This window comes from Diabrotica undecimpunctata, chromosome 5 (assembly GCF_040954645.1).
Source record: "Diabrotica undecimpunctata isolate CICGRU chromosome 5, icDiaUnde3, whole genome shotgun sequence".
NCBI lineage: Eukaryota > Metazoa > Arthropoda > Insecta > Coleoptera > Chrysomelidae > Diabrotica > Diabrotica undecimpunctata.
In genome coordinates, this window is record NC_092807.1 from 2,742,455 (window position 1) to 2,814,543 (window position 72,089).

The following is a 72,089-nucleotide window of genomic DNA, read 5'->3' on the forward strand; positions in this document are numbered from 1 at the left end:
ACATCTTCTTTGTCGTTTTCGTGTCTTCTTGTCGCTGAACATGACTTAGCCATGACAGTTTTTGACTATTCACAAATCTTACAATGTTATACCTTTTATTCAGTTCATTAACCTCGTTGATTCTCCTGATTCTCCATGTGTCGTCTTCCTCTTGGACTGGGCCATATACTTTTCTCAGTATATTTCTCTCGAATGTCCTGAGTTGGGCTTCATCTTTTTTGGTCACTACTGCGGCTTTTGAACCCTGCAACGTCATTTTTATGAGGCCGATATATTTTTTTGGTATACCTAGATTTCGGAGGTCTTACAGCATTTTGTCTCTTTTCACACTATCAAAAAATTGTTTAAAGTCTATATTCATATTATATAGTTCTATGTCATATTTATAAGCTTTCTCTTGCATTGTTCTACGTATGAGTATGTTGTCTGTAGTGACTCTATTTGGTCTGAATCCATTTTGATAATTACCAACTATATTTTCAGAGTATTCTGACAATCTAGTGTAGATAATGTCAGAAAAGATTTTGTATATTACATTTAGCAATGTAATTGGTCTGTAATTCTGGCATTCCCTCTTATCTCCTTTTTTATATATTGGCTGTATAAGACCAACTGCCCTTTCCTCTGGCATTTACTCCTTGGTCCATACCAACTTTATCTGGCAATGGATTCTTCCCCAGAGTTCGAGTCCTGCAAATTTTAACAATTCTGCTGAAACTCTTTAGTTTCTTTATTATTTGAACCACTTCTTCATAACTCGGATTTTCAATGCGCTGCTCCGCCGGAAAATATATTGTCTCGTTTTGATAATTTCCATTGTCTACATTTAGGTTTTTCTCAAAACAATATTTCCATCTCATTATATATTTATTTGCAGAGTATTTTAATATTCCTGTGTCTTTGTTGGACTTTTTGAATCCTTCAACATTCCATTTTTTAATTTGGCTTTTATAGCATTTGTAGATTAAAATTACTACAAAATTCAAGACAAGAATTGAAATCAATTGGTATGTTAAAAACTTTTAGGAAAAATCAAACATTTTCAGAACGATGCTGAATATTTTATTTTAGAACATCTCCGTCACTGTTTTATCATGTTATATTGGGTTTTAATCTCACGTGCAATAAAATTTGTGCTATCAATCATTTTCAAATGTACTATAGTGTTAGTAAACTTTTCTTTGTGTAGGGGTCGATTGATACGTGGACTTGGCTTTCGGCGAAGTGACGATAAAAGGTGTGAATACCGGCCAGGTGTGGTATGAAGTCCCTAATGAATAGTGGCATTGTCCATTGCCGTGAAATGATCCTCTAATTGTCCAACAATCGCATTGCTGTTCAAATTGGAAATATTTCCTGAATGAGTTTCTGATTGGTGTGTATTCAAAGTCGATGTATGATGTGTGTGTGTATAGGGGTTCAGTGTGTTTGTTGACTTTTTTTATTGTTATTGTTGTTGTTGTTGTAATCTCAAGCGTCACTTGATCGGTCGGTATGTGGATTCATTAATAATAATTTATGGTGGGATTATTTATTCAAATTAGATTTTGATGGAGATAAAATCGTCAAATAATCTTCCTTCAATTCATTATAATCGTAGATATAAATATCGGGAAGAAAAATGTTATCATATTTTGGTTAGGTTAGGTTAGGATAGCAATTATAAATAAATATACAAAGAAAGATGGTAATAGAAGAAAAAGTATTTGTACTATAAGCTATTTAATAAGGAAATAAGAATATATCTGTAATAACCAGTAGGAAAATTTACAAAAACTGCTTAATGCTTTTGATTGATTTTATCTTTTTACATTTTTACGTCAATAAATGTCTTGGCAAGTGTTTACCACCCTAATAATAGGCTGTGCATGTGCATAAAAAAATGGTTCTTTCAAAAACTTCCTTTTTGAAAGAACTTTTTCAATCAAAGTACTAAATGACTGCAGTGTTCCACGTGCAGTAGCCAGTGGTGTTCCTCAGGGATCAATATTAGGACCTATTCTGCCTTTACTGTACGTATCTGATTTAACGTGTGGATGGTAGTCAAAATCGGTTTTATATGGCGGCGATTTAGTTATGTTTCTGTCCAGATATCGTTAATATTCTTCAGAGTGACCTCAACCAGCTATCAGAATGGATCACTAATGGACTATTCCAATAAATACGCGTAAGTGTTATATCGTTCAATGTGGATATAATAATAATCTATATTTTATCATAATAGTTTTTTGATGGAGTTCCTCTGGAATCGGTGCGGGAATTTAATGGTCTTGGTGTTACGGTCAACCAAATACTAGTTGGTCTACTCAAACAGCAAAAGTAGCTAGTAAAGAGAACTCTATTATATGGTAAGAAAACGTCCGCGAATTGACGAACCTTGTGCAATGATCTTTGACGGATGTCGTAAAGTTTTGGTATAATTGCAATTCCTACCTCTAGTAAATAAATTAGCTAGCCTAATTTTAAATGTACTTGCTAGCTCTACTACTATTTTGTTCTTGTGAAAGCCGGATTGTGTATAGTACATTTGAAAATGATTGATAGCACACATTTTATTGCACGTGAGATAAAACCAATATAGCATCATAAAACAGTGACGGAGATTTTCTAAAATAAAATATTCAGTATTGTTCTGAAAATGTTTTGGTTTTACCTATAATTTTTAAAGATACCAATTTATTTCAATTCTTGTCCTAAATTTTCCAGTCGTTTTAATCAAAAAATGATGTAAGTACATAATCTCTACAGGCACAAAATATTGACAATTTCCAAAAAGGAGGGTCTATTTATAAGTCCTCAACTTTCTTAGAAAGGATTAAAATTTCCAATCAGCAGAACGTGTTTTGCAGATTATGCATCATTTTATTTAAGATTAACAGGTTGTGTTTGTAAAGTCCTGTAATTATGACACTAAGAATTGTTAGTTCTGCAATAAAAAGCTATATTAATAAGAGAACGTTCAATTTTACTCCTGTGAAATTAAAGGCTCATTTACCTGCGCCAATGAAAACTTTATTGTTAAATGTACATAATGCTCTTGTACACGAACATTTTACAAGTACTTACTGTTCGGAGTATAGTTTCTAAGTATTCAGATATGACCGGAGTTGGAGAAGCAACTAAATTATAGACTTTTAAAGCAACGAAGAGCGGAAGTATTACAGAAGCACCTAACACGTCAACAAGGAGAAAACCCATTCATATAGACGATATTGTGAAACAATCGATTCGAAGAAAAGTTCGTTCATTTTATATAAAAAAAATTCCTACTTTGAATAAACTTTTAGTAGACATTTATGAAGACGAATTTTCGCCAAACGTTAAAAGAGATAAATTGTGGAAAAATTTAGATTAATTAGGATTCGTTTATGATAATAACAATAGAACATGGGGACAAATAATACAACATTTAAACTTCAAGATGTTCCTCAACTATAATCTGACTCCATATCAAAAATTTCATCTGCCAATTGACAAAATCTATAAGACGTGTCATAGCAGATGAAGAAACATTCTGGAAACTCGATATGTTAGTAGAGGAAACAATAGAACCAATTATTATTTCTGTGAAAAATTAAGAAGCTGTTGATGATGATGATGATGCCTCCTTATTTAAAAAAGACAACTTAGGTATTTAGGTATGTAATTATATATCTATACTACTAATTATAAGTTTATATGACGCTGGTACCCGAAATATATTTATTATTAAACTTTAGGGAAATGTCCTAAATCAGTATTTAGTATTTTGATAAAAATGAATGTGGGTACGTCATATGGACATTTTAGTTTTTTATATTAAAGTAATTTTATGTTCAGTTATTATTATAATCCCTTAGAGTTTTCTGATTTGCACTTTATGATGCATTGTATTTGAGGTTTGTCAAGGTTTGTCATATTAAAGTCGAGTGAAAAATTAGATAAGAAAGTATCAATTCTTACGTTTTTTCTGCATTGACCAATCTTTTATAATTTTGTAGACCTTTGCTATAAAATTTCTGCTATCAATAATTTTCAAATGTACTATAAATGCAGTAAAACTATAATTTATTTGAGGGAAATCAGTTTTCCAAAGTGGAGGTCAAAATTAATTTGGAATATATCTGGACTAGGTTTAAATATCTTGGATAAAATCAAATTATCTTATAGAATGTTTTGTGTATGATCAAAAAGAGGTTTCTTTGAATTGGATTTTATGACTTTATTTTCTATATGAATAAATATAGGCGCCAGAAAGGAAAATACGAAACAAAATGAAAATAGATCCCAATAAGTAACGACACAGAATAGACAGTTAAGACGGTTTGAACATGTGAGATGGATAACAGGAGAAAGATAGTCATGGAAGATATTTGAGTGTATTTTTCCTGAGAAAAGAAAAAATGTAACTTCAAGTAAGCCTTGGATCCAAATTCATAATTGTTTCAATTCATATTCGGAAGGTTACCAAAAAGTCACCGCATACTTAGGGGAGAACGGAGTTTGTTGACTTTTTTTTTCAATAATTAATATTTACTGATTTATTTTTTGCATACTGTTAAATTCAAGTATGTCAGCTGATTCTATACTGCTTCAGGTATTATACATATATTTTCAATTTATACGAGTTTCTCGAAGAAAAAAGTTTCAAGCAAATTTTGACTGTCTTGCAAAATAAGTCAAGTAGCCCCAAGTCACCTAAGAAATACATCAGCCTCATAAAAATGACATTGCAGGGTTCAAAAGCCGCAGTCAGAGTAGATGGGGAACTGACTCCCTTGTTTAACATCAACATGGGAGTAAGACAGGAAGATGCCCTATCAACCATGCTATTCAACCTAGTTCTTGAGGCAGTCATCAGAAAAACCAATATAACCGGCCATATAAACACCAAACCAGTACAAATTACTGCATATGCAGACGATGTAGCCATCATTAGTAAGAATAAGCCACAACTAATGGAAGTGTTCAAACAAATTGATCCTGAAGCAAGAAAAAGTCAAAAGAATAACTGACAATGAAAATAATATCACAATAGACAACTATACTATCGAACGAGTGGATGCCTTTACATATCTCGGCACAGAAATCAATCAGAATAACTCCGTGAGTAGCGAAATTAATGCACGTATTTCCAGCGGGAATCGTACATACTATGCTAATAAAAGATTGATGACATCGAAATTATTAGACAAAAGAACCAAAATGACTATCTACAGAACACTGATTAGACCCGTAGTAACCTATGGATGTGAAACTTGGGTAATGACGAAAAATGATGAAGCCCAAGCCCAATGATGGCACATGGAGAATCAGGAGAAACGACGAGGTTAATGAGTTAAATAAAGGTTATGACATTGTAAGATTTGTGAAAAGTCAAAGACTGTCATGGCTGGGACATGTGCAGAGACCAAACGATGCAAAAACAACAAAGAAAATGTTACAATGGAAGCCCATAGGAAGGCGAAAAAAAGGAAGGCCCAGAACGAGATGGTTGGATGACGTGGAAGACGACCTGAAAACAATGAACATAAGACAATGGAGAAGAAGGGCACAAGAGAGATCTGAATGGAAGGACATAGCCAGACAGGCAAAGACCCATCCAAGGTTATGATGCCAAAAGAAGAAGAAGAAGAAGCCCCAAGTGCGGGTTTATTTGACTAGCGGCCTGGGGTTAGTTGACTTAATATTTTCTTAGTTATATCATAAGAGTATAATAGTGACACAATCTAAAAAAAATGCAGATTTAATTTATGCATATGAATAGAGTGATATTACTTTTGTTCGTGCATTTGATGTGATCCCATCTGCTGCACTGGATGTATTGCACCCAGTCATTACCTCTAGTGCTATTTCGATAGGGTTCTTCACATCCTAAGCACTCAGTTTCGTCCTCAAATTCCGAGGATGTGGGGTTATGATGAGCTGCAATCGTAGATAGAATCGGGTTTCTTCCCGGAAAAATGTTTTCCAATTATCTCTAATTTTTGTGTGTTTTAGTGTCTTTCTTTGGTTGCATGTTTTTCTTTTATGTGGACCTTTCTTTTCTTTCGCATTTTGTCTTTCGCCCGCGAGAGCGTTTTTTATCGAAGTATCGGTTAAAATAGCAGTTTATCTCTTCTTCCGTGATTTTCTCGAATTTTGTCGAAGACCTGCTTTTAGAAACGGCCTTACTTCTACACGGGAAAGCAATATCGAACTTGCAGGTTCCATTTTTGTCGATGCGACTGTTTTGCAGACAAATTGTCGTTGACATCTGGAAAATGTTCTAGAATTTTCAATGGATTTTACATGATTTTAGCATGCTTGAAATGTTTCTGTTGGTTTCGGTAGCGTTTCCTTCTTCATTTGCTGGTGTAAAACTGTCTGTCACATATGATGGCAAAAAGTCACTTTCTGTGAAAATATCCTTATTTAGATTACATATCCCTGTTTTACTGAACCCATCCATTGTATTGGTTGGCGTAGCAGCTGGAGCGTCAGACTCAATTTTACAATGCCAGGAACATCATATATGGAAAATGTCTTACGTGGATTGTTGACCATTCAGTTATCCATAGGTGAATTGTAGTAACTTTTTCTTCTTCTTAGAGTGCCATATCCCTACGGAACGTCGGCGACTACCATGCTTATAATATTTTTATACTGATCTCGGTCTTGCGCTACATGTAGCAATTGGTCCGCTGTTAAACCTGTCCACTGCCGCAAATTCCTCAACCAAGAGAGTTTCTTCCGTCCTATCCATTTCTTTCCTTCGATTTTACCGTTGAGAATTAGCCGAAGGAACTCATATCTTGGTCCTCTGATTATATGTCCAAGATATTCTAGTTTACGCCTCTTAATAATATTTAATAGAGTTCGTTGATGTCCCATTCTTCGAAGAACTTCTTCGTTTCTGGTTCTGCTAGTCCATGGAATTTTTAGTATCCTTCGATACAACCACATCTCAAACGCCTCGATTTTATTCATGATATCGGCGTAAAGTCCAAGTTTCACATCCATACAAAAGTACAGACCACACGTAACATCTTGTAAACTTTTCACGGATTTCCAAATTTAATGAGTTATTGGATAATAGAGGCTTGAATTTTTGAAATGAGTTTCTTGCCTGTTCAATTCTACATCGAATTTCGAAGGATGGATCTAGATTTTGGGTAATCCAACATCCAAGGTATTTGAATGTCTGAACTCTCTGCAGCGGTTGTTGGTTTAATATCAGTTGGGTTGCGCCGATATCCACTTTACTGGTCACCATGTATTTAGTTTTATCGATATTTATCGACAGTCCCCAATTTGTGCATTCCATGTCAACTCTATTGATTACCTCCTGCAGATCGTCGATGTTTTCAGCTAGAATCACAGTATCGTCGCCGTACCGTATATTGTTAATTATTTCTCCTCCTATGATAATTCCTTTTTGATCTTTTAAAGCTTCCCCAAATAGATTCTCAGAATACACGTTAAAGAGGGTGGGAGATAGTATACAGCCTTGTCTTACGCCTCGTTCAATACTGATAGGCTTTGATTCTCTGTTGTTGGTATTAATAATGGCTGTTTGGTTCCAGTAAAGTTTGGCAATAAGTTTGATGTCTTTCTCATCTAGTTGGATGCTCTGCAAGGCGGTAATTAGTCTGGTATGCTGAACGCGATTAAATGCCTTTTCAAAATCAATGAAGCACATATATACGGGTTTTCTTACCTCCCAACATCGTTGAAGGAGTGTTTGCATAGAAAATAGTGCTTCTCTAGTTCCAAGGCATCTCCGGAACCCGAACTGCTCTTGACTAATTATTTCTTCGCACTTGTTGTTAATTCGATTTAGGAGAATATGCAACAGTATTTTAACGGCATGGCTCATTAAACTAATGAGTCTACAGTCGCTACATTTCTTAACGTTTGGTTTCTTAGGTAGAGGAATAAAGATCGATTTTAACCAGTCCGATGAAATTTCACTGGTATCATATATTTGATTGAAAAGTACAGTGAGTTCTTTTATATTGTCATTTGAGAGTAATTTTAGCCATTCGCTGTATATTTGATCTGGTCCACTGGCTTTGTTGTTTTTGGCTTGGTGTATGGCTTTTTCCACTTCAACTTTTAAGATTGATGGTCCTGTATTTGCACTTAAGTTAGGTAGTAATCCTCGATCATCCTTAAATAATGCTTTAATGTAATTTTCCCATTCCTCCATTACTTCGTTTTCTAGGGATAGTGCATGACCTTCATTATTCGTTAATGTTATGGGTGTATTTCTTTTGTGTACTGTAACTTCTTTTATTTTCTTATGTGTGTTAAATTCGTCATGTTTTCGTTGCAATTCTTCTAGTTCCTCACATTTTGCTTGCATCCATAACTCTTTGGCTTCCCTGATTTTTCTTCGAATCAGATTATGCTTTCGTTTATACTCTGAGTTATTTCTATTTTTAAGCTGTCTTCTTTCGTCCATCATTTCGATTATTTCATCTGTCATCCATGCTTGCTTTTTATAATGGGTGATAGTTCCACTTTGCGTTGCTGTATCGATGATACCATTCTTTATGTTATCCCATCTTTCTTCGACTGTTGGTACATTGTATACTTGTGTGATGTTGTCTCGAATTTTTTCGTTCATTGTCTGTTCAAAGTGATGTTTAAATTCTTCTTCTTTTAGTTTTTGTCTATCGTATTTCTTTGTAATGGAAGGCTTTTTGATTGTCTTTAATTTTAGGTTGATTCTCGATGCCAGTAAATTGTGATCGGTGGCTGCGTCGGCACTTGGATATGTCTTAGTACATTTACATGAGTTTCGAAATCTATTGTTAATCATGATATAATCTATTTGGTTACGCAATACACTACCATGGCCATCTCTCGGTGATATCCATGTATAGAGACGTCTTTTTGGTTGTTTAAAACATGTCTTGGTGATAACAAAGTTTTCCTCTTGGCAGAACTCTACCAATCTATCACCTCTTTCGTTTCTTTCCCCAAGACCGAATCCTCCAGTAACTTCGGGAGTTATGTCTTCTCCTAGTTTAGCGTTGAAGTCTCCCATTATTACACAAATTACGTGTTTTTTGTGTTATTTAGTGCTTGCTTTAATACATGGTAAAATTCATTAATTTCGTTGTCTGTACTGTTACTTGTAGAAGCGCATACTTGTATTAAGTTTATATTAATCTTACTTTTAATAGTTATCCTCATTAGTAACTTTTTAGGAGTCCGTAAATACTCATCTCAAACATCTTCAATGCAATTTACAACAATCTTCTTTAATTTAAAATAAAACTATAGTTTAAAATTACTTTTCTCAGTGTAGCAGTCTTCTGTTGATATAAATAATAATCAGGACATCACACGGTCATCAATAATGTTTTCGCTATCTTAAGATGATATATACAGTCTCGTAATCCCAAGTATGCTAATTGGAAGTCTCTTACAACTAATTGTGTTTGTTAATTTGGCGATTAACATGGTCGTTTGCTGTCAGAATTGTCTCTCGTTAAGATGTTTTCTTTTTTTCTCTTAATGTAAATTATAACAAATCGTAATGATATTTTTTATACGAGGTCAAGTAGTTACTAGAAACGGGTTAAAAATACTTTTTCATTAATTAATTTGATGATATTAAGTCTACTAATGTTTATGTTGGAGAAAAGAACATTATACAAATGATCTTTTTGTCCTACTTCCTTATGGAAGACTTATGGATGTTTTATATTCGCATGTATTCTTATTCAATGATCAGATTATCACTATAGTTTTTCTGGACTTCTTCGGTCGTTTCTTGATTTGTCTAGTGCTTCATTTACCAGCCGGTCCTTTCATCTTGTTACTTCTACTTCTCGCTACTGTCTAGTATCCATTGTTTTATGTTGTATATAATATCAAAAGAGAGACAATTTTGCTTGCAATATTTTCGGAAAAATATTAGATACATCAATCTACACGTAAATAATAAGACGATAGAATGATTTCAGAATTATAACTATTTAGGGGCAAACATTAATGAAACAAACGATTAGACCAAAGAAATTAGAGTTAGAATAGAAATGGCTAGACAGACATTCAATAATATGAAGCAAATATTATGTTGTAGAGACCTCAGCCTAAATCTTAGAAAACGAGTACTAAAATATTAATATGTATCTTCTCTTCTTTTGTATGGTGTGGAGATATGGACTTTAAATAAACAATGTCTTAATAAATAGGAAGCATTTAAAATATGAACATATCGACGAATGCTGAGAATACTCCTGGATAGACATAATAACCAATGACGAAGAAGAACGAAGAACAGCAGGGACATACTGGATTCCATCAAAATAAGAAAACTACAATATCTGTGTCATATAACACGTGATGACAGATATGAATTCCTAAAACTAATAATGCAGGAAAGATTCAAGGAAAGCGAAGCATAAGTAGAAGAAGAATGTTCTGGCTGAGAAACCTCAGAGAATGGTTTGGATGCAGCTCAACTGAACTCTTTCGGGCTGTAGTATCAAAAGTTAGAATAGCAGTGATGATTGCCAACCTTTCTCGCGGAGATGGCACGTAAAGAAGAAGAATAGATTCGGAGTTAGATGATCCTGAATGATTGTCTACGGAGGAGTCACTGTCTAAGTCAGATATATCTTTCCCTAAATGGTTAAGTACTTTCTTTTGAAGATTTGTAAACTTAGTTTTTGTTGACCTATCATTTGCATATTGATAGCTGCATTTTAAAAGATGGAGTAAACCAACCATATCACTTGTAAATTATTTGACGACGTTAATAGTGTCTATAGTTTCTATACACATTTTTGAGTACTTCTACAAATTTTTTGTAGTTCTCCTTCTGAATGGAATAGCTTATGGTCTGATAATTGGAAAGATATTTATACCAATTGGTCTATGCTGAGTTTTAGATATGGGGCCACATACTAATTTGGTACATCGGTCTTCGAGGTTATTACTTGAAAAACAGATATCCGGGTTATATCCTCTTTTCCAAACTTTGCTCTGAAAAGATGGTGAAGATTTAGGATCATGTATTAATGTGAGGTCACTCGTTTCGACCCATGCTTCTACTGCGTCTCCATCTGCGTCCGAATCTGTATAGCCCCAGAGTAAACTGGGACTGTTAAAGTCTCCCAGTACAAGCTGATTGGGTTGTGATTGGAAGTTAATTGGGGTTGAAAATATAAAAGGTTGGTTTAGGGGCTTGTATACTGAGGTTATTGTTCATTTTCCGATCTCAGTAGTTATTATCTCTATACCGTGTACATTTGTTGTTCTAACTGATTAGACTATGGTTTGAGTTTTCACAAATACCGAGCTCCCATGCTTTGATGGTATCTCCGCAATCAGTTTCATACCGGAGACTTTCGGTCTCGCTGCAGTTAGGTCTCTGTGGGTTTCCTGGGTGCACAATACCTCACATTTAGTCGGAGAAGGATTAGCCGTCTACTAGTAGACGTTTCAAGAGGCCGCCGTCAATAGTGTTTACTTTGTAGTTAATGTGGCACTATTGATCTCATGGAGGCTCCTTCCTTGTCCCCCTTTACAATCAGTTTAGGCAAACGCTTGGCAGCCTCCAGTAAGATGTTAAACTTCAAAAAATACATGCAAATACAAATGCTAATGTAAAAACAAAATTAATGAAAATCGAAAAGAAGATACTGTTAAATATTCAATAATTTTAAGCGACTTGAGGCTCATGAGGTTAGAGTCAATAATTTGTAGTTAACACTAACCATTCATTTACAAGTTATTAATTATTGAAATTTTTTGTAAAACAATTAGTTGATGAAAGATTCTTTTATTTAAAAAGACACTTCTTCTAATTTGTAATAATTAATGAATAGAAATTCGAGCCAACACTACACCGAAACAGATACTCATTTCAATCACTATGATAAACGACCCTTCCCTCTTTTTTAACATTCCGATCGCAACATTTTTGGGCAATGATTTATTACGAAATTGTTAAAATAATTAACGTAGATTTATGGTTTTGTGGTTCTGGATGCACAGCGGTTTTTTCGGCCTTTTTCACCAATTATCTAGTTCTCGGATCTAAAAAATGCTACCTACTTTTTAGCCCAAAACGTTTGTCCTAAACAGATAATGATTGTGTTTTATTTTAACGATTGACATCTTCCAAATTAATTTTCTGTCTTCGACCGTTTTACGAAGGGAAAGAATTTTATTTTTTATGGTAATGGGTCGTCGAAAGAGCGGAGGATGGCTGTTGAAGCAAGCATATTTTGCTGTTTTGTGTGATTTTTTTATAAAATCGCGTTTCTTTTTGTTTATAAATTCCTGATGATATACGAAAGTATATAAAGAAGAAAATAAAGCGAGTAACTAGAATATGAAAAACAGAAAAAAATATGGAATGAAGATGATGATTGAATACACTGATTCCTATATAAAATCCACAAGGAAACTAAGTTCCTGTAGCTGGCTGTATACCATGTATCACAAAAAATTTTATTTCAAATTTGTATAAAAGGTATAAATAAAACACCCAAACGGGCTATATCACAATTAGATTACAGAACGTTTTCGGAATGTAAATTCCATCATCAGTGTAACGAAGTATATATGCTATGAGCCACTAAAATATATGGGTGAAAACCCTTTAAATATTATAAATTTACAAATATGTTACATTATATGTTATTTAAAATTAAGATGTTTAAGTTACCGTTGGAATTGGTAACATGGCAAAGTATGGCTCTACATCGGTTAATTGGTCCTGAGACAAAGTGTCTTCGAGGACCTGTTGATAATAACTGAGATGATATATATGTGAGAGCAAGAATTGCAAGAAGCATGATCTTCAACGATCATGACTTTTGTGAGGCTGAAAATTTAAATGACCATAAAGGAAGTGAAACTCGGAGAGATAGTGAAAATGAAGAGTCTAATCAGACAAACAAGGAACCACTTAGGTTTACAACAGAAGCTCGGCACCGACAAAGGTTTCAATTACTAATTTAACTGAGCTGCCACCGTGCTTCGGAGGCCACGTAAAGCCATCGGTCCCGGTTACGAAAGTAGTCGTTAAGTCATGTTAGGGGCACTTGCGCGACCTGAAAACCCTAACACTAGATCTTAGCCACAAGGTTACACGAACTTTACTTTTTTTAACAGGAGCTAATAGAGCTAATAGAGTACGAAATAATCTGGCCTGAACTACCTAGTCCTAAACAGAGTTTAGCTACGACTACTGCACCCACTAGGCCTACTAAAAAAACTCGTGAAGCAAGTCCAAAACTTAACATTTCAATTGATCGAATTTTCTCGATTCCAAAGCCTCATCCAAAATCCAAGAAGGAACAGCACAAAAGGAAATGGTTTTGACGGGAAGTCCCTATAAAAATGAATTAGAATTAGCTAAACAGATACAGGTAGCGCAGAAACAGATAAGATTGAACAACACATTTCTCGTTTTCAACAAATTTCTAAATCCAAATTGACTCCTACTTGTTTTTTTTTATTAAGAATTGCATTTATAAAATACCTTGTGAATGCGATCAGTTTTATTTAGGTGAAACATCAAGGCCATTAAATGCTAGAATAAGTGAACATCAATCTTATATTAAAAATAGAGAATTTGATAGGTATCAAATATGTAAACACGCATGGAATAATGAACATAGGGTTCAATGGAATGATTCAAATATAGTCCTAAAAGAAACGGATGGTAAAAAAAGAAAAATCAAAGAAGCGGCTCTAATTATGCTAAATGAGACCAATTGTGTCGCAAATTCCTCGGCAGAATGCAGTAGGATCTGGTTGCCCATATTGAAAGAGGAAGTTATTAAAAGGAAAATGCCAGTATTAGTAAGTCAGTAACATATAGAGCATAGATCATTTATGTTTTTTAAATAAAAAACATATAAAATCAGAATTTGATGTTTATTGAAGGTAAACTAAGTGCACGATCAAATACTTACCATGTCGGGATAGTATTATGAGGTTTTTTTTCCTGGTTTTTCCCTCATAATTTACTATGGAATCACTAACAGGAAAATTTTACTGTCATCATGGCATGTATTTGTCTTTTTAAAGACGAATTACATGCTATGATCTTTTCTGAAGGATATTCTCAAGTTAAAGTTGATTTTATGTAATAGAATGAACTTATAAGTAAAGTCGTCCCAGGAGCGCAACTCAACAATATTGACAGTATCATTTTAAAGTCGTCTATTTTAAAATGTATAATGTATATCTGAATTGTCAATATAAATGAGTCAGATAAAATTAAATTATTAGAAGAATTTTTCACTAAGTAACAAAAAACAAAATTTGTTTAAAAAGGAAAAGACAGTTAAGATTTGATGTTACGTACAGGGCGCCTGTGCATCCGCTTATACGTATTTCGGCCTAATATAGGCATCTTCAGAACGGCTTTCACAGTCGCTCTGAAAGTGAAAATAAATCTTCTCTGTCTTAGGAAGCAACTCTAACATGGCTTCGTATAGACGCAAATAGCGACATCTGATATTAAAATCCAGTAAAAACCAAGAATTTGGTTTCGAAAATTAGTTTACGGATTTTAAAATTTGTTTAATTTACTAATGTTTGTATTTTGAGAACGATTTCCGAAGTGGAAATTGAAACGTCAATAAACGTACTTTAACCTTTAATTGTGGCTTATTCCCATTTAAATAGTAATTTTTTTTTCTAGTAGCATCCAATAAACATCAATTTAGTGTAACTTTCTACACGTGCAACATCTCATTCTTCAACCAAACCATCCAAAATTATTAAGTTTCGCACGCATTCTGCAAACCAAATGGACCTAAACTAATATGGCCACTAACGATCTCTTAACTGCTTCAAATTTATAACACTATTATACGTTCGGCTCAATTCAGCCATCTTGCGATTCTATCACATCATGGATAAATGGCCTATAGGCTAATTTGATATTAAACGCCATAGAAATCGCACCAGCAGTGAAAAATAGCTCGAATAAATAATGCTACTATTATGGAACGGGAAGCAGGTCAGGGCTTAAACGCTGTCACGAATTACAGTAGTGGATAATAAATACTAGATGAAAAATATAGCAATTCTTACATATATTCATGAGCAATTCAAATTACACATTTCTTGTTCAACTAAAAATCAAGACAAAACTATACTGTATTTGAAAATGCATGATAACACAGTTTTTTATGGCAACGGTCATTATACAAGACTGTGAAAAACAGAAAAACTGTAAATATTATTGTTTTTTGGTTACTTTGATGACCATTGGTGAAAATGATATGACCACTCCTTGAAATATAATACATCAAAGGTAAATGAGCAATCCTTAAGACTTTAGACTAGAATAGGACCCCTCAGTGTCCAATAATAAAGTTTACTTTACCATAAAGCAACAGAAAAATTTTATTAAATAAATTCTTTATAATAGGTATATATATTCTGAAAAGACCTTTTCGGACTATATTACAACATGTTTTCGAACTAATAAGTCCATCATCAGTGTACATACCTGGAATAAGTATTAACACTTTAATAAAGACAAACATAAAAGTTCAATTTTTATTAAGGTTAAATAAAATGTGATTGAACTGTGTGAAAACTGACGCAAAGGAGTCCTTGCATCTCTTTCTAATGGGTCGGATTTATCGACCACGTGACCTTCCTATTAGTCATTTGGGTGGTCATTTCTTCATCAACATCGACTTCATGCCGTTTCAATTTTAATTTTTAAGATATTGAAAATGTTATTAATAGATTATTGCACCTTTTTAAGTTGCTAGTTTGAATTGCTAACTTTGTTTTCACTTATGATGACCTTTTTTTCTCTGAGTGTGGTAAAACCGTACCAGGTTAACCCATCTAGAGATGGCTAACGTGTGTTGTATTCAGGGTAGAGGAGTACATCCGAGCCCATTTCTCCTTAGAAGAAAGTTTTCCAGCAAACATATACCTTTCTGTTACCCTGCCTACCAACTAAAACCACCCTCTCCTACTTGTGGTACTCCGAACGTGGGATGGCCGCTGTAAGGCTGACGATACTTTCAAAATACCTATATTTCTCTATATCGTATCTCTGTCGTTTGTCCGTGTGTTTTTTTCTACTTTCTTTTGACTGTTGGAATGTAATATTTACTTCCAGTCATCTTCACGATCATATCTCTCACAGTAACAGGGTTCATATCTGGTCCTCTAAACATTCCATTTCTCTCCACTGTCCATCTATTACACTCCAGCATTGCGTGAGTAATAGTGTAAGATAATAATACTAATAATAATATCATGCACTAGCCCAAGGCTCACTGTCGATGCACTAGCCCAGGGGAACCGACGGCTTTACGTGGCCTTCGAAGCACGGATAGTGTAATAGTATTCACATTATAGGCACTTATCTGTATCTGTATCTGTCTTTCATCAGATAGTTAGGACACTCCCTCTCCTCTAATGCCCGCATCACCTCTTTACACTGGCGTCCAGAGCTGTTCAACCCCAATGTTGTGCAATGCCTTGATTATACTCAAAATTACGTTAATTGTGCTCTTTCCTTTTCAGAATACGACTTGTCTCGGGGATAAGTCTCCACATCTCTCAATCGTGTCGTCGATCCGTCCTCGCAGTATCCTCTCGTACAACATTCCGATGCATGGGAAGAGAGCAATACTTCTCCCCAGTTTTGGGAAGCACTACCAACCTTGATGTCTTCCAAGCTTCAGGAAATGTCTGTGCTTCAAACAATGCATTCATATGCTCCAAAAGCCATCCAGGTTGAAAGCGTCCTAGACCCTTCTGGTCTAGTCCAGGGGACCCATGTATCTTGAGTGAATCCAATGCCTCGACTAATTCATCTTTGGTAAAGGGTATGGCACGCTCAGCTCCCTCGTTCTTCCATACTCTATGCCATCTGTTGGACGGAAAAAGCTCTCGTGTTAGTTCAAGCTTTTTGTATAGTGGCATTTCGTATGAGGGGTACGCATGGGAATTTTTCATTGCGAACTATATCCCTGACCAAAGATGTCCTCATCCAGCTTGTCACACAGTTCTCTCCAATGCTTTATTTTTTCTGTACGAGTTTTTCTGTAGAGTTCTCTTTTTCGTGTGCGGTATGCTATTTTGATTAGCTGGATTTGCTCGATTGATGATGACCTGAAAATACCGAAAACGTTTTGGTAAAATTGTAATCCGTTTGGAAATTCGGATTTATTTAAATATATACCATTTTACACTAGTTTTTTTACTTCACTGTAAGTTTAAAAAAGTAATTCTCCCCCGATTAGATAGCATCATATCTTCTATTTTTAGATCTTTTCTATCTCTGCTGTGACAGGTTTTATAGCTCTTTGCCAAATGTTAGAAAAAAATTTTAGATATTGAGTTGAATAGCGTTCGAAAGTAAATATCCTATAGGAAAAAATAGCGATTGACAATAATCTACGTCACTCCTAACAAATACTTAACTCTGGTAGCCTACGGTCCTGGTATCCAATGGCAAATAAATTTTGGAACACAGTAACATGTTATATTTGGGCAGTAACCATGACGACCGGCGAACAATTGAAATCAAAGCCATCTGCCGGTTTTTATTGAGTCTCTCTCCCCTCGTAATGACTAGTAAACGGTTGCTAAATATACTGAACACCGAAGTATATTATTTTCTAGAGTCAAACATTAATTTATTAACGTCAACTCACACGGAACAACTGCCAAATCTGTCATGGAGGCACCTAAGGGTAGAAACTAGGGTTTAATATGTACTTTTAAAAACGTTTTGTGAACTATATATAATTGGCAATGAATGACAATTACACTTACTTTTTTTTGTATTTTCCTGATAAAAATAAAACAAATTAATTATTTTAATAATTGATCATCAAACCAATTATTAAGGTGAGTATAAGATGATATTATTAATATTTTTGAGGTACGTTCTTTTCGGAGAAACGCATATATTGTTTCTAGACTTCTATCAGGCGTTTAACAAACTAAACAGAAGAAAAATGATCCAAGACTTACAAGAGAGTAATATAGAAATGACAATGCGAGATTCCCAAATAATAATAGACATCGGAAGAGAAACAAAAGAAATAATAAAATAAAAAATGCAGTAAGACAAGAAGATGCGCTCTCAACGGTACTATTTATTCTATCACTAGACAGGATAATAAAAAAGCTGTCAAACGCAGGAACTATAAACAGGAATGCAGTACAAATAATACGATATGCGGACGATAGAACCATAGTACCAACAAATAGAAAAGCATTAAAGAAAACCTTCGAAGAAATAGAAAACGAAGCCAAACTGAGCGGACTGGAAATAAAACAAAATACATGAACGTAAGCAAGAAAAAGGAGTAGTGAAAACAGCGAAGTCACACCAGAAACTGTAAAACCAAACCCAAAATGAGATGATCTCCTACACAAAAAAGATCTTCAAGTGAAAACAGATTCAGCTTCTTCGAGAGCGTATAGCTAGTATACATTAGGTACGTTCTTAGTACTATTTTACTAAAGTATAGTTCATTTTAGTATGTATAACTTATCTAACATTAACGCACGTCTATAAGCTACATAGCTTGACACTAAGTCTTCATTCTTTTCGTTTCTTAGTTTTTGCTCTTTAATTTCCAACACTAAGCCAATCGAAATAGTTGTGCAACAGTGCTTATTTCTATCCAATCGCACAGGATCTTGAGCCATGACATAGTCCTTCCAATTCCTTGCTGCCCTTAATTTTACCTTTCATGACAAGCTGAAATATTCCCTAAGTATGAAAACTTTCTTATTATAATAGTTTTTAATAAACTACGAGCGGCATTTGCCGTACTATGTAACAAAACTGACAAAATATAGCATTTGATCATCATCATCATCATCATCATCATCATTCTGGTTTGAAAACCCTGCGAGGGTCCTAGCCTCTTCAAGAATTTCTCTCCAGTCGTCCCTATCCATCGCCTTCCTCCACCAAGCACATATTTCTCATGTATTCATCGATGTTATCAAGGAACTTTGTTCAAGGAAGTTCCTCTTCTTCTCTGACCAGTGGGTCTATCAATGAACATTTTTCTAGCTGGTCATTCTGTTCCATCCGCATTACGTGCCCTATCCACCTCAGACTTTCCATGTTAATATGTTTTATGATATCAGGTTGCTGGTATATTCTATAAAGCTCGAAGTTGTATTGCCTTCTCCACACTCCATTGTCATTTTCTGCTCCCTAGATTCATCTTAGTATTTTTCTTTCGAAACAATTGATATCATCAGCATAGGCAAGGATTTGCACTAATTTATCAAAGATTGAACCATTGGTTGTGAATTGTGACATACGTCTCCCTAGCGCAGACAGTACATCTGTTTTAAAAGGTTCAGACAGATTCTTCCGATTCTACATTCAACTTTTTCAAGAGTTAGTTTTGTTAAATTTACCAACTGATTTGGTATTCCTAGCTCTTTTATTGCTTTGAATATTTCTCTTCTATTGACAGAGTCGTAGGCTGCTTTGTAGTCTACAAATATGTGATGAGTATCATCACATATAGATCAACTCTTTTAAAAAAATTAACACCTAATCTACCAACATTCAATTTTATTTCACGATTCCAATAAAATACCTGCCTGACTAAGTATCCTCTTCAAACAGCTCATAAGTCGGACTATTAAAACCACTGAATTATTTGTTTAAATTAAAGATTATTTTCAAAGCTGTTGAAATCGAAAAACGTCCTGACTATCTCAATAAAAGAGATAATGGAAATTTATTAATAGAAATGCAAATTCACAATTAGTTGATATTCGTTTAAATAGGATACTTCTCTACATGCAGTAGGCTCATTTCTCCTTTCTTTTTTCCATTTGAAAAAAGAACATTTTGAAATTAGAACAACACACTTGGTTTAGAAAGCTATGATAGCCCAGTTTTTATGGCAAAAGATTACAACGGTTTTGATACAGGACTATTCAAACAAGAAAAAGTTATTATTATAGTTCCACCCCAATCCAAATAGTACATTTCCCCGTCACTGCGACTTCTTTGTCCGAATTATGAATACCTTCAAGAGCCATTGACGAAACAGAAAAGATCATCCCTTCAAGGGTGTAGTTTGTAATTTTTAATATGCTTAATTGTTCAGTGTGTCGGCTGTAAATGCTTCTGACAGCCATTTTGTAAATTATTTATAGGATATTTAATAGTACCGCAGGTATTTTTTATACTTTTTTTTCTTCCATTGTGTAACCGTATGGTGGCTAGATGTGATCTGAATGGGGTAATTAAGGATTTTTGAATAATAGTTCGTAATTTGATTAATAAGGGTACAGGAGAGGAAAGGGTTGAGGAAATGTTCAAATTTGGATGGAAGATTTATGTTTTTAAGAAATTCTTGAATAGAATGTGATTTATCATTATCTCCGCCGTTCAATCCATTTGTATTACTGCTTTCGCTTAGTATCTCTTTCTATTTTGGTTACAATTTATTATGTAAAGTGTGATTTCGTTCCGAAAACGCAACAGCGAAAAAATAACAGATGATGAAAGCAATCTTGCTATAGCCAAAGAAGATAAAAATAAAGTTTGGGAAAAATAGTTGGAGAAACTTTCCACTACCTTAGAACAATACAACAATACCAGAAGAAATAACGGCAGCCGTCAGACAAATGAAGGATGGAAAGGCACCGTGACTTGATGAAATTCCTGCAGAACTGCTGAAGCTATTAGATGCAGAACAAATAAAAATAATAACTGAAATATTTAATGAAATATACAAGGCAGGAAAAATACCAGTAGAGTGGCTCAAATCGGAGTTCGTACCATTGCCCAAAAAACCAGGAGCAAAAGTTTGGGAAGACTATAGGACAATAAGCCTAATGAGCCATATGTTGAAGCTGTTTTTAAAAGTCGCCCACAAAGAATTTACTTAAAATGCGAGTAACAAATTGCGCCCAATCAGTTTGGATTTGTGAACGCTGTTGGTACTAAACAATAATATTAAACAACAGATGCAGGAGAATTTAAATACCGAAATATTAAAAATCCTTAAAAATAACAATGAACCGCTGGAAAAGTGGAGTGAAATTAAAGAAGAGATTAGGACTTCAAGCACTAAGTTTTTACTACCTGATAAGACAAAAAAGAAAGACTGGATGACTGCAGAAATCCTTGACATGATGGAAGAGAGACGGATATATAAAACTAAAGATACTGCCAAATACCGCGAAACCCATAGACGAATTAGAGCTGAGATAAGAAAAACTAAAGAGAAATGGTTCTCGGAGAGATGCGAAGAAATCGAACAGTGCGAAAAGGTATACGACTATCACAATATGCATAAGAAGATAAAGGAACTCACAACAAAGAAAAGCTACAATATTTTATCGAAAGGGCTATGCGATGATAATGGAAATCTACAACTAGACCCCGACAAAATAGTTAGAATCTGGGAAACTTATGTGGAACAACTGTTTAATGATGACCGTCCTAGTGGGTATACACTGAACAATGATGATACTGGCCCTTCTATTCTAAAATCAGAAGTGGAGAATGCTATAAAGGGTCTTAAAAATAACAAAAGACCAGGCAACGATAACGTATACGGGGAAGTATTAAAAATGCTGTGCGAGACAAACAGTCAATTTCTAGACTCACTCGTTAGACTCTTTAACAATATTTATAACAGCGGGGAGTTTCCTGAAGACTGGCTAGAGTCAACTTTTGTTGCCATACCGAAAAAACCAAAAGCAAAGACTTGTGATCAACATCGGATGATAAGTCTAATTAACCACATTTCGAAGGCATACACCAAGGTTATTTACAACAGAATAAGCAAAAAATGTGAGGATAACATTGGAGATTCGCAGTTTGGGTTTCGGAATTCTCTTGGGACAAGAGAAGCACTTTTTAGTCTACAGGTACTCATCCAGCGCTGCAGAGATATGAACAAAGATGTGTACATATGCTTTATAGACTACGCAAAAGCATTCGATAACGTAAAGCACGAAAAGATAATTGAAGTTCTCCATAAGATCGGAGTCGACTACAGAGACATTCGAACAATAGCGAGTCTCTATTGGGGCCAAACAGCTAAAGTGAAAGTAGGATCTACATTGACCAATAAAATTGAGATCAAGAAAGGGGTACGACAGGGCTATATCTTGTCTCCTATTGTCTTTAATATATACTCAGAAGAAGTATTTAAGACAGCGCTGGAGGAAAGCACAGAAGGCATAAAGATAAATGGAGAAATAATTAATAACATAAGGTATGCTGATGACACTGTGATTCTAGCAAGTAGCATGGAGGAACTGAGTTGCCTAATGAGTAAGATACAAAAAACAAGTGCACAATACGGACTCAGACTAAATATCACAAAAACCAAATGGATGTTAGTAAGCAAAACCCAACAACCACCACAGCAACTGATATTAGACAATGAAAGAATTGAACACGTGGATTCGTACATCTACTTGGGAACAACAGTTAACTCAAATTGGGATCAAGCGAAGGAAATACGTATAAGAGTAGAAAAGGCAAGAGCATCGTTCACTAGCATGAAGCAAATTTTCACCTCTAAAAGCCTCACCCTACCTCTCAAAATTCGACTTCTGAAATGTTATGTATTCCCGGTTTTGTTATATGGAATGGAGGCGTGGACAATGACCGCAACATTGATGAAAAAAGTAGAGGCCTTCGAAATGTGGGCTTACCGACGTATATTACGTATATCCTGGACTGAGCACGTGACCAACGAAGAGGTACTACGCCGGATAGGTAAAGAGAGAGAGGTAGGAATAAGTATAAAGAAAAGAAAGTTGGAATACTTGGGTCACGTTATGAGACATAATAAATATAGAGTACTACAACTGATCGTTCAAGGGAAAATAGACAGCAGAAGGGGTCCAGGGAGGAGAAGACACTCGTGGCTCCAAAGCTTGCGGCAATGGTTCGGATTATCATCTGCTGAACCATTCATATCTGCCGTAAACAAAGTCAGAATAGCCATGTTGATTGCCAACGTTCGGAACGGACAAGGCACATGAAGAAGAATGTTGGTACGAGGAAAGCTTGATTTAGCGTGCAGGTATTGTTTCAGAAATGTAGAGATGTCAGATGTGATGTTTTTGTATGCCTGATTGACTACAAAAAGACCAAAGAGACCTAAAAATTCTAGCTAACCTGTATTGGAATCAATTAGCGGTATCCCGAATAGATGGAGAATATACAGATCATGCCAAAATCTTGGGGAGTGAGAAATGGGTGCATATTTTCACTACTGATATTTAATTTGTACTCGGAGCACATTTTTGAAGAGACTCTAAAAAATATTTATGAAGGCATCTCAATAAATGGAGTCAATAACTTTTCCAATACCATAGAAGGGCTGCAAATTTAATGAATAAACGAACGAAAATAAGTAGAATATATGGACTGGATATAAACACCAGCAAAACCAAACTAATAATCATCAGCAAGTAAAATATAACTGGAGCAAATCTGTATGTGAACCAAATGAGAATTAAACGTGTCTCACAGTATAATTACTTGGAAAGGCAAAAAGTGCATTCTTGACTATGAGCTATGTGTTCAAGAGCCATGACCTCACACTAGAAACAAAAATAAGGCTCCTTAAATGTTACGTGTACTCATTGCTTCTGTACGAAGTAGAAATGTGGACATTGAAGGCAGAAACTCTATCAAAGCTTCAAGATTTTGAGATATGTTTTTACAGAAGGATCCTGAAGATACCATGGAATGGTATTCCAGACAAAGTCACCAATGAAGGAGTACTACGGAGAATGAACACAACCGCGGATTTGGTCAACATTGTAAAGGGCCGTAAACTGCAGTATTTGGGACATATAATGAGAAATCAAGGCATATATGAGCTACTTCAATACATTTTGCAAGGTAAAATTGAAGGAAAAAGGGTCCCAAAACGAAGAAGAATATCCTGGCTTGCTAACCTGAGAGCATGGTATAGAAAAGCCTCAACACAGCTTTTCTGTATAGCAACCAACAAACTCATCATCGGAAACGTTCGAAACGGATAAGCACCCTAAGAAGAAGAAGGGGGATTTTGTTATATTTTTGTCTTCATCATCATCATCATCATTCAATCTTCGCTTATCCACTGCTGGACATAGATCTCCCTCATAATTTTTGTCTTCACTCCTTTCTATTTATGCATAATTTTTCCATTGGTTTCACTTGGCTGCTCCGTTGGATTCGGATCCATATAGTAACTTTTTTGATCATCTCATTTGCCAGTGTTCACATTGATGTGACTTATTCATTGCAAGCATTGTGATTTAATAACACTCACTATAATTTCATTTCGTATGTCCCTGGTCCATATTAAATGACAATTTAATGTTTAATATTTAATTTAATCAGATTTAAAGTTGAAGCTACAATTTAGGTTGATGAGATCAGAAACTTTGTCTTATGGAATGGAGCTTGGCCTTGAATGAGACATTAATGAAAAAACCGAAATTGTTCGGGAGGTGGTTGTATAAAAATATTCTACAATTAATATTGGGTAACCGAACATTTCACAATTATTTTGGTAATAATTCTAATTTTAGAAGAAGAACTAGAAGAACTTAGAACTTTATGGCAAGAACGCGCGTTACCAGAAGATTGGAATACTAGAGACGTTCTTGAATGTTCCAACTTTAGAGAGATTTCCCTTCTTAATACAGCGTACAAAATTGTGTCCCTGATACTTAACGAACGACTGGCACGCTATAGTGACAATATAATAGGACCCTACCAAAGAGGCTTCTGGAAAAATAAATCTACCATTGATCACATATCATCCATCAGACAAATATTAGAAAAAACGACGGAGTACGACATAGACTGCCATTACATCTTCGTAGACTTTAAGGCAGCGTACGATACTATTGACAGGTCCCAATTATATTCGGCGATGATTGAATTAGGAATACCAAAAGGATTGGTAGAATTAATTAAAATGACAATGATGAAAGTCGAATGTAAAGTGCGCGTACAAGGGGATGTTTCAAAACCATTTAAAACCAACAGAGGACTGCGCCAGGGAGATGCGCTATCATGCACGCTGTTCAACCTAGCGTTAGAAAAAGTTATGAGAGATTCGGGAATAAACTTAAAAGGTACGATATACACCCGTAGTATACAAATAATGGCATACGCTGATGATATCGTCATAATTGGAAGAACCCAAAATGAAGCAGTGGAGGCTTTCACACGTATCAAAAATGCCGCAGAAAACATCGGACTTCTGATTAACATCCAGAAAACTAAATATATGCTGGCCATACCAAGAATTCAACAAAATAACTTAGAGGTGCAACACGAAACGATAGAAATGGTAGAAGAATTCTGCTACTTAGGATCACTGGTAGACTACAAAAATAACACATCCAACGAGATAAAAAAAAGAATATGCGTAGCTAACCGCTGTTATTTTGGCCTGGGCCCTCAACTAAGAGCGAGAAGTATGTCAATAGCAACAAAGTGCAAACTTTATAAAACAATAATACGCCCAGTGCTCACATACGGATCGGAAACATGGGCAATGACGACCCGAGATGAAGAGTTACTGCGAGTCTTTGAAAGAAAAGTATTGAGGACCATATATGGCGGAGTAAACGAACAGGGTCTGTGGAGAAGGCGATATAACTTTGAAGAAGGGGGCGACCTAAACTCAGATATCTGGACGATGTACAGGAAGATCTGAGGGAGATTCGAGTGAGGGGCTGGAGAAGACAGACACTCGATAGGGAAGGATGAAAGAATGTTTTGAAGCAGGCCAAGGCTCACGAAGAGCTGTAGCACCAACTGATGATGAGAAGGACTTAGAACATAAAAAACTAAATGTTAAATATATATAAGTGCAATTTAATCCTAGTTCGGGGTCAAAAGAGCACAGTTGCGCTTTTTTTAAATTTGTCATGACAAAAAGAAGTTTCAGAAAATATTTATAATCCTATTTAATTAATGAGTTAAAAAACTTTACAAATTCTGGTACGGATTTACCCTAGGTCAACTTGATAAAAATTTATATCTTTTTTTTTTAAAAATAGTGTCATTTTGTTATTTATTGGCACTAAAAATGTTTTAACTCATATTCAAATCGTGTATATAAATATCGATAGGATATCAACTATCACGATTCACGACTTTTCATGAAAACTAAGCCATTACGCACAATACGTCCTACAATAAAATGTGTAAATAAAAAATTTAACAACCGTATAGTTAATCGTTTAATATGAATAGTATAGTATAGTAAAGGCTGATAGTACGATTAGATCACTATAAGAATTATTTCATTCAAGCGGCGAAGCAACTGTTTATGCTTAATTCAATATGAAGTATTCTTTGGCATTATTTGTCTTATTGGCAGGTAAGTTAAAGCATTTTTATAATCCAAATACCATATTTTTCCAGTTTCCATATATATATATATATATATATATATATATATATATATATATATATATATATATATATACAAGGTGGTCCAGAATTATGTACATTAATTTCTAGAGCTCATAGTACGTCCAAAAATAAGGGTACTTCTTTATGTACACTTTTTTATAAAACTGAATAATAAGGGAGATACAACCCTTTAAAGGGGTGAATTGATATTCTTATTTTTTCAAATATCTTCCAAACGGTTTTGAATACGAAGTTCATATTTTGGGAGTGATTATAAGACATTAGGATAATTAATTTCATGTTACCACCTACCACATCCTATAATAACACAGGGTAGTTTTGGAGGGTAAGTGGGGGTTATTGCGCCACATGTTTTTTAGTTTTTACATATTTTAAAAAAATATTTTAAAAATTGTTTCCTTGGACTTTTCTACGCAAAAAAGGTGCTCTTGTAATATTTCGATAGATATCACCGTTTTCGATTTATTTAAACTCGAAGGTATACATGTATTTTTCTGTAATCGTTACATTTCTTAATATTCATCAAGTATGCTTTGGAATTGACACTTGTGTTAGCAACAACACTTTAATCTTACGTAGTCTATGAATTGTCAGTGACGTTTAATAACAATTAAATTATTTTATCTACACTTTTATTGTACTCGATAGTGAAATGTGTTTAACACGTCTCTTTTGCTATATTTTTAAATTTGTTTGCGTTTGCCCGCAATATGGCACACTATTCAAATTCTGAGGTGACAGACATACTTTTAGTATTAGGGGAATGTTCGGGAAATGCTGCTGCCGCTGTAAGACGCTACAGAAAAAAGTATCCGAACAGAAATATTCCCAATGCCAGGACTTTTGTAAGTACTGAACGACGACTGAGAGAAACTGGTTGTCTTCAAAGAAGGAATACAGATGCTGGTCGTCGTAGAGAAGCAAGAAATGTTTGCGTTGAGCAGCAAATATTAGATGCTGTAATAAATGACCCCACAATAAGTACACGCAGGTTAGGATTAAGAACGAATATTTCCTATCAAAGTGTTTTAAGAGTTCCGCATGAAGAGCAATTACATCCTTACTACTATCGATAGGTGCAGGAATTGTTACCTGACGATATGCCACTTAGAATTGATTTTTGTGAAGTATTGCAAAATAAAGTTCAAACTGCACCAAATTTTTTAAGCAACATTCTGTTTACAGACGAGCCCACATTTACAAGACAAGGTATGTTCAATTCTAGAAATATGCACTTCTGGGCTGAAGAAAATCCAAAGGCTACAATGGAAACTCACTTCCAACACACGTTCAAGATAAACGTTTGGGCAGACACTTTAGGAAATAGTTTCATAGGATACCACATCTTTCCCGGAAATTTAAATGGTAACATGTATTACAATTTTTTAGACAATATTTTACATGATATTTTGGAAGATATTCCATTACAAATACGAAGAAACATGTTTTTCATGCATGATGGTGCTACACCACATTACACAAGAATTTGTAGAAGGTGATTACATGAACATTTTCCTGATAGGTGGATAGGCCGGGGTGCGGATGCACCGATTCATTGGCCTGCTCGTAGTTGTGATCTTAATCCAATGGACTTTACAGTATGGAGTTATTTGAAATCAAAAGTGTATAACACTCCAATTAATACAGTAAATGAGTTAAGAGACAAAAATTGAACAAGTATTTACCGATTTACAAAACGATCCAGTAACATTAAATGGATTATTGCGTTCGCTAAATAAAAGAATTAGATTATGTATTCAACAAAATGGAGGACATTTTGAACAAATGTTGTGAAATATTATTTTCGCCATTAATTAAATGTTAAGTATTAATTAAGTTTTCCATTAATTTGTAATATTATTGCTACCACAAGTGTCAATTCCACAGCATACTTGATGAATATTAAGAAATGTAACGATTACAATAAAATACATGTATACCTTCGAGTTTAAATAAATCGAAAATGGTGATATCTATCGAAATATTACAAGATCACCTTTTTTGCGTAGAAAAGTCTAAGGAAACAATTTTTAAAATATTTTTTTAAAATATGTAAAAATTAAAAAACATGTAACGCAATAACCCCCACTTACCTTCCAAAACTACCCTGTGTTAATATAGGATGTGGTAGGTGGTGACATGAAATTAATTATCCTAATGTCTTATAATCACTCCCAAAATATGAACTCCGTATTCAAAACCGTTTGAAAGATATTTAAAAAAATAAGAATTTCAATTCACCCCTTTAAAGGGTTGTATCTTCCTTATTATTCAGTTTTATAAAAAAAGTGTACATAAAGAAGTACCCTTATTTTTGGACGTACTATGAGCTCTAGAAATTAATGTACATAATTCTGGACCACCTTGTATATATATATATATATATATATATATATATATATATATATATATATATATATATATATATATTGAAAGAAGTACGATCGTCTAAATTTAAATACATAATTTGAGTGAGATTAAAATCTCACTAAAATGGACGTGTACGAACTCATCACTATATAGCCCCCCATAAAATTATTAGACCCTCGGAGATATAGTAAACTGATCACCGGCATCCTTTGGAGATTGGTAAACTCATCACCGCAGATAGGTAAACTCATCACCGGGATTTTTGCCTGGTTTCTAATGCGAAAGGTTGCCTCTTACCTGTTATACTTCTCGTTTATGTGATAATTTAATAAATTCAGAAATTATTTTAAGCAAGTTGCTTTAAAATTTAACTGAGATATTAATATGTCTCACGGTGTGTCCTATTAGACGTATCTGCCAATCTAAATGGTTTTGAGATCTAAAAATTTAGTTGCATAGGATTTCGATAGTGAACTTTAAAATGAAAATATTTGTCAATATGTGCTATTTTTGTTTATATCGGAAGTAGTCCCAACTTCGTTATTTGATTTTCATTGCATTTTTATATTTCTCCTTGAATTCTCGAGATAATTTGTTAAGCATACATTCGGTCTAAGTCTTACCGTTTTGGCGTTATTTGACTATCTTGAAAATAATAGACGATTTTGGACAGTTAGTAAATATAAAATACCTAAAAAATAGGAAAAGCTAAAAACTTGAGTGTGCTATTAGTGCATTGAAATCGAAGGAAACTTAGTTTTTTACACGTGCAAAGCTTTACATTTTATGGCATCATTGGCGGAAATTTTTAAATTTAAAGTAATCAGCAATTCATTTATTGAGACAGAATGCATCAAAATGCTTAAGTACAGTTTCCTGTACTTTATCTTTCAATGACTTAGAGTAGTTAGACTCAAGATCCCACAATTAGAGTGCTTTTAAAAGCAATTTTTTTACATCTTTTGGTTAGTTTTCGCCATTATTTGTAGGAGTCAGATGAGTTGTTCATTTCATTTTATAAACATCATGACAACTAACCTCAATTAGTGTAAGATACAAAATAATTTTTATTGTGTAATTTGTACTAATTTTGTTTATTGTAGCACCCTGATGATGCATATAAAGATTTGCGAAAGCTTGGTAGACTAAAAAGAGTACTTCTTTGTCCTATCTTCGGCTGCACGCCCAAATACGTAGTTGTGTTTTGTAGTCCAAGTCGGTACCATATGAAAATTTTTTTTAATTTTTAGTTTTATGAAAAAAAATTTATTCTCTAGTTCTGAATAATCTAGAACTTCAATCATCAGAATCAGATATTAGTATTCTTCAGTCATTTACGCGGTTCGTTTAACAACATGAATTTCATTGAGACTTGAGAATATCCACAATTCATTTTTTTTTTGACAAACCGCGTATACAACTAAAAAAAATTTAATATCTGATCATTGTATTCTAGGTTTTAGATCATTCAAAACTTTTTATGTAACATAATTATTTTATATAACAAAATTCATAAAACTAAAAATAAAAAGGTTTCACATATGGTATCGACTTACTTGGATGCCCTGTATATATATATATATATATATATATATATATATATATATATATATATAGAAATGTAGCCATAAGCTCCCTTACTATTAAGAATCAGCAGATTCCGATATCCGACGTTATAAATAGGAAGAAATCAATATTTTAATTATTATTGTAATTATTATGTTTCAATAGTCAACTTTAAATCATTAAATGTAGTAGTTTGTAGAATTTCTCAAAAATTGTAACTTATTTTCGAAATAAAGATTTTTTTTTGGGAATATCGACGTTGAAGAAACATTTCTGGCGCTGCGAACCACAGGATATTTCATACAGAAACATAGTCGTTTCCTGGTCTACATTAGTTTAATGAAATCCTGAAGAACCTGGTAAAAGAGAAAAATGTATTGGAAATCAAACACGATCATCCTTGCGTAAGTTTTTCCTTTCTTTACCATTGTTTATGAGCATTTATTATTTTAATTGAATTCTTAAACATTTACATTGAATTTATTATTTATTGTTTATTGAATTTATATTATTTTACTTCAACGAATTTTTATATATACTTGCATTTATATTTTTGCATATATTTTATGAGTACATTGAATGATATTTCCCAAAATAGTATCGAAAATTTAAGTTTACTATTCGACAATTTAAATTTAAAAATAAAAAGAAATCTACAAACCTCTAAATCTAAGCCTGCATCTAAATTACGTTCCAAAATGCCGATGACCAATAGCGATATTGCTAGCCTTTGCTCAACTCTGCCCGAATTCTTTTCTGGAGACAACCTCTCCACCTTTATCAAAGCAGTAGATAATTTAATAGTTTTCTTAGGCACCCAAGATTTAAATCCGTCCCAAGAATTTATCTTAAATTCCCATATCGTATCTCGAATTAAAGGAGAACCTAGAAATTTCTTAAACTATTCTAATAAAACCAATTGGACAGAAATTCGTCCAGCATTATTAACTAAATACGGAGACAGACGTTCCGAAGACATATTAGTAACACAACTATCCACTACCGTCCAAAAACATAGTGAATCCTACGACAATTATCATCAGAGAATAACTACAAATCTGAACGATTTACTCCAACACATCACCCTAAACGATAATCCCGCGACAGTCACTTTTAAAACTCCATACTTCAAAAACATTGCCCTCAAAACTTTCTGTACCGGAATCAACGAGCCTTATTGCGAATACTTATCGCATTTTGAATTAAATTCCCTAGAAGAAGCCCTTCAAAAGTGTATTGCCTACGATAACCACAAAAATCAACAACAATACATGAACTTCCTTAAGAGCCAACAAAACAAAAAGGCCCCACTCAAAAATAAACCCTATCAATCTTCGAATAATCAAAGATCCACAAACTTCCAACCCACACACTCAAACTTCCAACCCACATACTCAAACTTCCAACCCACGCATTCGAATTATGTGAGACCTTCAACTCACAACACAGAGCCCAATTTTAACTTCACTCCACAACAGAACTATAATTTCCCTCAGAGACAAAATTTCAGTTCTCACGAACAAAATCAATCCTTCCAACGAAACAATGTTCCGAAAAACAACCAACAAAGATTAAATAAATATAAAGCTCCTCGACCCCAACCAAATTTTGCTACTCCAATGAGCGGTGTTCAAACTACCACAACCAGAAACCATCAGCCCATGACAATTACAACTAATAGAAGCCACAATTTTCACATAGACTCAAATGATACCCAATATTTCGAAAACGATTTCGAAAATTACGAATCCGAACAAGAGCCCGATTTGCATGATGAAAATCATCAGGATTTTCAAGCCATCCCGTTAGACGATCATCCACCCCCTGTATAAACCTATATAATATCGAAAGTTCCCCTGGGTTACCTTGTTTCGTTACACCCAAAACACATCTACGCGTTTTAATCGATACCGGCGGTTCCCATTCAATTTTAAATCCGCGAGCTCTCAAACTATTTGATAAAAATCATATTTATCGAAAACCTTTTTCGCTAACGTCAATGAAAATTACTTCCAAGCACGACTTAAATATTAAGACGCCACTATTCCTAGAATATGGAATTCCACAAACATTCGACGTAAAAATTGCTGATTTTAGCCAACACTTTGACCTCCTCCTTGGAACTTACGATCTGAAAAGATTCCACGCCACAATTAGCTACGCAACTCATACTTTAACCTTCGAGAATCCTCACGTTAGCATTCCATTTGAAACTTTATACCAAAAAATTCCAGTAAGCGTTCATAATGGCGAAGTTTTATTGCGTGAAAGACACTTTCAAGGTATCAAAATTCCCAATTCTATTCACGTTGCAAAAAACGGCTTTCTAGACACTTTCGACTTACCTATGCCTATGAAATTTAATAAGAGAATTGAAGTTGAGAACTTCTGTAATTATAATATAGTAAAAATTCCAACGACGCATTTTAACGAAAACAAAATACGTACTTCGCACTTGAATAACGAAGAAAAATATAAAATTATAAGTCTTTGCAAAAAATTTAAAGACGTATTTTACGATGAAAACAAAAATTTAACTTTCACATCAGCTGTTAGACACGAAATTAAAACTAAGGATGAAAATCCAATTTATGTAAAGGGATTTCGGCATCCCAAAGCAATGCAGGAAGAAATAAAAAAACAAATAAATAATTTATTAGATAATAAGATAATTCGACCGTCAATTTCACCGTACTCAGCTCCAGTTTGGATAGTACCAAAAAAAGCTGATGCCTCAGGTCAGAAAAAATTTAGATTAGTCATTGATTATAGGAAGCTCAATGATCATACTGAAAGTGATCGCTACCCACTTCCTCAGATAGACGAAATACTGGATAACTTAGGAAAAGCCAGTTATTTCACAACATTAGATTTAGCTCAAGGTTACCATCAGATTGAAGTTCATCCGGATTCTATTCGGAAAACAGCCTTTTCAGTTCCGCATGGTCACTTTGAATTTTTACGTATGCCCTTTGGTTTAAAGAATAGCCCAGCAACATTCGAAAGGTTAATGGACAATATTCTTAGGCCCTTTATTCATAAGTTTTGCTTCGTCTACATGGACGATGTCATTATTTTTTCCAAGTCACTGCAAGAACACTTAGTTCATATTGCGACTATTTTTGACACTTTCAGAAAAAATAATTTAAAAATTCAGTTAGACAAATCTGAGTTTCTCACGAAAGAAGTTTCTTTCTTAGGTCACGTAGTGACAACCGAAGGAATCAAACCTAACCCAGCAAAAATCGAAGCTATACAAAAATATCCTCTACCAAAAACAGTAAAAGAAATTAAATCATTTCTTGGTTTAATCGGTTACTACCGAAGATTCATACCCAACTTTGCAAAAATAACGTCCCCATTTTCGAGATGTACTCGAAAAGGAGCAACTATCGACCCCACAAATCCAAATTATTTAGAATGTTTTGCAAAATGCAAACAATTGTTAACTAATTCTCCAGTCTTACAATATCCAGACTTCGAAAAGCCTTTTGTACTGACTACAGACGCCTCTAATATAGCTATAGGATCAGTATTATCTCAAAATAATCACCCTATTGCCTACTATTCTCGAACTCTAAATTCCGCAGAACGAAACTACTCCACTATTGAAAAAGAACTTCTAGCCATACTAGATTCTTGTAAACACTTCCGTATGTATTTATACAACCAAAAATTCACCGTAGAAACAGATCACAATCCTCTCGTATGGATCTACAAAATTAAAGACCCCACTTCTAGATTAGCCCGATGGAGACTTAAACTAGAAGAATATGATTTTGAAGTTAAATATAAAAAAGGCAAAGAGAATCAAGTTGCTGATGCTCTTAGCCGAGTCCAAATAAATGCCCTAAGCTCGAGTTCAGAATGTGCTGAACCCCCGAATTCAGAATGTGCTGAACCACCCGACAATTTCGACATAGACGATTTCCTTGCCGATTTTGACAACTTACAAAACAGTACTAACACACAACATACATCAGTTGAGAACCCTATCACTGGAATAGAGATTTCACCTGAACCAATTAATTTATCCTCAAACCAAATTATTTTTAAACCAGAGTCAAATAATTTTGAAATTAAATACAAAAGAATTTTTAACAAACACCGTTACACTGTCACTTTGACAAATAATTGGAAAACAGAAATAGCAAATACCTTCCAAAATATCCTTAGACCAAATCAAAAATTTGCAATAACAATCCCTCACGAATTTAGACCTTTTATCTGTAACTATTTTAAAGAAAAAATAAATTCCACAGTCAAAGCAATATTTTGCAATATACTACTTCAGGACATAGAAGAAGAAAACCAACAAATAGAATGCATAAAGAAATATCACGTAGAAAATCACAACGGAATAATTGAAACCTACAAACATTTAAAACAAAAATTTTATTGGCCCTCAATGCAGACAACTATTTCTAATTTTATCAATAAATGCGAAATTTGCCTAAAAAATAAATACGAGCGACGTCCTTATAAACTTCCTCAATTAGGACCGTTGTTAGGTCAAAAACCTTTTGATATATTACATATCGATCTATTCCACTGCAATAAAAACCTGTATCTCACAATAATAGATTCTTTTTCCAAATACGGTCAATGCTATAAGCTCACCGACAAAACTTCCATTTCCATACTAAATAAATTAAGACACTACTTTTCGCACCACAATTACCCAAAAAAGATTGTATGCGACAGCGGCACCGAATTTAATTCCGCAGTCATTAAAGAATTCCTAAATATCCACAAAATCGAAATACATTTTACAACAGTAAACAATTCTTCCTCAAACTCTCCAGTAGAGCGCTTTCATTCAACTCTTATTGAAAAACTTAGGACCTTACAAGCCCAAAATCCAAATGATTCGTTAGATGACATTCTAACACACGCCATTCTTATTTACAACCAATCAATCCACAGTTCCACAGATTATTCCCCATTCTCAATTCTGTACGGACCCTATGCAGAAGAAATACATTTCGACTTTGATCTTCCGATATACGAAACATATAATCAAAGACATAAAGAAGAACTCCAACCCTTTATTGCAGAACTATATAATAAACAAAAACAAAAAAGACAACAACTTTTAGATAGACAAAACGAAAATGCCGAAGATATTCCGGAAATAGACCTTACAAAATCCCTATATGTTTCTAAGAAAAAACATAAGTCCAAATTACAAGCCCCTTTCTCCACTATTCATCCAGAAACGCAAGACAAAACAAAAATAATCGGTAAAACAGATAAACAAAATTTAACAAGCACTCACCTTAAATATGTAAAACGAATACGAAAACATGTAGATAAACCTACTCAAGACCCAAATTTTTCACAGGACAATCCTCGCCCTGGTCCATCCACTTAATATTCAGGAGATTCCGAATAATGGTTACTATGCTGAAGAGATAGGCAAATCAAGAGAAATCTCCCACTATCACAGACATTTTCTTCACATTCCACTAGACAAATTATCCGACAGTATTGACGCTAGTCCGACAAGCTATTTCAAAGATCATTTCAAAAATGCACCTCTCTCGCTACTGTACTCCCAATACACCCACATACAAGAACAAACAAAAGACGATCTACACAAGATTACGCGAAAACAGAAACGCGGACTTTTTAATTTTCTAGGTACAGCCATCAAATACGTGACTGGAAATCCAGACGACTCTGACTTAGACTTGTTAAAATCACACATAATCTCTTTAGAAAATAAACAAAACGAAATCATAAAAAAATTTAATAACCAAATATCTTATGGAAACTCTTTTAACACGAGATTCGATAAACTTTTAGAAAAACTAAATTCTGATAATTCAATTCTCATATCTGCACTCAACAAATTATCAGCTGATTTCGACAGCTATATCATTCTACACAATGAGATAATAAATCTCCAAAATATAAACGAATTTCTAATGAAACTTATTAGAACCATTACTTTATCTGAACTTAATATCTCTAATATAGAATTATTCACTTTAAAGGAAATAATAGACCTTAAAGAGAACCTTCTCAAAATTTATCCCAGAAATTCAATTCCCAATAGTAATGAACACCCTTATGAACTTATAGAGTCAACAAAAACTTTAGTTTGTGTAACTTCAAATACAATGCTCATAATAATTAAAATCCCTATACTCCATGAAATTCCTTATACTACCTATAAAATCTATCCCATTCCAAACAAAGATCATGTTATGATTCTGCCACCTGCAAGCTACTATACAAATAATAAATGGTTCAACACTTGTATAGGACAAGGCGATAACATAGTTTGTTCCAACTATGTACAATCCAAATGTAACATACCCAATGTAGATAATTGCACGAAAACGTTAATCACAGAGAACTTTTTCCAAGAAACCAGCAAAGTCATATTGCTAGGAATAGTTCACCCAATGAGAATCCAGCAGATAGAAATTAATTCAACCAACCTCTTGACGACAGATGTACCAATAATGATTGAAGGTATCCAATTTAATAAAAAGACGTCTCAAGATATTTCCATTCCAAAAATTGTTCCAATAAAATTAATACCAAACCATGAGATGAAAATTGAAAAATTAACAATCCCAGAGACACATGGCCAAATTCAACCAATAGATACCATAGAAGTACTACCCCGATTATCCATAGGACTGAGCACCACTTCTGTTATAATATTTTTAACTATTTTAGCTTTCCTAATAATCTTCCTAATTAGGAAAAGAAAACGAATTTCCAAAATCCTATTTGGAGAAAAATTGCATCCTGCCCAGATCCAGATACTAGACGAGCTGATAGCCGAAGTAACCAAAACTTCGAGGACGAAGTCCCAACCAATGGAGGGAGGAGAAATGTAGCCATAAGCTCCCTTACTATTAAGAATCAGCAGATTCCGATATCCGACGTTATAAATAGGAAGAAATCAATATTTTAATTATTATTGTAATTATTATGTTTCAATAGTCAACTTTAAATCATTAAATGTAGTAGTTTGTAGAATTTCTCAAAAATTGTAACTTATTTTCGAAATAAAGATTTTTTTTTGGGAATATCGACGTTGAAGAAACATTTCTATATATATATATATATATATATACATATAACAATGTGACTTTAACAATTTAATTAGAAATCTCAAAATGTAATATCGGAAAAGGTAATCTACAGCAACAAAGTAATATTATGCCTTGCCTACAAGAAACATCTTATACAGTTAACGTAAAGAACTTAATTACGCTGATTTTTTTCTGTTTGATCAGGATGATTCGCGAAAACCAGGGCGAAACAACTAAACAAAAACGGTATAAAATTTCCACTTACCAGTTGTATGACATTTAGCCTTACACCCTTTCGTCGCACAAGTTCACAAAAGGCAATTCGATTTTTTTTAGAGTTTCTCGCAATTAAAATTTGAAATTATTGATAACCATTATTTTTGTCCGCGTTGGCTCAGGACGTAATCAATTAGCAGTTTACTCTCCATGTTGAAGAAACAAGGGCAAATAAAGAGAAATTTTTCTTTTCTCATGATTTTAGGTAGCTATCTATAGAATTTTGTGAAATTCCCAAATAAAAACCAATAAATTGCAGTTGCATTTAAGACATTTTGATTTGGATTATTTTGTGAAATTACCAAAAACTAGCCGTTTGCTGGGATTTTATGGTCTATATCTGATCCGGGGTGCAGGTAGGCCAGTGATCAGTTTACCAATCTCTTAGGGTCTATTTTGAAAACCCTACTTTTATGGCGGTGATGAGTTTGTACTATGTACGAGGGTATTTATGGTAAATGGTGATGAGTTTACGTGTATTGGTCAAGGAGGAATAAAGGTGGAGTTCATTGTTGTCCCCATGAGGTATCCACATCTGAGTCTTCTCCTAGATATTTCTCATTACCCTATTTTCCACAAGTTACAGAGAAACTTACTAAATTGTTTAAACCCCTATCTACTAAAATAGGCATAAAAAATTGTAAAACAGTTGGAAATCTCTTGTCACGTATCAAAACACCTTTAAATATTTGGGAGAAATCAAATGTAGTATGTAACATTTTCGATGCAAAGACTGTCATTTGAAATATATTGGCCAAACGAAAAGAATCCTTAAAGGGCGTGTTATATCCCATAAAAGTGATATCAGATGCAACAAAAACTCCTGTGCTTCTGACTTTGAGAATATTAAATCTCTAGAAACTGAGAATAATTTCTATAAGAGATCCTTTCTGGAAATATGTCACATATTAAGGGAAAAAAACTCCATGAACAGACGTACTGACATCGATAATCTCAGCATCATTTATCATATCCTTGCTGTTAAATATTCCTTAAAATCCTTCTAGTTAAATGTTACATTTCATAATTTAACTTAATTACACCTAAATCCGATCAAGACATGGCCTAAATTTTTCGGTTTTTGTCCTATAAGGAAAAAATTAGCTACCATCGATTCTACCTTAATACTTCTAAATTAAATCCCTATATTCATTTCAACGAGAACTTTAGTAATTTTCATAAATCACATTCAATGTAAAATCCTTTCCAAAAGGAACCACACGGTGAGTTAAACAAATTCATATCACATTATATTTCATTAATATTCACTAATTCTAGGTTCCCCAACAATGGTTATCGGTACTTTTTATTTCCAACCTTTTTTTTAATTAGATTTATAAATAAATTGACTTTTCTCTTCTGTCCTGTAAACATATATTTGTCATCTAGTTGATTTTTCGCACAAAGACTGTTTCCCAAGCCATATTATTTTTTGTTTTGCTCTTCGGAGTAGTAGATCCCTATCTGTCAAAAATAGGCGCTTTTTTTAATTACTTTGGTGTCTCTAATAATAAATTTAACTTTCCAGGCTTTTTTCAATAAATTTTTTTTTTCAAATTGTTTCAATAAGCTCAATTAAAACAAGTTACTTTTTCTCCAGGCTTCATGTTTCGATATATTGTATATCAGCGATAGAATAGAATTATTGTATTATATTATACTGTTCTTGTTAACATATTGTGACATTTTTGTGACTTTTAATGTTTGTATAAATTTAAAAAACTCTGAAAGTGTTTATTTTATATTGAAACTTTTATTGTATTTATTAAATGTATTTTGTAACACCTCAACATATGCATTTGACATTGTTTGACATCTATATATGACTTTATATGACTATAGCTGTTTTAAACTTTTTTTTTTCACCAAAAAGTGTTATTGCTGCAGCTATTTATTGAGATATTGAAGAAATATTTTCATAGAACATTATATCTATTGTTATTTACACAATGTATTTGTTATAATTAAAAAACAAATTTTTTTTCTGTGTTTTGTAACCGTTTTAATAACAGTGTCCGCCTCCTTGTGGGTGTGATCCTTTAGTAGAAATTTCTGAGTGATGATGATTCATTAAATGATCCACCTATTTCATTTAAATAAGTCAATTTACAGCAGGTAATTGGTTATTTACTTGACCAATTACTTCCTGATATCGTCTATAATGCGTTCTATATGTTTTGTTGTCAACTAATTAAATCCAAGTATGTTTCATGATTCATTGCAAGCATTTGGTTAAAAGAATATTTTGAAGGTTGGACATTTAAAATTACTGCTTTTTTTGATTCCTCGATAACGAACCTGTCTTTAAATGTATAAAGTAGCTAAAAAGGGAAAATAGAAACAGTTGTTTTGTGATTGGTATAATATTTAAAATATTTGTATTATTTGGTTGTATTTTCTAATAAAATGTGAGTTTCGTTGATAGGAATTTTCATTCTGTTGTATATAACTTTGTTTTTATTAATTTCGTTACAGATATTATATTAGTAAGATATAACCATATATGGCAACTCCATTTTATTGGTTTATTTTTATCATAAATATTTTGGTTAGTGATTTTTATTTAATGAAACAACAGATCATGAAGATATTGTTAAAAATCGAACTGATATTCTAGCGAGGCACATACAAGGATTGAATGAATTCTAAGTGCTGATTTTTACTTAAGGAAACTTATTGTGTATCCAAAAGAAACACATAATAATGCTTTCATTTTTATTCTGGACGTACCGGCCATAGTATTATTTCTTCTATCTCACTACCAGGAATGACGGTATCTGCCCATTTCAGTAATAAGGATCCGATTAAATTTCCACCACGAGTAGTTCATCCTAACTTTTGTCTATATAAGACTCATCTTTTTATCAAAACTCAAGACATCTTTAATAATATGCTCTTCATTTATAACATCATTGCGTGTATTATTTAATTCTGAAATAAAACTAGGCTTATAATAGAATATATTATTGCTATTTTAAGGTTGGTATCTAATCAATACATTTGAGGTTATGTTTTTTAATAATTTAAAAATAATGAGCAAAAAATAGGTGGACATCCCTTTAAGTGAAAATGGACTTGATTTTCTTTTAAAGGTCACTATCTCAATTAGCAAATGGATTAGGACCTAGTGCTCTATTCCTTTATATAAAGTGAAGAAAGTTGATTATTAGTGAAAAAACATGTCAAAATTGAAAAAAATGCACATAGTGTGTGTGTGTGTGTGTGTGTGTGTGTGTGTGTGTGTGTGTGTGTGTGTGTGTGTATGTGTGTGTGTTTTCCGAAAGATTTTTACGGTTAGTACAATTAAGCCTAGAGCTAAGAATAATACTATTAAAAGAATGATAATCGATGCGGTTCAACCCGTACGACTGTTGACTCAGTTCCATACCAAGTCAAAATTTAGAAATTTTGGGAAAACCGCAGTCAAAGTTTTCGTAAGTGTGTTAAAAATCATATTTAAATGATTAAAATTTTCTTTTTTTAACATACCATTTTGTATGTCAAATTTGTCCAATATAAATACATATTTTTTTTAAATAAAAGCCTATTTTAATTAATAATGTTAGATGTTTCCTTATGAAATCCACACTTATAGTTGTTGATTTTACTTCTGAGTATTATTTCATGTTGTTGCTTAATGAATCTTGTAATACGGTGAGATAATACAAATGTTTATATGGCTTAATTCTTTGTATATACAGTAAAGAACCCACTAGTTTAATATGAATTTGTTTAATACAAGTATTTTATTAATAATTATAAAAAATTTATGAAGAAACTAAATTTCATTCAGAATCCATATTATTGTCGTAAGTACTTGTTGATGCAAGGTTATTGAAAAATTACCAGTATTGTTTAGGAATTGCATTAGTAACACATATATCTACTAGATCTTTCTTTTTTTCATTAGATATCTTTGGACAGGTGCTGCATGCTTTTTTCAGATGGATCACATTGACCCATCTTATTCTATTCACAGCAGCTCGAAATAAATCAGTTAAAGTTAAACCAATCCACTTCCTAACATTCAGTCAGGATAATCTTGCCTTGTAGAATCAACTGTAAAAGTCGATATTTATTATCATGCATGATGTGGCGTATGTGAATAATTATATTATTTGTATGGTGTATATATGAGACCCTCAACATAAGTCGGTAGTACCACATTTCAAATGCCTCTAATCGTTTTATGGCATCTTCTGTAAGGCTCCAGTTTTCTATTCCATAGAGGACACTAAATATATAGCCTTATCCTTTGGAGCCCCTGCGCACTATCTGCCAGCAACACTGTATCGTCTGCATATCTAATATTGTTTATAAGTTGGCCATTTACAGCAATCCCGTCTTCTGATTCGTTCAAGGATTCTCTAAAGATGTTTTCAGAGTATATGTTAAATAATGCAACCCTGTCTAACTCCTTTTTCGACTGTGAAGATCTCAGACAGTCATTTTCTAATCGCACTGTTGCTTTTTGTTGGAGATATAAGTTTAAGGTCAGTCTTATATCCTTACCATTGAGTTCTGATGTTTTTAGGATATCGATTAGTTTCCCATGTGGTACTTTCTCAAATGTCTTCTCAAAATCAATGAAATATGCATACACATCTCGCAGCTGACATCTCTGGCTCTTTGTATTAGAACTTGCAAACTAAAAAGTGCTTACCTCGTTCCGAGTCCTGCTCTGAATCCAAATAATAGTAAAGAGTACTTTAAGTACATGGCTCATTAAATTAATTAATCTATGTTTTTCACATTTCCTAGCGTTGGCTTTTTTAGGAAGTGGAATGAGTATTGATAGTAGCCAGTATTTTGGTAAATAACCAGTCTCATAGATGTTGTTGAATAGCTTTGTAAGAGCTGTGATTTGGTGTGCCTTTATTAGCTTTAAAATTTCATCATGCACCTCATCAGGTCCTGGTGATTTCCCATCTTTAATCCGCTTAATGGCCATAGTTACTTCTTCGTTTGTTATTTCTGGTTCTGGTTTGCTATATCTGATATCAATCTTCATAAATTCTTTATCAGCGTATGAGTTTTTATAAAAAACAGTAAAAGGTTTTTAACTTTAGTAACTTTGACTATACAAACTTCATTCCAGATGACTTTTTTATGATCGGTGTCTGTTGTAAAATTCTTGTTCAACTCTGCTTGTAGACGTTTTAGATCACCGAAACGGTCGAATTGCTGTTCATGAACTTTGTACGGATTTCCTTTCTTTTTCGCTAGCTGTATTATAGGAATTAACTGTGCAGGGATATACAGAGGCCCACTTTTAAGTGTTATTTCTCCAATTGTCTCTATTGTTAAAACGCTCTGTAAAAGAAAGAATACGACAAACTTATTTGTATTTTGTCCTCTACAATTATTGCTGTAAAAGATAATTTGTTTTACCAGTTACATGGTACTGAAGGTAATGTAGCAAACAGCTGCCGATTTCCTTAGCTCTTTTTTTTTTCTTGGCCTTCATGCGATACAAAAGAATAACCTTGCTTCTTACGGATAGTGAAATTGTAACTAGACATTACAACCTGAAAATCAAAACATGCAACTTTAACACTGGAATCAAGTTTTCTTCTCGGTCCATTTCTTTTTGTTTTATGTGCATCTTATACTGATTTTCTTTTAATACTTTTTCTTGTGATGTTAAGACTTTGTACCTACAATAATTCGTACATACAATGATCATTGTTTGGAGTAAAGAACCCATTGTTGAATTCTCTGTTAAATATAGCTTCATACATACTGATTTTACTGCATTTTCCCCCGTTTCTAGACATTGATTCTGATATAATCTGCACATTGTTGCTATATTCAAACTTCCATCAATGTACTGTTTGTTTCATCGTGCCCGACAGTAATGTGAAGGTGTTGTTGGAAAAGATTTATTATGATTTCTTATATCCTCTTTGATATGAATATGTATGGAATATGGAATATGTATGGACTTAGAAAAAGTCCACAATATTACCTATTTGGGCACAAACGTTAACGATAACTAGGATATGAGTAAAGAAATAAGAATACACATTGAAAAAACAGAGCCGCCTTCTATAAATTAAATAAAATTCTAAGTAATAGAGATATTACGTTAAACCTTAAAATCAGATTAATACGCTGCTACAAATTCTCCACATTGCTGTATGGTATGGAGAGCTGGACCCTTACAGAGACATTAATGAAAAAATTTGAGGCCTTTGAGATGTGGATTTATCGACAAGTATTGCGGATAAGTTCGTTGATCGAATAAGAAATGAAATAGTTTTATATCGAATGAAAAAGAGCACAGAAATAACAAAAACGATAAAAATTTGAAAGTTACAATATTTCGGTCATGTAATGAGACATCCAGAGGGGTATAATCTTCTACATCATATAATACAGGGTAAGATCACCGGAAGGAGAGGCCCAGGCCGAAGAAAAACATCCTGGCTCCGAAATCTCCGAGAATGGTATCTAGAGACCACCGTTAATTTATTTAGTGCCACCGTTAATTTATTTAGTGCCACCGTAAACAAAGTGATTATTGCCAATATGATCGCCAACGTTCGATAATCGGACAGGGTACCGTTATGCATGGTTCTATCTTTGGTCCTCCGTTTCTATGAATTCCCCTTAAATCTTTTGAAAGCTCTCCATTATCACCCTTCTTTTTGGTGGTAGTAAAAATGAATTTGCTAGAAATATCAAATTTATTCATAAAGAAAGTTTTGCAAACTTTCACTTTTTTGATCTACTGGCTGGTCCTACTAATTACAACATCTGCCTAACAAATTATTTTTCATCCTTAGTTTCTCTGCTAAACTCTTCTAATTGTCAATCAAAATTTATTTTTATGCAAAATGATATACATGTCATTAAATAGAGACTTGTTGTCAGACCTTTTGGCAGTTACGGTTGTAAAAAAATTATAATTTGGCTCAATTGTTCACTCTTATGTGCTCTAAAGTACCATTTGTTTAAAATACACTTTGGTTAAATTGTTTAGATAATTATTTAATATTGTATTACGTACCTAGCATTTTTAAAAAGCAATAAAAATAAGCTATTTTATGATATACCACTTAACCCAGGTTGCTATTTAAAAAAATTCGAGATGGTAACAACTGATTATAAGTTCATCCTTTTCAAAGATAGCACCTCGTTGTCAGTTATTTCGCAACCCTGTATATGTGCCTTAATTTCTATTTTCTATTTTGTTCATTTCTATTTTAGGAATAATTGCCCACGGAGGTTATTCGTCACCGCTGGATAAATCGTTCCAATTAATGGATACATCACATGACAAAACTTCTATCGCCAAGGTATTTTTGAATTTTGAAGATAACATATTTAAAGTACTGCAACCTAGAGCAGAAGTAAAATTTCCGTTCTTGTTGGTAAAATGGAAGAAATTAAAACAAATATTAAAATATCTTTCTAATAGACTTAGACCAACAACTGTAACAACTACTAAGACCACTACTAAGACCACTACTACGACCCAAAAACCGGAGAAAATATTTTTGAATTTCAAGGAAAATATCTCTGGAGTTTCCCAAACTAAAAGCGAATTGAAATTTTCCTTCTTGTGGGGCAAATGGAAGAAATTAAAAGAAATAATCAAATACCTTTCTAATATACTTAAACCGACTCGTCCCAGTCCATCAACTACAATTGCAACAACTGCTGTGACTGTAAAAACGACAAAAGTTCCAGACATGCCGAATAAAACCTACCAATTGATGTATAACTCACATGAAAACACTTCTTTTCTAAAGACATTTTTGGAATTTAAAAAAAATATGTTGGAAGTCATCGAAACTGAAAGCGAATTAAGATATCCCGAATTATCAGAGAAGTGGAAGAAATTATTAGACATAATAATTAAAATTTGCAATATCCTTGAATCAACCCATCCCCCATTATCAACAATATCTGTAACAACATCTCCAACGACAAAGGAAATAAAAACCGAAAAATCTACAGATGCCACACCAACAGAATATGTGTCTCGAACTCAATATACAACACAGAGTTCTGCTACGAATACACAACCAAATGAAAATAAGACCACAATACCACCTAATACAACAATAGAACCAATAATAGAGACTACCACATTACGTCACGAAACATCAGAAACCACAGACCCTACAAAAGTTAACAGATATTCAAGTACTTCCACTACTACCAACTCACCTGACTATGATTTCACCAAACCTGATGAAACAACAGAAAACACACATTTAACAACAAAATCTACAGAAGTTAGCACAAATTCACCTCATAGCTCCACTATGACGCAGACAGTAACACCTGAAGTTGAACCGACCACACAAAGTTATAAAACAACAGAACCAACACCAGTAACTTCAAAAGTACCAACAGAATCTACAGAAGTCATTACAAACTCACCAAGTAGTTCCACTGCTACTGAAACAAGTACAACTCAAGCTGATACCACCACATTACCTAGCAAAACAACAGAAATTGCAACGGGTACAACAGAATCTACAGAACTTACTACCAATACACCTAATAGCTCTGCTAGGACACAAACAGCAACACCTGAAGTTGAAACGACTACACTTAATTATAAAACAACAGAACCAACACCAGTAGCTTCAGAAGTACCAACAGAATCTACAGAAGTTACTACAAACTCGCCAAGTAGTTCCACTGCTACTGAAACAAGTACAGCTAAAGCTGATACGACCACATTACCTAGCAAAACAACAGAAATTGTAACGGGTTCAACAGAATCTACAGATCTTACAACCAACTCACCTAATAGCTCTGCTATGACACAAACAGGAACACCTAAAGTTGACACGACCACACAAAGTTATAAAACAACAGAACCAACACCAGTAACTTCAAAAGTACCAACAGAATCTACGGAAATTACGAAAAACTCACCAAGTAGTTCCACTGCTACTGAAACAAGTACAGCTGAAGCTGATACGACTACATTACCTAGCAAAACAACAGAAATTGTAACGGGTTCAACAGAATCTACAGATCTTACAACCAACTCACCTAATAGCTCTGCTATGACACAAACAGGAACACCTAAAGTTGACACGACCACACAAAGTTATAAAACAACAGAACCAACACCAGTAACTTCAAAAGTACCAACAGAATCTACGGAAATTACGAAAAACTCACCAAGTAGTTCCACTGCTACTGAAACAAGTACAGCTGAAGCTGATACGACCACATTACCTAGCAAAACAACAGAAATTGTAACGGGTTCAACAGAATCTACAGATCTTACAACCAACTCACCTAATAGCTCTGCTATGACACAAACAGGAACACCTAAAGTTGACACGACCACACAAAGTTATAAAACAACAGAACCAACACCAGTAACTTCAAAAGTACCAACAGAATCTACGGAAATTACGAAAAACTCACCAAGTAGTTCCACTGCTACTGAAACAAGTACAGCTGAAGCTGATACGACCACATTACCTAGCAAAACAACAGAAATTGTAACGGGTTCAACAGAATCTACAGATCTTACAACCAACTCACCTAATAGCTCTGCTATGACACAAACAGGAACACCTAAAGTTGACACGACCACACAAAGTTATAAAACAACAGAACCAACACCAGTAACTTCAAAAGTACCAACAGAATATACAGCAGTTACTACAAACTCACCAAGTGGTTCTACTGCTACTGAAACAAGTACAACTGAAGCTGATACCACCACATTACCTAGCACAACAACAGAAATTGCAACGGGTACAACAGAATCTACAGAACTTACCACCAACACACCTAATAGCTCTGATAGGACACAAACAGCAACACCTGAAGTTGAAACGAACACACAAAATTATAAAACAACAGAACCAACACCAGTAACTTCAAAAGTACCAACAGAATCTACGGAAGTTACGACAAACTCACCAAGTAGTTCCACTGCTACTGAAACAAGTAATACTGAAGCTGATACGACCACATTACCTAGCAAAACAACAGAAATTGCTACGGGTTCAACAGAATCTACAGATCTTACAACCAACTCACTTAATAGCTCTGCTCGGACACAAACAGCAACACCTGAAGTTGAAACGACCACACAAAATTATAAAACAACAGAACCAACACCAGTTACTTCAAAAGTATCAACAGAATTTACAGAAGTTACTACAAACTCACCAAGTACTTCCACTGCTACTGAAACAAGTACAACTGAAGCTCATACGACCGCATTACCTAGTGAACTAACAGAAACCACAAAAGCTACGACAGAATCAGAAGTTACTACAAACTTACCAAGTAGTTCCACTCCTACTAGGGGAACAACAACTGAAGTGGAGACTACTACATTGCGCTATGAGACAACGGAACCAACTACAGAAACAATTTTTAATACTAACACTTTCACAGAGACGTCTACAATAGAAGTTTCAATCAGTGTTATTAGTTCTACTACAGAAACTCCCAATAATTGTGTAAATATAATTATTGAAGGTATTAAGTGTTTATTGAAATTGATATGTAAAATTATTACGTTTGTTCTAAATCGATTATTTCCACCACTTACTATGCTTCCTAATGTTAATTAAATACAGTTCTTTTTAAGTTTAATATAGACAGTCAAATTAGTGTGGACGCGAGTTTTTATTAAGGTAGACAAACGTTTTGACTCTAAACAAAGCAAAAATCTTATGATATTCCCGTGGTAGTTCGTCTTAACTTCTTTACATGTATTTAGATTTATACAGATTGATCTATTTGAACTATCTGTGAAAATGTTGCTAAATGATAACTGATAGATTTCTTGCAAAGATTAAAAACTTTTTAAATTAACGTTTACATAGGAAATCATTCATTGTTATTTCAAATTCTTTAATGCTTTGTTGAAATAGCGTTCAAAAGAAATGTGTAAAATACTTTGTTTAAACTGTTTTGGGAATGAATAAGATTAATTCGTTGACAAGATCCATTTTTTTTATAACAATATAATAAAAAAATGTTAAAAATCAATAAAATTATTTTTCGTTGTATGTTTTCTTATTTTTTGTCTTTGAAAATGAATATTTGGCCTTACCTATGATTAAAGTATATGAAGAAACGGAACAACTTAAATTAATCGATGGATTATAGACGGCGTAAACTACAAAACTGTTTGATCATTCCTTGGAAAATGTCTTCATGTAACTAAACTGGGAGCAATGAAGTATGTATTACAATGAATCAACAAAAAATGTGTTTTACACATTGTGAGACGAAAATGTATCGATTGCAATTGCTTTTCTTTTATTTGGTAAACCTGAAACATTTTTTTTTCATTTTTTGTATGTTTTTTGTGATTAAAAAATAAGAATTTAAAAATTAAAAAACAAATAACACGCAAGGTAGAGTAGATACTATTTTATTGGGAATAAGCCACAATCAAAGGTTAAAATAAGTTTATTGACGTTTCAATTTCCACTTCGGAAATCGTTCTCAAAATACAAACATTAATAAATTAAACAAATTTTGTTTTTTCATTCATTCATTGTTTAGTTCATTCGATTACATGAAATCAACTTTAACTTAAGAATATCCGTCAGAAAAAATCATAGCATGTAATTTGTCTGTAAAAAGATAACCACATGCCATGATTAGAGTAAAATTCTCCTGTTAGTGACTCCATAGTAAATTATGAGAAAAAAACCAGAAAAAAAACCTCATAATACTATCCCGACGTGGTAAGTATTTGGTCTTACATCTAGTTTACTCTCAATAAACACCAAACTGTGATTTTATATGTTTGTTATTTAAAAAACATAAATGATGTATGCTCTATATGTTACTGACTTGCTAATAATGGTATTTTATTTTTAATAACTTCTTCTTTTAATATGGGTTACCAGATCCTACTACATTCTGCCGAGGAATTTGCGACACAATTGGTCTCATTTAGCATAATTAGTGCCGCGTCTTTGATTTTTCTCTTTTTACCTGCTTCTTATGGTGTCCTAGTCCTAGTGGATGTTTAGAGCATCGAGTTTTGCCCAATCTATTATGTTTTTAAGCCATGAGTATTTCTTTCTACCGATGCCCCGTTTTCCTTCTATATGTCCTTCCATAATAAGCTTTAAGACCTGGTACTTGGAATTTCGAAATATATGACCCAGATAAGCCGTTTTTCTTCTTTTTATTATTGGCAGCAATTTTCGTTCTTTGTCCATTCGATTTAATACTTCGACATTTGTTGTGTGATCTGTCCAGAGAATTTTAAGTAGTCTTCTAAATACCCACATTTCAAAGGCCTCCAATCGGTTCATAACATTGGCCTTTATGGTTCAGGTTTCTACACCATATAGCAGTATGAAGTAACTGTAACATTTTACAAAGCGACATCGAAGCGTTAAGTTAAGGCTGCTGTTGCTTAGCAAGGTACTCATATTAGTAAATGCTGTTCTGGATTGCTCAATCCTGCTACGTATCTCTATGTCTGGATCTAGATCTTCAGTTATCCAACCACCGGGATATTTGAACTTCGGGACTTTTTTTTTCTCTTTTTACCATCCGTTTCTTTTAGGACTATACTTAAATCATTTCATTGAACCCTATGTTCATTATCTTATGCGTGTTTACATATTTGAAGGCGTATTCCGGAAAATTTATATTATTTTTAACTAATCAATTTTTTATGCTCGGTACGTTCCACGATTATTTTGGTTGTTTCTCCAAAATCTCCGAATGGTAAGATACATGATCTAAAATTATAACTGATTGTTCACTAAGACTAGGTAACAGTTTCTCCTCAAACCATTCAACATATCTACATATCTACATTCATGTTTTCATGGTAATCAGCAGATTTTGATTTTAAAGAAAAAATCAAATCTGCGTTTTTTATAAAGCTCTCTTTCCCTCCTGCATGAAGAATGTTGTGTCTTTTGCTTTCGCTATTTGTGTGTTTTATTGATTTTATGTTGTCGTCTTACCAAATTCTTTTAATTCCACCCTTTGCAAATATCCATGTCTCATCTAAGTATACGAATGTTGCATTTTCAGATTTAAGTCTAGTATATTCTCTCAAAAATTTAATGCTTTTGTGAACCACACTACTCCTTTCGCATAACAGTAACCTATAATGTTCTTTTTTGAATTTAAATCCTAAATCTCTCAACACTTTCCAAAGGCTAGTCCTCTTAATTTCAGAAACTTGTCTTTCTCTTATTTTGGCCAGTAAAGTATCTAACCTGACATGTTGATTGTTTTCACTCATTCGATACAAAATATTACGAATTTCAAATTTTTATCCATCAGGTGAGTCAATGCTCCTAGAATGTTTACGAGTTGTTTTCTTGTCTTCGTAATACTCAGTCACAATAAGATCTTCTTGAGAATCTGTGACAGACTTCACTACAGTTTTTAGCTTACTTTCACTTAGCCCGCGTGCGTCACAAACGCGTTGATTTATACATAATAATGACTTTATAGGTTGACCATTGTCTCTTTCCATGGCAAAGTATTTATGCACATTTGCAATCAATTCATCAATATCCAACTTACGTCTAGGCATGATGGTCACTTGAAACTACACGTTTGAATTACAATATACTGAGTTTAGATCAATATGACAGAAACTTTTTAATTGTTGTGCTTGAAAGGTAAAATATAATATAACCGCTTACAAAGATCCTAAACACATTAAGCAAATTAACCTAATGATCATTAGGAATGCCGATTGTAATTTAATTATGTTTCGGTACAGACATATGGTCAATCTAACCACCATTATTTAAATTGACAAAATATTCTAGTTTACTCCGAAGTATTTTTTAACAAAAATTAAAAGTGATATTTTAGTACTTTGTATTTCTACTTTGAATATAAATTATCCTTTTACACGGTAGTATTTGTTTCAGAAAAAATTTATTAAACGAGTAGATGAAAGAAATTTACGTTACATAACATTATGCAAGAATACTTATTTATTAAAAGAAATGTAACAAAATATGCAAAACTATGAACAACAGGTTAATGACACATATATTTATTTTATACCTAAAATTTAGCAAATTGTTAAACATTATGGAGAACACCAGTGCAGTTTACCATGCCTTTTACTACAACGAAAAGTTTTCTGTGAATTACATTAATCGTTTAAAGGTGTAAATTGGTTGAATGTACTGTATCAAACATTAAGAAATGCATCATATAACAATAATATAAAAATATATTTTGTATAGATGTAAAAGCCGAGTATGATTAATATAATCTTTGCTTGTTGTCCATAGGCTTCAAATAAACCCATGTCTTTAACCATTACTGTATTCAGGAAACACCCCTTAAGAGTCTTCTATCGCATAATAAACTCGAATGCGCAGCAATAACGTTAAAACAAAATCCCCTCGTTGCTAAAAGTAATAACGGAGCAGATTCGAAATTGTAAGGCCCATAAAAATTTTTAATTAAACTTTTTTGTGACTGGCGGCACTTAAACAGGGAAATTTCATAAAATGCTTGTCTGGCCCATTAAATGCATTAATTCCGAACACAAGAATTATTTTTTCCACATTTTTGCACCATTTAACTTGGTGTAAGTTGGACTGAATTATACGAAATGTGCAATAATGATGGGAAGATATACTCAAGAGGTTTTTATCTTTGATACTTATGGACCGTTATGGCGGCTAGACATGGTAGAAGGTTTTATTATGAGCTTTGCCAGTTCGTAATGACTACTTAGTGGGTGATTTATACACGATGGTGTTTTACAGCCCGAGTGATGGCTTCATTATCCAAATACCTGAAGGATTTGCATCGACAGTAATATACTACAATTTTAAGCTGTGCAAATGGCTACTGTTATTACATTGTGTAGAGGTGTACCGGGTGACCAACGAAGAATGGTAGTCGGCCACATCTCAGGAATAGATTATAATACAAGCTCAAGTGGCCAACAACAAAAGTGGCCTGGAAATGATTTACAAAGTTTAATGTCCACCGCTAGATGGCGTAATTAAATAACAAAAATTTAAAAAGAATTTTACAACGTTTTATTCAATTAAGGCGCATTGAAAATATTCTTCTATCAAGCATTCGACTGGTATTAGCTAAACTAAAAAATTCCAGGACTGGCTTTGGAAAAATTAATTTAGGGATTCGTATTAAATATTACACCCTGTATATATTTTTTTTAAAATGCAATAAGTGATTTTCAAACTACATAAATAGCCAATGAAAACGACATATGCGACAATATTGTCGCACTTTTATTAAATTTTTAGTGAACGATCAAATCTTACCAAAAATAGAACAACCATAATGAAGTATCAAATTATAAGGTAATTAATTTAAACAAATGTTATAAATTTCAAACATTTTAATTAAAATGAGTTCCTACAACATAATCTAATAAGTAGAAAATTAACATCTTTACTGTCACTTTGTATTATCTCTACGATAGAATCAATTGTTTTTCAATTTTAAATTTTTACTCATAGATCGTATTGGGGCATTATTTTCGATAAATAATAAATTAAATTGATTAAAAAGTCAAACTTCTTGTATGTGTTAGTTTTTGTTGATTGTAAATGATTAAAATTTTATGTCAAATAATAATACATTGCATCAACTGTACTAAATAAAAATAAATCTAAAAAAGTTTAAAATGAAGGTTGGCGTTGACCGTTTGACGTTTCTTGATAATTTATACCCATTGTCATTATTGTCATTATCAATTGTTATTTATGTGTACAAGAATACATATTTCTTCTGTCATATCTACGTTAAGTACATTGTGTTAGTTTTGGTAGAGCTTTTGTTGCTTTCGTTCAAAATGCCACATCAGTTTTCGACCACAGAATATGCAGACATAATATCTGTTTATGGATTCTGTAATGGGAATGGTAGGGCTGCTAGTAGAGAATATCGCAGGAGATTTACGAATCGTCGAACTCCCAGTCATCCAACATTTGGGTCAGTTTCTAATTATTTGCGAGAAAATGGCACTTTTCCTAGTGGAACAACAGAGCGACATGTAGATGAAGCGCAGGAAGATGACATTATGGACGCCGTTACTATGAACCCTACAATAAGCACTAGACAAGTAAGTCGAGAACTCAATGTTACTCAATCAAAAGTAAGTAGAGTCTTACAAAAAAATAATCTATACCCATATCACATTCAAATGGTTCAGCGACTACATGCTGGAAATGAGATCGATAGGTTGGAATTTTGTAAATGGATTAACAATAATCGACCAACGCTATACAGGACACTATTTACAGATGAAGCCCAATTTACCAGAGACGGGATAAATAATTTACGAAATTCACATGTGTGGGCAGAAGAAAATCCCCATGCTATTCGAGAACGTCGTTCTCAGTTAAGGTTTTCGGTTAACGTGTGGATTGGTGTCATAAATAACCAATTAGTAGGTCCTCACTTTTTTGATGGTCCTTTAACAGGGCAGGTCTATTTGAACTTTCTACAAAATATTTTGCCGAATTTGCTTGCCAACGCGAACGTTGCTAACCGAGGGATGTATTTTCAGCATGATGGGGCACCCCCACACTTTTTACTGGCAGTGAGACAACATCTCAATAATGTTTATGGCAACAGGTGGATAGGACGTGCAGGTCCTATTTCGTGGCCTTTAAGATCCCCTGATTTCAATTCCGTTGATTACCATATTTGGGGACGATTGAAGCAACTAGTTTACGCAGTGAATATTAATAACCGACAACAATTAATTGATAGAATTATACACTGTTGTAATACTATTAGAAACGATCCCCAGAGTATCCGTAATTCAATACGTCAATTAACAATTCGGCAACAAAAATGTTTACAGGCTGCAGGGTTCCATTTCGAAAATCTATTTTGAATTATTTTTATTTTGTTACCATTATTGTATCTTTTCCAGTTCTAATTTATGGGTTTATCATAACTATGTACATATTTTTAGTTTTTTTTTAAATTGTTCTTCGTTATTGTTAGTAGTTACTGTTTTTTGTTGTGCAGTGACTCAGTTTATCATTTCAATTAAAATGTTTGAAATTTATAACATTTGTTTAAATTAATTACCTTATAATTTGATACTTCATTATGGTTGTTCTATTTTTGGTAAGATTTGATCGTTCACTAAAAATTTAATAAAAGTTCGACAACATTGTGGCATATGTCGTTTTCATTGGCTATTTATGTAGTTTAAAAATCACTTATTACATTTTAAAAAATATATATATACAGGGTGTAATATTTAATACGAATCCCTAAATTAATTTTTCCAAAGCCAGTCCTGGAATTTTTTATTTTAGCTAATACCAGTCGAATGTTTCGACGCCAATTTTTTTAAATTGAAAATCGATACAGTAGTTTTTTAGGATTTTCAGGAAGATTTACATTAGGAAACGGAAACAATATGATTGTTAGACTCCGCCCCGAAGTAAATCCGGAAGTAATTTTTTTTTTTGCATATTTTAGATTGTATAATGCCACGTTTAAGAAAAAGAAGTCGGTTTGAGAACTCTAACTAACTAACTAACTAAATTTATATTGAAATATTATTTAAATTTAGAAAATACAGCAAACAGTATGATGCTCCGCGCTAGTCTACACTACCGCCTACTGTTCCACTTTTTTGAGAATACGCCACAATTTTACTTTATAATAAGTGTATTTTTTATTTATTTATTTAAAATAAACCTAATTTAAAGTAAAATTGTGGCTTATTCCCAACAAAATTAATAATATATTTCTAACTAATAAATTAAAACAAAGTAATGCTTACCTCAATATTTAATTCTTCAAGTTTTAAACTCAAAACGTAGTCTAAATCTCTAAATATCAATCAGAACACCTCACACACGCTGCACTTGTTTGAAACAGAATACTTTCTAACTAAACATAAAAATAAAAAAATACCAACTCATCAGATAGTGTAAAACAGACCCCATAAATTAAAATCGGAGACAGGAGGATCCCGAATTTTGAGTGGTCATTATCGTTATTCCTTAAGTGGAAACACTTATTGGTGGATTCCAGCATTCGAGAATTGACGCGTTGTTGCATTGTGTATAATATTGAATTCCTATACTTTACTATAGGAAAAATTCATTTTATGGCAGCCATTTTTAAACCGGTTCGAATTTTTTAAATTTTAAACCTTAGGGGGAATCTACTCAACAATCTGTTTAATTATTCGAAAAAAATATTCTCCTATCTATCACCGTTTAGGAGGAGTATTGCGCACAAGAAAAGGGCTTAGCCTTTTAGTATATAAGATACCCTCGTACATAGTACAAACTCATCACTGCCATAAAACTAGGGTTTTTAAAATAGACCCCAGGAGATTGGTAAACTCATCACTGGTCTACCTGCACCCCTATGGCAGGTATAGACCATAAACCCCTTTCAAACCGCTAAGACTTGGCAATTTGACAGAATAAATCTAAAGTAGATGTATTAAATGCAAATGCAAATTGGTTTTTATTTGGGAATTCCACAAAATTCTATTGATAGCTACCTAAAACTATGCAAATAGAAAAATGTGTCTTCACTTGCCCTTATTCCTTTAACATTGATAGTGAACTGCTCATTTATTACGTCTTGAGCCAACGCGGACGAAAAAAAAATGGTTATCAATAATTTCAAATTTCAATTGCAAAAGACTCTAAAAAAATCGAATTGCCTTTTGTGGACTTGTGCAACGAAAGGGTGTAAGGCTAAATGTCATACAACTGGTGAGTAGAAATTTTATACCGTTTTTGTTTAGTTGTTTCGCACTGGTTTTCGCGAATCATCCTGATTGAAACAGAAAAAAATCAGCGTAATTAAGTTCTTTAAGTCAACTGTACAAGATGTTTGTTGTAGACAAGGCATAATATTACTTTGTTGCTTTAAGTAGATTACCCTTTCTTGCTAAAGAAAGTTAATGTGTTCCTAACACATTGTTACAGTTTTAGATTTTAGGTAGATGATTCCAAAACATTGAATATCTCAAAAAGTATGCCAGATATTACGTTGACTTTTCACCTATGGATGTGACGCAAACGATTGTTGGTTTTTTTTATTATAACAGTTTTACATCAGACACCATTTGAGAAAAGTACGGTAATAATAATAAGTGCGAATCAGTGTAATATTGAAGATGGTGATCTATTAAAAACAACCTAAATCATGCCAAATACAACATCTTGTATACCCGAAAATAATTTTTGATAACAGACTACTTAATTCTAGAGAACTTCGCTATTTTTCTTACTCGACACAATTTCCATAGTAGTAGAGTGAAACACCCTGCATATTTAGAAGTTTGTTAAGAAATACTCTACATTTCTATTGCTATAGTTTATTTTTATGAACGACAGAGTAATTAGCATAATTTTAACTGGTAGCTCCGACCACTCCATGGGCGTGCTCAAGATTAATTGAAAAATTACTTTGAATAATTGTAAAAAATAAATGAATTATTTCAGTGTTATAAAGTGTTATGTGTATGTAAACAAAAGTGACCTCTTTTATCACACACTATATTAGAACTGACTGGCCTACATTAAAAAGGGTTTTAAAAAATTCACATTTTTTTTTTTTATTTTTAAAAATTACAAAAGAGAAAAAGAGTTTTTAAAACCGTCTAAGGTATGTTAAATAGATGAATAAAAATATTAATATAAAACTTACAGCTACTTGTTACAAATCCAAATCAGATTCAGAAGATGAACTTTTAGAACCAAGATTTATAATAACTGGCTCGATCATTTTATCAGTAATATTGTCCAGCTTCCACATTATTTCCTCTTCTTTAATAGTGTGATTTACTGCCTTTTCCCAGTTTTCAGGTTTTACATTATTTACGGCCTCCAAAAACAACTGTTTAACATCATGAATTTTAAAAGTGGTATTTTTTCTTGAAACTTCACTCTTTATCTGTGCCCATACCAGTTCAATCGGGTTTAATTCACAATGATATGGTGGGGATCTAAGTACTGTCAGTCCACAATATTTGGCAATTTCATCAATTTCGTATTTTTTAAATTTCTCTTTATGAAGGGCACACAACGAATAAAGTTCCTTTCTTATAGATCCGGGATGGTACGTAATATTTTTTGAACTCAGCCAATTCTGCAAGTCTTTTTTAAACCACTTGGTTGTGGGCAGTCCTTCTATAAGTCTGGAGTGATAACTTGCATTATCCATTACTATTACACAGTTCTTAGGAAGAAGATCTATCATTTGTTCGAACCATTCTTGAAAGACATCAGCGTTCATGTCTTCATGGTAGTCACCGGTACGAGTTGATTCAAAAGTTAATAAACCACCTTCAACAAAACCGTCTGAACTGCCAATGTGTACTATTATCAGCCTGCGTCCCTTTCCTGATGGTGGGTTTAAACCAGTAGATAAGTTATTTACAAAAGCGTGCCTTTGACTTGTAACAGTTTCATCCTGCCAAAATTTATTTGGTGTATGACCCTCGTTGATCCATGTTTCATCAAGATAAAATATTTTTCTTTTTTGGTTTCTCATTTCCTTTATGGTTCTTAGAAAATATCTTCTCCATATGACAATATCGCTTCTTTCTAATAAAATAGACTTTCTGGGATTCTTTTTCCAGTGGAAGCCTATTTCTTTTAAAAGTTTCCATAACGTACTTCGACTCATTTCTGGGTAATCCTTATCATCTCGAACTGAGACTTTTAGAACTTTATCCAATGTTGGAAATTCTTGTCTAAAGAAGAATTCATGCACTTTCCGTCGAAGTCCTTCTTTAAAATGATATTCTATTTGAAATTTTGGTTTCCCTGGAGCATTACGTGGCATTTGAAAACTACCACATTTCTCTTCTTTAATAACTTTGTAAATCGTAGATTTCCCAACACCAAGTGTACTGCTAACTAACTCAACGGTCTCATCAACACTTTCACATAAACGTTTGTCTGTAAATGATTTAAAACAATTAAATATTAATGTTTTTTCATTAACTGTTAGAGGACCAATTTTTCGGCGTTTACAGCACTTCCAAATTTTCCATAACACTAGTATACAAAATAAACTGCACCTTGCAACTGAAGTACCTACTTTTAGTGAACTGTTAAGAATTTTGAATACGCCACTTGGACCTTCCTATATACAATATGGAAAAACCCACTATCACATTTTCTGTGGAATAAGTTTAGAAGGTAATTATCTAGTCAATTACTGTCGTAAATTCCTGGAATTAAAGAATTAAATGTTTGATTGTTGAAACCCTTACTTCATGGAATGCACTCATTTCAGATAAAATAAAACGTTTTATTTTATCTAAAGAATTAAACTTTATTTTGCAAATAGGCAAAGAATTAAACTTTATTTTGCAAATAGATAAAATAATACGTTTTATTTTATCTAAAGAATTAAACTTTATTTTGCAAATAGGTAGGTACTTATTAAACTTTTATTGGTTATATATAACCAATAAAATAAACATCTTACATTTCTTGCAAATTCATTAGTACCTGTTAACCTCCATCACTCCAACACTGGCAACCTTATTTAGGGATTAGTAAGCCTCACAACTATTGTATTCTATTCTACTCCAACCTTTATACCTGGTGGTCATACTCAATTTAAAATTGTTTTCCTATATACTTCTATAAACTTGTTGACAAATATCTGTTTTTCATTGAGTCACCCGTATCAACAGTTTAGGGATTTGCATACATAATTTATTGTTTTATTACTCTCTCATACATAAAAATACACTATAGTTGCGGAAAATATTCTGCACTGCGACTTGGAACATAATCACTTAAGCGACATTGGAAAACTAAGCTGTCAAGTCATCAGCAACTCCTGCAAAATGAAAACTGAAGAGGACTTATCGGAGACGCCATCAAAAATCATTCACCAAAAGATTGTATCTTCTTCTTTCAAACAACACCTGACAACAACAGACATCTATGATATTTGGAGGAATATGAGCAACGATCGTTTGCCTTTTATGTCATCTGTACCGAAGACAATGGGGAAGTGGCGAAGACAGTGGGTACTCGAAAATTCTTCGAAGACGAAGAATTTTCAGATCTCAAAAAGAACCGTTTAAATTGACAGATACGTCTAATGTTCCACACAGTAAGAAATCCGATATTAATATCCATTTTAAAGCAGTTTGCTTATAATTATTCTTGAATTTAATAAATTACCACATAAACGAGAAGTGGTAGGTAACGGAGAAGTAACAGGTAACAGGCAATCTTCTGCATTACAAACCAGGCCCTTGGGGCAAAAATGTTGGTGATGAGTTTACCTATCTCCAAAGGATGCCGGTGATCAGTTGAGTTTACTATATCTTGGAGGGTCTAATAATTTTATGGGGGCTATAAAGTGATGAGTTCGTGTACGCCCTTAAAAAGCAGCTTCTCGACAATTACAAGTATTGTGTGCGCTGGAGGACGTTATTTTTCGTGTTAGATAAATTTACTTCTCTGGAAAATATTAAAAAGAAGAATGAATTTTTAGCGATGGAATAAAAAGGAACAAATTATCGATAAAACAAAAGCATTATTAATTGTTTCTCCATTAAAACTTATTTTTAAATTTAAAAAAAGAATAGAAATATGGACCAGTTTTGTCCTGGTATAATACCAAAATATAGTTTAAAAGTAAAACAAAACAAGGCAGTTGATTTTAATCTCAAAAAAATCCCTGGTTTTATTGCTGTGATGAGTTTATACTATCTACGAAGGCATTTATGCTAATTGGTGAAGAGTTTACGTGTACCCAGATTGGTTTAGGTGGAATATTGTCACTTTTGATATAATACGCCTCAATTTATTTAATAATTCTATTTCACAATTTCATCATCATCATCATCATCATCATCATTTGGCTCTACAACTATATGTGAATCTTGGCCGCGTTTACTATTCCCTCCATTGTTGTCGGTCCTGAGCAGCTATTTCACATTGCTGTATTCCCATTTTGCGTAGATCACTGGCTACTGCATCCTTTCATCTCTTTCTTGGGCTACCAAACTGACCTTCTGCCATCGAGCCTTTCCCAGAATATTTGACAATTTAGAATTTTTATTTTATGTTTAAGTTAATGAATTAAATCATCCTTTTTTTGAAGATATAAATAAATAATTTTGGATTAAACTTGCTGGTATTTGAAAAATCCTCAATTGCAACTTTTAAAAATGTTCCATTACATTTTGAGCATTTTTTATTCTAATCTTCGAGAGCCCTTACGATGCGCGTGTGTCAGTGTTTGCCGTTTTAATATCCTAAAAGATACGAAACACATAGAAAAGGATACATGGATTGACTATCTAACGAAGCTATATAAACTAGTCCTACTATTTACAAAAGAGAATAAAGAACAGTTAGAACACTACAGAAATAGTTTCAGAACCATATTAAGTACCAAAACGATCCAAAGTGTTCAAAATCGGCAGGTCTTTTGCACACACCGATTGTTTATTTACCTGTGTTTTCATACAGCTTTAAATCAGCGGTGTTAATTTTACACAAAGGGAACAAATCTTTGGCATAAACCTAAAATAATATTTGAAGAGATGCTAAAATATACAGAAAATAGAGGTGTTATTGTTACCGTTATTGATATTTTTCACGAATTCAGTTAGGAATCAAAGAAATACTGCTTACTAAATCTATATGATAACCCCAAAGGGAATATAGACATTTTTATAGATAAATCGTATCATACTTTTAGTGTTGTGTTCAACAATGATATTTGTGGCGATTTTAACACAAATTTCTTAAAGGTTCACGGGAATAATTAATCTAACAATAAAACACTGAAGACTTTTGTTTTTAACACTTCCACAAAATTTATTTTAAATTATTATCACTACAACTGTTTCGGTCAGAGTGCCATTCTCAAGTGATTTATTTTTGGTATGTGTTTACACTTAACTGAATAAGTTAAAGGGGAGAGAACTGTTGGTCTGAAGTTGGTCATTCAGAATTGTGTCTGTATTTTTTAATTTGTTGATTTCCATAGATTCTAATAAAGGTAGCTTAAGGCCTTTATTTTAAATGTGAAGACACGCGTACGTAGAATCTGTTTTTCTATTATTAAAAGCCCTTCTATGTTCTGCTATATGTTTGATAAGAGTTCTACCAGTTTGACCGATGTAAGTTTTTGGACAGTCGCCACATTTAAGTTTGTATACATAATAATTAATGTTATTAGATTTTATGACCAGTTTTTGATTTAATTTTAAAAATACTAAGATATAAAGAATATATACAAACGTGACCGATGTTACTGCTACTCAAATTTGAATTATTTTCTTACTGATCACCCACTATATGATGAAGTTGTAGAGAACTATACTTTGAGTGATCATTTTTGCTTTTAATCCAATTTAGACGGATTTCATAATAATTCAGAAACTTTTCACAAAACTGTCTATCTAATCTCTTATTAAGTTGAAATCTAAAAACTGTGAAGAGGTTTATAGAAATATAAATATTGTGGATGATGTGTACACAGCTTTGTTGAACACCGTCTCCTACCATCTTGATACACGTCCATTAATACCTAAATTTATTACTAAAAAAAAACTAATAATCACATCAAATGCACCGGTAAAGAATTCTTCTTAAAGCTTAGTAAAGAATTCAAAATATTTATTTTGGCTAGCAAATTTTAGAGGTAGGTACTCCAGAATTATTGTTAAACTATAAAATTCAAAAATGTAACTGTATTCCAAAGGTAAATGATGCAAAAAGTTCCTACCAAAGTTATCGACTAATCAAATTTTTCATAAAACAAGAAGAGATATCTGAATCCTGTAAATCATCAGACTGGAAAAAATAGAACTAACACTTGGTAAGCTTTTATATACCGCTACTATGCGTTTAGGAAAGAAAAATCTGCGGTAGACATCATAAGCAGGATCATGGATATAAGAAATGCTTTTAATAGTGCTAGCTGGAAAATTATCGTCAGACTACTGGGTGACTTGGGGATATCAAACTGTCTGCAGAAATTGGTCAGGAACTACTTCATGGACAGGTGCATCAATATTGCGAGGAGTAACTCAATGCAGATCATGGCAGGAGTACCACAGGGCTACGTCCTGGGACCATTACTTTGGAATGTTCTTTACAGTGGGATTTTACAGATCGGCCTTGGCATTGGTGTACAGGCAATAGCGTATGTGGATGACCTGGTGGTACTGATGGAGCACAACGAAAATTGGTCAATAATGCATAGATTGAACCGAGCCCTCAATATAAAGTGAAGTCGTGTATGTAAAGCAAAGACCTCACGCTGGCGGCCGAGAAGATTGAAGCTATGATCCTCAAGGGTCCAAGAGCTAGAGACCATATACTTTTTGTACTGGAGGGAGTATAAAGTAAAGACTGAATACAAGATAAATATTTAAGGCAGGAGCTCAAATCGGCAGAGAAAAGGAAATACTAGAGAGAAATCTGCAGCAAAGGTAAGAGAGATGCGCTGGTCTGGAGAGGACCTTGAGTGGACTTTATTTGGTAGGCAGGGAGCTATGGGTGCATCTATGAGCATGACTTCTCTGGGAAGACTGCATGTGGATGTACCTGAATCTAACACGCCAGGGCACCCTTAATGGGATATGGTCTGGTACGGTCTTTAGAAGATTTACCACCTCCTTCCCATAAAAAAAAGTGAACTTTTGCTATTAAACATGGACAAATCCAGAACACGTGCCAACAAATTGTACAGCAATAAAGACAAAATATTTACGCACTTGAATAATCATATCTTTAATAATTCCCCAACTACCACAATTAGTAACATATTTTTTATATCTGAGATAACACTAGCAGATAAGAAAAATATTATATGTCTCATAAGTAATATCAAATAAATTAATTTAACCAAATCCCTAGTAAAATAATAAAATTTATATGCGCGATCTCAAATCGTCACCTCATCATCGTCATCTGCTGAGGATGGTATTGCATTGCACTGAACAAAAATGTTTAAACATCCAAATATTCCACTTTAGAGAAATGGTACCGATGGTATTTGTATTACACAGGAAAATAAAGGTTTGAAATGACGCATATGAGTTGATCGGACTTCAACTACTGGACCTCGCCCTCGTGACCTTCTATTTTTTCTCATGGTACTTAACACAGCTTCCTCACAGAAATTTTTGTTCAACATGATGAAGACAAAAAAAACGGCAAACAAATTGAGCTGTCCCAAACAAAAGCTACTCCGGCTCAAATGGATGTAGTGATCAAATATTCTAAGCATTAATGAAGAGGAAGCTAACCGGCCTTTCCTCAGGGAAGAGATCATACTGACATTGTCATGATCACGAATTTGACGATTCGAGAAAGATTATTTTCAGATAAAAGCTGAGGTTTCAGTGTGCTATCGAATTACTCGTTCCAAATTTATTGAGGGTATATATACTAAAGTACTCAAAAGTTTCTAAAGAAATTAAGTACACGGTGAATAAACAAAATTATTGTGGGTGATAAAAAATGCTACAAAATTATAATACATTCATTAAAAAAACTTAATTAATATCATAAGTTTCTGCTTAAAATTGATAATAATACTCATATATTTTTGTTGTTGACCAAAGTAAAGGGTTAGTATTGGGACCTTTAACAATTCTTTTGTACGATGATTTTTACGATGATAATTTTTGATAAAGATGATTTATGATATACGTCACATTTTGTAAATGCAGATAACATAGTCTAATATGCTGGTTACACAATTATTTCAGTAGATGCTTTGACCGAATATCCCTTTATACACTTGTTCCATCTCTATCAAATTAAAATGGCCATCTCCAAAAATGTTTTTCTTATTGTTGATTTTTCTAACAGGTAAAAATTACCTGCAAATGGAATTGACTTTTAGCTTTAATCCTTTCAGCAATACAAACTGGTGTCTTATACACGTACCTTCACGCTGACTCTAATAATTTAAGGTGTTATATTCAAGCTTGTAATATAAAAAAAGTAACGGTCGAATCCATCAATTATATAAAAAAAAAGGTCATAATCTTATTAGATATTGCATAGATTATTTTATTTGAAAATCCTGTAATATTTGATCATTTAGGTATATTTGCTATTATAAGCAGTTAAAAAAAGGGGTCTACAATTATAAAAAAGACTAAAAAGAAGATTAATTAATGAAAGAAATATTAAAAAGTTTGTGCAAAAAAATTAAATACAAAGATTGGACTGTGTGTGACGATATCGACTGTAATACAACCAACATGATACGAGTTGTTTATGAGATATATGTGTGAAGAGTACAGTATTTGTTTTCCTTTAAAGAACGTGAATAGCAGAAAATGTGCTATTCATTGGTTTAATCGCAAAGTTTGAAATTTAAGAAAACAACTCTACGATTGTAAAGCAACTTCTAGGAAAACACATACTACTGACAATTGGATTAAATATTGTCAAACGCGAAAGAAATACAAGCATGAAATAAAAGCTGAAAAACGTACTGCTTATGCAAACATAATAAACAAATCCACTAACAAAAGTAAGACAATATGGAGTATTGTAAAAAAAGAAACCTATAAGGAAAATACTACGTCCAATCTGAACTTAACACCAAAAGAGATTAATCAATACAAAATCAAACTCTGAGCAAGACATAAACTACTATCTTAGCAGGCTACCTAGAAGGTAGTACAAATTATTTGGATAACAAATCAATTATATCTAGCTCTCAATTTGGTTTTTAGAACAAAATACTCAAGAACTAAAGCTTTATTAGAAGTAATAGAACATATTGTTCACGGTCTTAAGGCAAGTTAACCTACGAATGGATTAATGTGTGACCTTACAAAAGCTTTTGATTGTGTGGATATTCAAACACTATTGATAAAATTGAGTACTATGAAATAAAAGGTACCATAGACCTTTTAAGATCATATCTTACAGGAAGAACACAGACTGTTGCATTTAATAATCAAGAATCTAATCGTCTACCAGTTTCAACCGGAGTACCCCAAGGATCAGTTTTGGGACCTCTGCTATTCTTGATATAATAACGTTTATTTCCATGAAATATACAATTAATAATATTACAATAAAATAATTAAATGACAATAAAATTTTAAAAAATATTACTTTTACTTTGTAGTTCTGTAATTGGTTCAAGGTAAATAAACAGTAGTGCCCATTAAAACAATTAAGTTGAGCATGGGCCATTTTTTAAATTGCTTATTTATATTGGTCCTACAGAAAGGCCAGTTTTACTACTTTATTAGTTATAATTATTACCTATATTAAGATAAAACAAAAAAAAATACAAAAAAAATTTTTATTAATTTATTAACAAGAGAGAGACAATTCATGCGTGCAATCAACCAAGATAATAGCATATATAAATTTTTAAGATTTCGTAATCTATTCTTGATTTGACGTTAGTTATGACCTAATTGGTCTCAAAAAGGTGGCTGAACAGTTGTCTATGATTTTGTTTCAAATACCTAGTAAACAATGTCTTAATCATTTTTTGCGAGTTTATAGTGATTAGGTATGTTTTGTAAATTTCAGGGAGCAAATTGTAGATTATTCCTTGTAAATACTCAAAATTTCGTTTACCAACTGTTTTCTTTGCAATATTTAATTTGACAAAAGACTGTGCTCTATTTATCGTATGATAGGTATGCCCTAATGGTGTGAGTAAGTGTTTATTTTTGTATAAATTGGTGATTATTGTAAGAATATATAACTGTCTTGTATCTAACATTTGAGTTTCGGTATAAAGATCATTAGTAGGGTATCTCGAAGGTCTATTGTAAATAATTTTTAATATTTTTCTCTGGATAATGTCTAATTGGTGGAGGTATGTATTTGCAACTCCACCCCAACTAAGGATTCCATAACGTAGACGCGATTCTACCAAAGAATAGTAAATAACCTTCAGATGATGGATATCCAGTATATTACGTAAATATCGCATTTTGTACAATAGACATCTCAATGTGTTACACGTTTGGTTTATGTGTATATCCCATCGTAGATACGAGTCGATTTGAACACCAAGGTATTTTGTGTTACTCACTGCATTAATACTCAGATTTTTTATTTTTATAAATTTGTAATCAGGTAGACCACTCTTATAGCTTGTAAATGGAACATAAACTGTCTTATCCATATTTACTGTAAGAAGTTTGTGGTTAAATATATCAATAAGTCTTCCTAAGTCATGTTCCATTTTTCGCTTTAGTTCCATCCACGTGTCTGCAGAGTACAAAATTGCTGTATCATCTGCAAAACTTAATATCTCACCTTCAGTCCGGTAAGTAAGAATATTGTTTATGTACAGTATAAATAATATGGGTCCTAGTACAGTCCCTTGTGGTATACCAAAATGTATGCTTTTAGCACTACTCAATTTCCCTTCTAGTCGCACTCTTTGATATCGATTTTTTAAGTAGCTTTCCATTAAGTTAAATGTGTTTCCTCTTATACCAATGTCTGCTAAAGTATCTAATAGTTGTGAGTGACTAACCGTATCGAACGCCTTTGCCAGGTCTAGGAATACACAAGCTGTTGGTGTACTGCTGTCAATTAAATTGTAAATTTTGTTAGATATGTACGATATTGCATTTTCCGCGGATACTCCCTCCCTAAAACCATATTGTTTGTTTGAAATTAACTTATATTTTTAACAAGTGCGTTGAAAAATACCAACTGTGTTGTTTTTGCAGATAACACAACCTTATTATGTAGAGTTAAAACTGATTACAGTCAGGAAATATTAGACAAAATCTAAATCCTGGTTTAATTGTAACAAACTTAAGTTAAACGAGCAGAAAACCCAGACAATAGTATTTAGTTCTAATAGATGGGTTAAACCATCTGAACCAGTAAAGTTACTAGGTGTTACTATGGATACAAGGTTGAATTGGTCGCACCATATTGACGGATTGTGTAAGAAGCTCGCCTCACAGATTCTTGCCATGCGCAGATTGGCTACTTCTGTGAGTCAAGATATTCTTAGGTCAGTTTATTTTGGAATGGTTCATAGTATCCTGACATATTGCATAATTCTTTGGGGAAATTCGTTCCATGCATATAAAATTTTCACTTTTTAAAAAGCAGCAATCCGAATGATTGACTCGTGCAGAATATCGCGCCAGCTGCAAACCCTTGTTTAAAAAGTATGGAATTTTTCCTTTACCTTCAATATATAGGTATATTTGAAAGTTTGTATTGTATAATAATATACAATATGTAAAAACGCATGCTGATCAACATCAGTACAATACAAGAAACAAAAGTCATATCATTATACCACATTCCAGATTGTGGAATCCAACAATTCTTTAGCAAAACACTTCTTGCTGGAACACTGTTTCTATAGTATACAGGAATTTGTTTGTTTGAGCTCCTAGTGTGGTCATTTTAATGAAAACTATTTTACACCTCACTGAATTAGACATCGAGACAAGACAGGATCTTCGGATTCGAAATCTGAAAGACAAAAATATGTATTTCCAGATTTTTCGAGACAAGTCGAGATTTCCTCAAATCTCGTCTTGTCTCATCGTGTGGCATCCCTAATCTTTTGGCCAACAAACCAAAATAAAATACCTGATTTTTAGAATTTTTGCTAGAAGAAAAAGAGCAAAAATTAACGTTAACCAATGAAAAAATCGACGAGGAAAGTTTTAAGATGGTCTAGAGACAAACATACAGCTGAATACTCCGCTAAACTCCCTTTATAATCTGGTTTTAGATGTCGACAGTCATATTTCGCATAGTCCTCTACCTAGAGCGTCTGCTCTAGTTTCTTATATGGTATATTTAAATACTGGCGGAAGAACGAAATCGAAAAAGAACTTTCTCCAGCTATAAGAATCGTCAATTATCCGCGATAAACAGACTCCTGCCGGTTAATAAACTACCCCCTAATTGCCATCTCTTCGGCCACTTAGCAGAATGACACGAATAAATAACAATCAATAAATGTAAATCATACATTCATAATAAAACTTCATATACATACATTCGCATTAAACGTCAAAGCCTATTAAAATAAAAATATTCAAATACAAAGCGGTGTCACGACTTGAGTAAATTATGTCGTTCTCTCATTATTCAAAATGCCGACATTCATCATAAAATTTGTTTTTTTTTCTGTGCAATGTATTTACGTGGGTTTGTACAATGTATATCGTGCTTTGCGTATAGCTATATATCGCCATCTCTTTCCAGATTATGTCAAAACATGTCGTTTATTTCATGTAATCGACTAATAGTGCGAGAAATTTTAAGAGAATTTTGACAATTGTGTAATTATTTTTGATAAAATGCATTAATTATTATTGAAAATTTGATGTAAAATTTCATTAGGAAATTAGAATTTATACAGGACTCGCCAGAAAAGTCAAGGATAAAGGTGCTGAAATAAGAGATAGATTAATGGTAGCTACTTACTGAATGATGAACTGACGAACTAAAATATCGCAAGGAAAACGTAGCCATTATAACTGAAACAAAAACGAAACTTCAGGGAACTAAAAATTTGGAAGATTGTACAATGATATAAAGCAAAGTAGATCAAAAAGAAATAGGTTGCTGGGGTGTAACTGTAACTATATTGTAGCGAGATTAAATAAAACGAGCGGTTCGAATTTATATAAATATATTTATTTATAAGTTTACAGTTCGATAGTATCTTAACAACTAAGCTCTAACTCAAAGAAGGTATGCTTATATACAAAAGTCACTATGTACTAGAATATTCTGGAGAAGCCCACCTCTAATTCGCCTATTTGACGGGTTGATCTCTCTCGCGCTCGATCCATCTATGGAAAGTTCTCGGCGCTTTGGAGATGCAACCGTTACATGGGTCACGCCGATTGCATGTTCGTAACAATATTAACAGACAAAAAGTAATTATATTACAGAAGGTAAAAAAGGATATAAATGGGAGGAAAACAGCTTAAAATAATCTGCTATGCTGATGACGCAATACTACTCTCTCACAGTGAAGATAATTTACAACGTATACTGCACCAATTTAATACAACCGCCAGAAAATTTAACATGTTATTTTCCCCAAAAAAGACAAAATGCATGGTTACAACAGCAAATTTACTAAGATGTAAATTGAAACTGGAAAGTCAGATAATCGAACAAATGATGAAGTTTAAATATATAACGAAAAGAGAATACAAGCGATTAAAATATACAGAAGAAAAAAAGAGAGGCTTTGAAAAAACAAGTACAAGAAATCCTAGAACATAACAACAGACACGAGAGCAGAAAATTCTATAAAAGAATAAAAGAAAACACACAGCCATTTAGACCAAAATTGACAATATGCAAAGACAAGGACGGAGAACTACTAACAGAGAAACAAAAAATTATACTGAGATGGAAAGAATACTTTGAGAAAAGCCTAAATGCAGACAATGGAAATGATCAAAATGAGACATTTCCCCAATGCTCAGTTCTCAGCCCCACACTATTCCTTCTTAGCATCAACGATATAAACTCTCTTGTTCTTCCTCCAATAAAATACTCAATATACGCAGATGATATTGTTCTCTATTGCCAAGGTAAAGTTACAAGGAGCACATGCTCTTTACTCCAAAACACTCTTAACAATCTTCATAACTGGTCCACTAAAATTGGAGTCAAATTTTCATCTGGAAAATTTAAGTCATAAACTTCTCTAGAAGACACCACACTCACCCTCCTCTACTTCACCTAAATGGCTCTCCTCTTCAAGTTGTTGATAAACACAAATTATTAGGAGTAATATTCCATAAAAGACTCACATGGAGAGATCAGATACAGAGTACAAAAACAAATAGCCTAAATAGAATCAACATCTTAAAAACTCTAGCTCATCATCAATGGGGGGCAGAAGAGAAAGTCCCTAAAAATTTACAGAACAGTGATCCGCTCTAGGTTGGATTACGGAAGCATTCTTTACATATCTGCTTCCAATACTCACCTTAAAAGTCTGAATACAATTCACAACACTTCTTTACGCATTAGCCTCGGCGCCTTTAAATCAAGTCCTTCTGAAAGTCTTTATATCGAATCCTCAGAATCTCCACTTTTTATAAGACGGCAACGTTTACTTCTGTCTTACTTCTCTAGAATTTCTGCTAATCCAAAAAACCCAGTAATTAAACTAATTAATACTCCCTACTCTGTCCCCGATAATAGTCACCCTCGAGCAAATTCTCTCTCACAAATTTTAAAAACTTAAAACCTAGTGCTCTGTGCTAAAAGACACAGATCTAAAACTCACAACTCCGTTTACTACGTCCAGAATTCTCCCGTGGGCCAAAAAGCTACCTACTGTCCTTACCAGTTTGAACCGATACAAAAAAGAAGAAACGCCCAGAACCCTCTTGCTGTAAGCATTTGAGGAACTTATACAGACACAGCGTTACGACAAAATTCTCTACACAGATGCCTCCAAAGAAGAACATTCCGTCGGTTGTGCTGTCAGTACCTCAAATACAACAGTAGCATCATATCGGCTTTCTCCCAGATGCAGTATACACACAGCCGAACTGTATGGAATACTCAAGGCATTAGACTCGCCCACTGCTAATGTGAAATCATTAGCAATATGCACCGATTCTCTCTCCGCCATTGACTCAATCAGAAATATATACTCCATACATCCCATTGTACAGTGCATCCACAGTATCTGCCAACAGCAGTCAAAGAATGGTGTTTCAGTAACTATCATCTGGATACCATCCCATGTTGGTATCAATGGAAATGAGAACGCTGGTCATGCAGCAAAACTAGCCTGCTCCTCAGAAAATATGAAAAACATACAACTTCACCAAGACCTAAAGGTCAGTATCAAGAACAACGTACTAAGCACTTGGCAAACACACTGGAATGTGCAAAATACAAAACTACGCACAATTCAACCAACTGTTACCTCCATCATCATCATCATCATCATCATCAATCAGCCCTGAGTTGTCCATTGTTGAACATAGGCCTCCTCTAGACTTTTCCATCTGCTTCTGTTCTACGCAGTTGCGGTGTTACCTCCATCGCCATGCCTCAAATGAGCAGAAAAGCCAATATTATTATCAGAAGGCTCAGAATAGGTCACACTCGTCTTACTCATGGATATCTGATGTCATCTGAAAACCATCCTCGCTGTGAACATTGTAATGAGTCCTTAACAGTCCAGCACATATTACTAGAATGCGTCCACTACAAACCTCAAAGAGGCTACTACAACTTTCAAAATAATTTAAGTGATCTACTTGGTTCTACAAACATGTACAGTGCCATAATCCGTTTCCTAAAAGACTGTCACCTTTACTACTTAGTGTTATTATATTAAGATGTTGTTAATGTATCCTAACTTGTATACAAACATATTGTATATGTATGTAAACATAAACATATTGTAATAAACTTGTACCAGTGTCAATGGCCCATAGTTGCGGAGACACTTTATTTAAAAAAAAATTACGGCGGAGAAGCACATTGAAAATCCGAGTT

At 33.4% G+C, this 72,089-nt stretch overlaps 1 protein-coding gene across 1 annotated transcript; it reads left to right on the forward strand.

Annotated features, from left to right (window-relative positions):
- The first annotated feature begins 26,226 nt into the window (after nucleotides 1-26,226).
- Nucleotides 26,227-48,584, forward strand: LOC140440498 (uncharacterized). The gene is made up of 2 exons (XM_072530888.1): nucleotides 26,227-26,327; nucleotides 44,863-48,584. The coding sequence occupies exons 1-2, from the start codon at nucleotides 26,291-26,293 to the stop codon at nucleotides 48,216-48,218; spliced, it is 3,393 nt and encodes a 1,130-aa protein (XP_072386989.1). The 5' UTR covers nucleotides 26,227-26,290; the 3' UTR covers nucleotides 48,219-48,584.
- Nucleotides 48,585-72,089: the final 23,505 nt, after the last annotated feature.

Excerpts from the sequence above, each read along its gene's own strand:
- LOC140440498 (XM_072530888.1), top strand. The coding sequence starts at position 26,291 with ATGAAGTATTCTTTGGCATTATTTGTCTTATTGGCAG. Across the intron at positions 26,328-44,862 it reads ATTATTTGTCTTATTGGCAG|GAATAATTGCCCACGGAGGT; the intron begins GTAAGTTAAAGC and ends TTTCTATTTTAG.